This window comes from Aethalodelphis obliquidens, unplaced genomic scaffold (assembly GCF_003676395.1).
Source record: "Aethalodelphis obliquidens isolate GAN/ISIS:26980383/991018 unplaced genomic scaffold, ASM367639v1 scaffold47, whole genome shotgun sequence".
NCBI classification, from domain to species: Eukaryota; Metazoa; Chordata; class Mammalia; order Artiodactyla; family Delphinidae; genus Aethalodelphis; species Aethalodelphis obliquidens.
The window spans coordinates 122794-194882 of record NW_020837991.1 but is presented as its reverse complement, the minus strand read 5'-3'; the positions used below and the strand labels follow the sequence as shown (position 1 = coordinate 194882).

At 39.7% G+C, this 72089-nt stretch overlaps 1 protein-coding gene across 5 annotated transcripts; it reads right to left on the bottom strand.

Moving 5' to 3' along the window:
- Positions 1–13651: 13651 nt before the first annotated feature.
- On the bottom strand, positions 13652–69128 carry TUBGCP5 (tubulin gamma complex component 5). 5 transcript variants are annotated; one of them, XM_027082444.1, is made up of 23 exons: positions 68954–69124; positions 66501–66554; positions 66274–66382; positions 47130–47226; positions 46596–46675; positions 46060–46195; positions 42282–42396; positions 36866–36955; positions 36010–36103; positions 35265–35511; positions 33323–33525; positions 32147–32262; positions 30380–30648; positions 29206–29404; positions 27533–27721; positions 26541–26723; positions 20818–20902; positions 20462–20582; positions 19811–19986; positions 18594–18719; positions 17508–17596; positions 15750–15850; positions 13652–14199 (listed from the first exon to the last, which is right to left on the bottom strand). In XM_027082444.1, exons 1-23 carry the CDS (start codon positions 69097–69099, stop codon positions 14144–14146), a joined length of 3081 nt encoding a protein of 1026 aa, XP_026938245.1. In that variant the 5' UTR covers positions 69100–69124; the 3' UTR covers positions 13652–14143. The 5 variants fall into 5 exon arrangements, with proteins under 5 accessions (XP_026938245.1, XP_026938246.1, XP_026938247.1 ...); XM_027082445.1 differs by having other exon boundaries at positions 66501–66537; positions 68954–69060; XM_027082446.1 differs by lacking the exon at positions 47130–47226 and having other exon boundaries at positions 66501–66537; positions 68954–69066.
- Between the last annotated feature and the right edge of the window lie 2961 nt (positions 69129–72089).

The window sequence follows — 72089 nt, the reverse complement described above, 5'->3', positions numbered from 1 at the left end:
ACAGCACCAGAACTTAATATCCATTGAAACCATAAACTTTTCTCTCTAAAATTACCCTAATTTCTTACCAGATATAGCCAAATTGAGGCTAATTTGTTTGTAAAATAATTCTGATTTCAATAAGCTTGTCCTGATTATTTACATAAGTGTAATTTATCATATAGGCTCTTTTTTTTTTTTATCTTTTTTTTTTTTTTTTTTTTGCGGTACTCGGGTCTCTCACTGTTGTGGCCTCTCCCGTTGCGGAGCACAGGCTCCGGACGCGCCGGCTCAGCGGCCATGACTCACGGGCCCAGCCGCTCCGCGGCATGTGGGATCTTCCCGGACCGGGGGCACGAACCCGCGTCCCCTGCATCGGCAGGCGGACTCTGAACCACTGCGCCACCAGGGAAGCCCCATATAGGCTCTTTTGAATTGGCTTTGCTGGAACTTTTCATAAGAAATCTCAAACTGAACTTAAGAAAAATTTTTTTATTGGAGTATAGTTGATTTAAAATGTTGTGTTAATTTCTGCAAAGTGAATCAGTTATACATATACACATATTCACTCTTTTAAAAATTCTTTTCCAAGGGACCTCCCTGGTGGTTAAGACTCCATGCTCCCAATGCAGGGGACCCGGGTTCGATCCCTGGTCAGGGAACTAGATCCCGCATGCTGCAATTAAGATCCCGCATGCTGCAATTAAGATCCCGCATGCCACAACGAAGATCCCACGTGCCGAAACTAAGACCTGGGAGCAGCCAAATAAATAAATAATTTTTTTTTTTTTTGCGGTACGCGGGCCTCTCACTGTTGGGGCCTCTTCTGTTGCGGAGCGCAGGCTCCGGCCGCACAGGCTCAGCGGCCATGGCTCACCGGCCCAGCCGCTCCGCGGCATGTGGGATCTTCCCGGACCGGGGCACGAACCCGTGTCCGCTGCATCGGCAGGCGGACTCTCAACCACTGCGCCACCAGGGAAGCCCTAAATAAATATTTTTTAAAAAATCTTTTCCCATATAGGTCATTACAGAGTATTGAGAAGAGTTCCCTGTGCTATACAGTAGGTCCTTATTAGTTATCTATTTTATATATCGTAGTGTGTATATGTCAATCCCAGTCTCTGAATTTATCCCTCCCTCCCCGCTTTCCCCCTTGGTAACCAAAAGTTTGTTTTCTATGTCTGTGACTCTATTTCTGTTTTGTAAATAAGTTCATTTTTACCATTCTTTTAGATTCCACATATAAGCAATATCATATGTTTATCTTTGTCTGACTTACTTCACTCAGTATGACAATCTCTAGGTCCATCCATGTTGCTGCAAATGACATTATTTCATTCTTTTTATGGCTAAGTGATATTCCATTGCATATATGTACCATATATTCTTTATCCATTCCTCTGTTGATGGACATTTAGGTTGCTTCCATGCCCTGGCTATTGTAAATAGTGCTGCTATGAACACTGGAGTGCATATATCTTTTTTTAAAATAACTTTATTTATTTATTTTATTTTTGGCTGCATTGGGTCTTCGTGGTTGGGTCTTCATTGCTGCGCGCGGGCTTTCTCTAGTTGTGGTGAGCAGGTGCTACTCTTCGATGTGGTGCGTAGGCTTCTCATTGCAGTGGCTTCTCTTGTTGCAGAGCTCTGGCTTTAGGTGCGCAGGCTTCAGTAGTTGTGGTACGCGGGCTCAGTAGTTGTGGCTTGCGGGCTCTAGAGCGCGGGCTCAGTAGTTGTGGTGCACAGGCTTAGTTGCTCCACAGCATGTGGGATCTTCCTGGACCAGGGCTCGAACCCATGTCCCCTACACTGGCAGGCAGATTCTTAACCACTGCACCACCAGGGAAGCCCACATATATCTTTTTGAATTATGGTTTTCTCAGGGTATATGCCCAGGAGTGGGATTGCCAGATCATATGGTAGCTCTATTTTTAGTTTTTTAAGGAACCTGCATACTGTTCTCCATAATGGTTGTACCAATTTACATTTCCACCAACAGTGTAGGAGGGTTCCCTCAAATTGAACTTTTGAAAGGCCTCTCAGGACCAGGAAAGTGATACCAAGGGCTTGCTATCAGATTCTGCTTGCATAGCTATAGATTTGTGTGAATTCCTCTCTTCTCAAGGTCCCCCAAAGATCTTGAGATTCTCGCACCTCTCAGGAGGTGGCTTTCCTTATTCACCTGATAAGGCTGCTGGGAACCTAAGAGTTTCCAATTTCTGGAGGAATCATCTAGAGAGAAAAGATAAATGTTTTAGTTGTGCTCACGCAGGTATAATTTACCAGGTTGCTATAAGTCATACCTAGTGTAAGGGGAAAGTTTACTTATATTTGGCAAACCGATTAAAAAAAGCTAGTAATATTTCAGACCAAAACCCCTCATAAGAATTATAGCCATATTCATCAGTTTACTCAGTCCTATGTAACTAATCCTTGATCTTGAGCATTTATTAACGGTTTTATGAAGCATCAGGATTTCCATTAGAATGTTTAAATTTCTTATCCAGTTCAGGAGTATGACCTGAAAGTTATCAGAAACCTGTACTTGTCAAAAAAGTCCTTTCTATGGTCTTCCTATAGCTGAGGCATTTTTTTTTGCAAAAGCATCAGAATGAAACAATAACTGTCTATGGATGACAAAAGATTTTAAAAAGCATGGTTAAATACCTGATTACAATGCAACTGACAAGGAAATTTGGTTATTTTTGTGACATACAATATTAAAATAATGTAACATTATATGAGGACATATTCAAATCTTGTAAATTTCACATAATTTCTAGAACATTTATATTAATGACATTTATGCATACAAAATAACCTAAGAAGGTTTATCACCACTCATTTGACAATGCTTCCCATGTAATTTAACAAACCAAATAAACCTAATTAGTTTAACATCTCTCTTGCGTTATGCGGTCCTCTCACTGTTGTGGCCTCTCCCGTTGCAGAGCACAGGCTCCGGACGCGCAGGCTCAGCGACCATGGCTCACGGGCCCAGCCGCTCCGCGGCATGTGGGATCTTCCCGGCCCAGGGCACGAATCCGTGTCCCCTGCATCGGCAGGCAGACTCTCAACCACTGTGCCACCAGGGAAGCCCCTAACATCTCTCTTGATAAAGAGAGAAAACAAATCTCTTGTGGTGTTCCAGAGGCCCTCTGGAAAACTTCAAAGTTAGCTAGAGGTCACATGAACTTCATTTAGAATTTGATCTTGGGAAGTTTGTCAGAAATATCAAAAAGCTTTTAAAACACTTGGTCAAATAGGATCATAGGTCAATGTGAATCAATACTTATGCACTTAAACAAGTGACAAAAAAAGGTTTCAAAAGAAAATACAGAGAGTTACAACAGATTACTTAAAAGGTAAAGAAAATTTACAATCTGTTATCAAAAGCAGATTAATATTCCAAGGAAACTTTGTCCTCTCAACAGAGAGAGAAAACCAAATTCGAATTTTGCACCAGCTTACTTTTAATATTAAAATTCATTCACTCAGTTACATTCATTTTAATCTTAGCCATTTAACTTTATTTAGCAAAACTCTAAAGTTTTAAGTTACCAAATATCTGGAGTGGCTATTTTTAAGTAGACATTCTTATAACATGATTGTTCCTAGAGTTCACCTAAAAGCTCTTATCTCATTTACATTTAATTTACTTATAAAAATACCATCATACTAAGGTTTTTTCTTGCTGACAAATTTTAGTAACAGAAATAACAGGATCTTATTTGACTTCTAGTAAACCTAGGTACACTAGAAGTATTATATTTAATATTGATGACTCTAAAGACATGTCTGTATTAATTAAATCAACAAACTAATTTTAATTACCAAATATTAATTTTATACGGAATATTTCCCAGATCACATAAACCTGACAGGGGTACATTCCTTCAAGGCTCCAGGAGAGATGTATAGTTACAGATTAGCATGTACACAGAGAGCCAGCGTGGGCCTGGTGTCTGAGAAGGGAAATATTTCCAAAGGAGTACTAGCATTGGTGTCACAGGAAAGAAGGCGTTTCTCCCCATCGTTAAAGAGGACATTCTAAACAATCTGGATCATGCATTCTTTTCTTTAATGGTTAAAGCAGATATACAATGTATGTTTGACAGGTCATAAATCAGGCTGTTCTAGTTGTGTTTTACATTCTATGCGTTTGGGCAAATGTATTCATCACTGTAGTAACATGCAGAATCGTTTCACTACTCTAAAAATTGTCTGTTCTCTGCCTATTCATTTATATCCCCCCCAACCCCTGATCTTTTTACTGTCTCCATAGTTTTGCCTTTTCCAGAATATCGTATACAGTTGACCCTTGAACAACATGGGTTTGAACTGCATAGGTCCACTTATACGCAGAATTTTTTCAATAAATACAGTAGTGCATGTACTACTGCATATATTGATTGAATTCATGGATGTGGAACTTTGGATATGGAGGGCTGACTGTGAAGTTAAGCATGGATTTTCAACAGCCCGGGGAAAGGGTGGGGGGTGGTTGGTACCCTTAACCCCTGTGCTGTTCAGGGGTGAAATGTAGTTGGAATCATCCAGTTGCTCTTGCACCATTTGTTTAAAAGTTTCCTTTTTCCATTAAATTTTTTGGCATCTTAGTAAAAAAAAAAAATCAGTAGACTATATAGGTATAAGTATTTCTGGACTCTATTCTCTCCATTAATCTATCTATCCTTTTGCCAGTACCACATTAATCTTTTTTTTTTTTGGCCACACAGCATGCGGGACCTTGGTTCCCTGACCAGGGATTGAACCCGTGCCCCCTGCAGTGGAAGCGCAGAGTCCTAAACACTGGACTGCCAGGGAAGTCCCAGTACCACACTAGTCTTGATTACTGCAGCTCTAGAGAAAGTCTTGAAATCAGGTAAAGTCCTCTAACGCTGTTCCTGTCCTTCAAAATTGCTTTGGTTATTCTAGGTCATTTGCATATTCATCTAAATTTTACAGTCAGCCTATCATCTACAAAATGCCTGCTGGAATTAATGTGGATTGTGCTGATTCCATGGATCAGTTGGGAAGAACTGACATCTTAATCATATAGAATATTTTAATTAATAAATGTGGTATATCTTTTCATTTTGGTCTTTAATCTCTCTGAGTAATGCTATAGTTTTCAATTTAGAGGTCTTATATATCTTGTGTCAAATGCATTCCTAGGAAGTTTATGTTTCCAATGTTTTATTTCATAATATTGTTTCTTCCACTACATCATTATAAAAATTTCAAACATACAAGACAGTTGAAAGAATTTTACAGTGAGCACTCGTTATACCTACCACCTAGACCCTATAAACACTTTACTATATTTGCTTATTCATATTTTAAAATTTCACTTTGCAATTATTAGATAGAAATATTTTTATATTGACCTTGAATCCTTTGAACTTATTAAATTCACTTTATAGTTCCAGTAGTTTGAAATTCCTTTACATTTTCTACATACACAATCATGTCATTTGTGAATAAAGACAATTTTTACGTCTTACTTTCCAATCCTTGTGACTTTTATTTCTTTTTCCTAATTATTGCACTGGCTAGGACCTTTAGCATGATATTGTACAGAAGTGTTGAAAGCATACATATTTGCCTTGTTCCCAACCTTAGGGGTAAAGCACCTAGTCTTTCCCCATTAATCATGGTTTTTTTTTTTTTTTTTTTTTTAAAGATGCTCCTCATTAGGTGGAGGAATACTTTTTTATTCCTAGTTTATTGAGAGCTTTTATCATGAATGGTCATGGCTTTTTTCAAATACATTTCTACATCTATTGAGGTGATAAGGTGATTTTTGCCCTTCATGTTGTTAATATGGTGAATTACATTGTTTGATTTTCAAATGTTGAACCAACTCTGGTGGTGAACTTGATTTGCTTAAGGACTTGATTTCATTAGGGAATTTTGGGTCTAAATTTCATGAGGGATATTTTTCTGTAATTTTATTTTCTTGCAATTCTTTGTAAATTTTTATCAGCGTTTTGTTGAACTCATAAAATGTTTTTTCTTATTTATTCCCTTATGCCTTTATCCTACTCATTATCTAGCTTCAAATTTCTTTTGGCTTAATTTGCTTTCTTTTCTCTCCAGCTTTTTTGTGTGTGTGTGTGTGTGTTACGCGGGCCTCTCACTGCTGTGGCCTCTCCCATTGCGGAGCACAGGCTCCGGATGCGCAGGCTCAGCGGCCATGGTTCACGGGCCCAGCCGCTCCGCGGCATGTGGGATCCTCCCGGACCAGGGCACGAACCCGTGTCCCCTGCGTTGGCAGGCGGACTCTCAACCACTGCGCCACCAGGGAAGCCCTCTCCAGCTTTTTTGAGTCTAACCAAATGGGTCTTGAACTTACCACCTTTTCTTCTGGAAGTATCTTTCAAAGTCCTTGTTCAGTGCTTTTGACTGTCAGCTGTTGATTTGCTTCTTCACTCTTTGAGGTCTTGTCATACACATGCATGCTTAGGAGTCAATCAAGTATGTGAGAGGAGTTTAATACAGATTATAGGGCTCCCCTTCAGGGTTTGAGCCTTCCCAGCAGTCCTGGAGTCCAAGCCAGTGAGACTTCAGCTTTCCAGCTGAGCTCTGTCTGTTCATCCTGGAGTGCTGTGTATCCTGGGGTGCTCTTAGAGAAACCCTTGTAAATGTGGGTTTCAAATAATGTGGTTTCCTTCTCTAAATACCCTGAATTTTCTGCTTTTGTTCATTCTCTAGTACCTTTTTAAAAAACATTTTGTCCAGAGTTTATTATTGGCGTAAATTTTAGTCTAATAATGCTCTACTCTGCCGTCACTGGAACCAGCAATCTTACTCAATACTTTAAAGATGTTGTTCCAGTTTCTCTTAGTTGCCTTGATTCATATATGTCAGTATCACTCTTATCATTGTTACCCTGTATGTAATGTATTTCTTTTCCTCAGGCTGCCTTTTAGGATTTTATCTTTTGTTTTTAGCAGTTTGACTATGATGGACCCAGGTATGGTTTTGTTTGTCTTTATCTAACTTGAGATTCATTCACCTTCTTGGATCTACGGGTTCATGTTTTTCATCAAATCTGGAAAATTTTAGGCCATTCTTTTTTTTTTTGGTGTCTGTGTGTGTGTGTGTGTGTGTGTGCGCGTGTGCGCGCGCACTCATTTAACCATACAAATATTCATTTATACAGTAAGGAAAAATCTCTTCACCTTCATCTCCTCCCAGGCACCATGAGGCCCCACCACAGACACCCAGCCACCGTCCACCCAGGTGGAGGAGGCAGCTACTGCTGCTCCAGGTTTACTCAAGGAAGCAAAGAAAAGGCCAGGCAGGGAGTCAGCTTGCATTTCTGGGCCCTGGCAACCCTGACACCCTCTCCTGCTGGGGCTCACATTGAATTTGGGGAGGCATTTATTCTTATGCCCACTTCCCACCTTGGCCACCCTCAGGCCACACCAGCTGTCATGGTGAGGTTCTCTTTTGGCTGGAAGGGTCTTTGATGGACATAAGGTTACAGCCAGTCCTTGCTGGGGGAAGAGAAGGCTGTTTCTTGTAGAAAAATGTCCTGAATTCAACTGTCCCCATGGAGAACAGAATAAAATCATGCACGCGTGCACACACATCCACACACACCTCACTCTGTGCACACAGATAGGCTCTTCTCAAGCCTGAGCCCCTCTGCCTCCCCCACTGGGCTCAGGTCCTTAAGGGTGGTGCCTGCCTCACCTCGTGTGTGCCAAACACTGATGGTCCTGCCCAGAGGCAGCCTGCCATTTGGGAAAGAGTCCGAGGAAATGAGACTACCGTGGTTGAGAGGGTAGCCTCTGCCGCCCCACTAGGCAGGGGAGAAGAGGGGTTCTAGGACTTGCTCAGAACCCAAACCAGCAAGAAGAGGCAGGATGAATGGTACTAAGAGCCTCCAGGCCCTGGGAGGACCACAGACTCTTTCCAGCCCTACTCCATGGCTTGCACTTGCCCTGGCCTCTGCAAGGAGCTCACCTCTCCAAAGATGTGTACAGAAAGGGTTTGCTCTTGAGAGGGAAGCCAACATGCTTGGGACAATTACCTTGCTGGGTAAGATTGCCTAAAAGCAAGAGGAGGAGCAGGGTCCTTGTGGCAGGGCCAGAGCCACTGACGGTGACCACGAAGCCACTGCTGAATAACGGGCAAGGGGAAGCGGCACCCAGTGTGAAGATGTGATGCTTTGAGGGCTATCAAGTGAGGAGAACAGCTTGGCATGTATGGGTTCCAGGGCAGCAGTCTGGGCCCAACAAACACAAGGCAATCGTGAACCTCTTTGGCTTGGAGCTGTGGCGGTGTGGGCACCTTGCAGGGACTCCCCTCTGCTGTTGGAAATGGGGTGCTCTTTGTGTGCAAAGGAAGCAGGTGCTCCAGTGTGAGCCCTAGTCCAGCCCCAGCCCCAAGGGCACTGCCCTCTCAGCAGGCTGGCTCCACCCTCCCCCAGGCAGGGCTTCTTCAGGGGACCAATGTTTATTCCCCCTTTTATTTGGGGGGAGGTGCGGAGGCAAAGGGGGGATTTCATACAAGCTTTTCTCTCACAATCAAGCTCTGAAAAAACAACAGTCCTAGAAAAGGATGAGGAGGAACAAACGACACACATTTTTGGAACTCAGACACCCAGATAGAGACAGACAGGCACCCCACACCCAGGCCTGCTTGTGCCACACTCCCGGGGTGGGCGGGGTGTGGCAACAGGCAGGCGACCCTGCAACTGCACCCTAGATCCATGTCCCCGGGTACCAAACCAACCAGGGCTTGGCCATTATTCCTTTTTTGTTTTTAATATTTATTTATTTATTTGGCCGTGCACGGCCTTAGTTGTGGCACACGGGATCTTTTATTTGCAGCATGCAGGATCTAGTTCCCTGACCAGGGATGGAACCCAGGCCCCCTGCATTGGGAGCACGGTGTCTTAACAACTGGACCACCAGGGAAGTCCCTCAGCCATTATTTCTTAAAATATTTTTCTGGCACATTCTGTCTTTTCCTTCTGGGTCATCAATTACACATATGTTAGATTATACAATATTATCACACAAAATTAGTGATACTTTTTCATTCCCAATTTTTCTCTTTCTTCCTGTAATTTTTAGTAATGTCTTCAAGTTTATTAACCTTTTTGTCTTCAGTCTCAGCAGATTTGCTGATAAATCCATCTAATAAATTTAAAAATTTCGGGAGGTATATTTTAGTTTTTTTTTTTAGACTTCCCATTTCTCTACTTGAAATACCTGTCTTCTTCACCATGTATGTCATCTGTTCCTGCAAATTCTTCAACACAATCATGAAATTATTTCAAAGTACTTGCCTGGTAATTTTAATAACTGAATTAACTGTGGGTGTGCTTCTATTGACTATGTTTTTCCTTGATTATGGGTCCCATTTTGTTATATATGGTGATAGTTACACATCTTCTAAGTTTTAAAATGGTAATCTAGATATTGTCTATAAAAAGAACATTGGACACTGTAGTATAATATTGCTTTATTTAATTTCCTAGAGAATGCAACTCTGTCCTTGTGATACTGTGTTTTATAATAAGAAATATATATTTGGTCTTTATCCCTGTTCCTGACAAAGAGCTCCTAAAATCCTTAGGATTTCCTGTGATGAGAGCAACAAAGGTGTCTTATTTTTTAGTACCACTGTAAACATTTTGTCTAGACTTTATCACTACTGGTAAAAATATTAGTCCGATATGCACTACTCTGCCATCAGTAGAACCTGCAGTCTTTCTCAACACTTTAAAGACATTTTTCCAGTTTCCTTTTGTTAATGAGGTGACTTTTTGAAAGCCCCTAGCCTAGGTAACCTAAGGATGACAGTTTGTCACCAGAGGAACCAACCATGTGATTAGAGGGGAGAGCGGCTGGAGACTTGAGTTCATCACCAATGGCCAATAATTTAATCAATCACGTCTATGTAATGAAGCCTCCATAAAAACCTAAAAAGGATGGGCTTCATTGTGCTTCCGGGTTAGTGAACACATGGAGATGCAGGGAGAGTGTTGTGCTCAGAGAGCATGGAAGCTCCGCACCCTTTCCCCATGCATTGCCCTATGCACCTCTTCCATCTGGCTGCTGCTAAATTATATTAGTTCATAATAAACTGGTAATCTAGTAAGTAAAATGTTTCTCTGAGTTCTGTGAGCCATCCTAGCAAGTCAAACCCAAGGAGGGGGTCGTGGGCACCTCCGATTTACAGCCGATCAGTCAGAAGAGCAGGCGACAACCCGGACTTGTGATTGGCATCTGAAGTGGGGTACACAGCAGTACTGTAGGACTGAGCCCTTAACCTGATCTGACACTATCTGCAGGTGGATAATGTCAGAACTGAGTTGAATTATGACAGCGAGTTGGTGTCAGAATTGTAGTGTGGGGAAAAACACACACATCAGAATGGGAGTGTCAGAATCTTGAGTCCTATATTTGGTGACAGGAAAGGATTCCACAGATTCCTCCTAGGTTTGAACTGAATTGCAGCTGAGCTGCACTAATCATATTGAACCTGTGGTTCCCAATCTCTAGCCTCTAATACCACCGCCTCTTTAATCTTGTGAATATCTGAACTAGGAGGGGTTGGGCTGCAGTTTCAGATACTTTTGGTTCACATTTGGATTTGGCTTTGACAGGGCTCCAGAATACGATCACTCTGAGAAGGCACAGGACTACTACACTCCCAGCTTTTTATCTACTGCCACCTTCTCAGCAAAATCTGAGCAGGACTGGGGGAAAAAATTCTTGGGGTAAGTGACTGATCTTTCATTCGCAGCTTCCACATTCCAATCCATCCTACCAGACCACATTGCTTGTCAAAGACTCAACTGGTTTCTTCTCAACTGTATATTCTCTCCATCTACGGCACATGAAGTCCTACTGCAAACTCACACCTGCACCAGTGGAAGTATGTAGGGCATTTTCTGAGATAGAGAATTTGGATCAGGTCTCAGATCAATCTCTGATAAAAGTGAATAAGCGTAGGTAAATTACATCTCAGTATTTGAAAAAGGCCGGAACTCTAGGTACCTTAACTAAATTCTCAGTCTTCTTGCAACTACGTGTGACATGTAGGACAGATGCTTGCCCTCTGATTCCTCTCTTCCTCTGTGGGCTGAAAAGTAGACAGAGGGCTGCCAGCTGTCCTTGGCTATTCAAACAAGGGCAACATCATTGGCAATAAGAAGCCAGAAGGGACCTCTGTCCTCAACCTCATGGTGTAGAACCACTCGGCCACCTTGAACCCCACTTGGACCTCTGCACTATCACGGGAGAGAAATGAACTTCTCTCTCCTCATGGAAATGTGTTCTGGTCTCTTTGTTACAGAAGTTGAGCCTATGTTCTAACTCAGTGGTCTTCAAACATTTTCTCTTAACTTTGCAAAGGCTATAGGTTCTGCTCTATTGGCTTATCACAAATGCTTTCAATACGTCTTCATTAAATTTTTAAAGCTACACATTACCTATGCAATTTATGCCAAATATCCCCAAGTTTAACGTAATTGCAAAACCAGTCCTCATTGGCAAAACCATTCTCTGACTGAAGTAATGAGCTAAGTCAGATTACTTCCTATCAGAAAATGTCTGACTTCATTTTTAAATTTCATAGGTGTTAGCCCAGGCCAACCATGTCACTTCTGAATCCTAATTCTAGGATTGGTAGATTCCCTTAAATTTTTCATGCCCATAAAATACCTGGAGAGTCTTCATGTACCCCAGGGTACAAAAACTCCAATTGGAAGGCCACTGCCGAGTAGAGTAGCACACACAGTTTTAGCCCTGTCAGTGGCACCAGCTCCTGTCCACAGGGGCTCCTCCTGGACTCCCCTCTCCACCCAACTACCTCTCCAAGCCTGTCTCCTGACATGCCCCTTGCTCTCTGTGCACTAGCCACACAGGTCTTGCTTTGTCATGGACACCCCAGGCTCATTCTTCCCATCCCCACCTTTTACATGACTGATAAGACATGACTTTCAAATGTCACCTCTCAAGGAGGCTTTCCTGGATCCGTTCACATGGGAAATCATTCCCAAGTTGATCTTACACATTATATTTTACATCAAGATAAATTCTAGATGGAACAAACAGTTAAATATAAAAATGAAAACTTAAAAGTTCCTAAGGGAAATAATGTGAAATTTTATAAAATCTTGGAGTGGAGAGGACCTTTCTTAAATTTCATTTATTTATTTTTTTGCGGTACGTGGGCCTCTCACTGTTGTGGCCTCTCCCGTTGAGGAGCACAGGCTCCGGACACGCAGGCCCAGCGGCCACGGCCCACGGGCCCAGCCGCTCCGCGGCATGTGGGATCCTCCCGGCCCAGGGCACGAACCTGTGTCCCCTGCATCGGCAGGCGGACTCTCAACCACTGCGCCACCAGGGAAGCCCCTGATCTCCATTTTGTTTAGTTTTTTTCTTGTTCCAAGGATGGGAATGATGACTTCCAAGCTCCTAACATGCCCAACTGGAAAACCATAAGATTAAAGGTCCAAACAGAACCAGAAGAAAAATTAAGTAAAAGAGATCCCATCTATTCCACACAGAGGAGAAGGCGATTTAATGTACATCACAGCATTAACTTTCCTACACAAACTAGTTAAGGAGCAGTTCTTACTTAGAGTTAGTGTAAAAGTCCTTTATTTAGATGACTCAAGAATCACCTGATGAGTGTAGCTGATGTGCTGGTGCACTGCCAGCACACAGCTGCAGTGTCGCTGCTCCTGGGGTGGCCTCAGCTGGAGAGGTCATGCTTGCCCTAGGGACCCACAACCAAGGACTGATGAAGGTGGGGGATAGAAGCCTATTGTCTCAGCCCTGCAGGGCTGGCTTTTCTCTCCAGCCAGTTCATCGCCCTTTCCCTTCCTCCCACTGGGCACTCTGCATCTTGGAGGCTCCTTCCCAAAGAAACCAACTGGTGACACTTTGTGAAGTCTATTCTTCCCCCAATTTAAACTTTGCTAATCTTCCCTTGGAAACTCTTAAAGTCATGAGAAAAGAACAAATACAGTATAAAATCAGTCTAAGATAACAACAAATTCCAAATACTCATTTTTTAAAATGAAAATATTTACTTTCCTAAATATCCTATAAATAAATGTATCTTCTATCCCAGGTTTAGAAACACTGATAATACACATAATTCAGTTTATGAAAGAATTATGTTTTGGTATGTTTGATGCGATGATTTTTGCTATGCATAAAGAACTTTACCAAAAGAGCCAGGCCATCATTGTTCGAACCTTGACTCCATCATGACTGCTTTATGTGAGCCTATGCTTCCATCAGTTTCTACAGGGTTCTGACTTAAAGCACCAGATCAAGAAATACTTCTCATATCTTATAGCTGTTAGGTTATACTGCAGTGTTTTCTTGAGACCTGGAAGTAACTATTCATCCCTGGCATTTGAAGGCCTCCTCAGTGAACTTCCTCCAAGACTTCAAAGTAAAGCCTGAGACCTGGGCTCATTCCCAGGAGGGCTTATTAGCCGACTTTGCCATCTGCATGCAGGAAATGCTGATGCTGTAAAACGACTGAGATTGGGCAGAGGCCCCTGGTGCTCAGCTCTGAGGCTATGTGGACTTCAGTAGTTGTTTTTAAAAAAATAAGTAGTAAATATAGGCTGAGTCATAAATGCTAGAGACATGCCAAGAAGTATATAAAGAAAATGTAGGAAAACTGAACAGTAAATATAGTTTTAATTAATTGTGGTTAGCTCACAAAAGCCATACAGTAGGATGTATCAACAGCGGGCTTTTACATTTATTGACATTGGTGGAAGCTATTTTCCATTTTGGAACTTCCCAGGCATACAAAAAAAAACACAAAACTTCTGTGACTAAGCAAAAGGGGAATAAAGTGCTTTAATTTATTTTTAATATTAATAATTACATTTTCAAAAACAATTATTTTATATTTAAAGGTATCAATACCATAAATCTATAGCTTATAGCAGGAAATATAAGTGTAAACAGCCTGTACACATTCTGCATTATTGATACAGTTTTATATGCATAACCCAATATACTAACCAATAATCTCCAGAGAAAACACATAAAACCCACTTGTCTAGACAGTAGACAAGTTTTAAAAACAAACCAAAATAGACTCCCGTTTCGCAGCTGCATGTGGTGGAAGTGTAAATGTATGAAGATTAAATCTGAGGCATTTACTACACTGAAGATATTTGCTCCATGCCAGCCATGAGTGACAGTGCTAGAGATTCCACTGTGGGAAGAATAAAAATCGGTTAATAAAATAGGTTTAAATGTTTGAAAATGGCTAAATAGGCTCTAATAAATGTCTTGAAAAGTATTTAGAGACACTTTCTATTTTTAATTAAAATACTCATTACTTCTAACATACAATAAAGATGATAATCATTTATTAAATACGATTGAGAAAGTATGATTTATTTCTATTTCAGATCATTTTAGTTTTGAAAACAAAAAAAATCTGGGCATTACACTGAGCAAATCACATTTTTCAAAATGTCATAAAATCTGGCCTCAATTCATAACAAAACGCCATGTTCTGAGCTATGAGTGGAATCTCCTTGCCTACCAGTCACCCAGTGCAAAAATGGACAAATGTATCAATGTTTCCTCTAACACATTTCTAACACAGTATGGTTTTTTTTTTTTTGGCCAGGGGTAAAAATGGGGGAGGCTGAGAGGTGGCAGTAGGGGCTTACAACAGTAATTTGTTTTTAAATACTTGCGTAATAAACAAATGCCTCTTCGTTGTAGAAGTCACACGACACAGGAATATAGGGCTCTAAGTAAGCACTGTGAGATCAGAACTTTCTCTGTTTTCCTGCCTGGCCAGCCCCCAGCTTCTTCACCACTTACGCAGAGCATTCTGGGAGGGCTGGGGGTCAGGAGGACTGGCTCTGCGTGCGCTCCTCTAGGATTCCAGTCTGCCACACCAACAACGAGTTTCTCTATCCTGGCAAACTATCCTGGCAAAGATTATGTGCCTCTGGCCGGTCACTGCCCCGCCTACCTGAACTGTGGGTGCAGCAGGTCAGCACTGAAGGGCTCATCTCATCCCAGAATTTATTTAGATTTCTTTGCATTCACAACTTTCTGAGGATATGTTTTTGTTTGTTTATTCTATGTTCACTCGTTACTCTAACAGTATTTTAAAAAATGTTCAGCTACTTTTAATGAGCATATCACAATTTGAACATACAGAAATAGGGAACAAATTAGTCCTGCATACTTTTCCCAAAAAAGCTCTGCAAGAAATACTACTTAGTCCTTTGTGTCTGTAGATTAAATGACTGTCTTCTCTCCATGACTCACCCCACAGACCTCTGTCTGCTTCACACACTGTCTGTGTACTGAACCGTCAGGCCTGCATTTCCTTGTGTAAGAGGCAGCCTTGGGAATTTTAAAATTGCTAAAAAAAAAACAAACAAACACCCCCCCACCCCCGCAAACCCTATCTTTTGAAAAGGAATAGTTACAAAGGCTACACATGACAGTGAAGTGTACTGAAACCTATTCTGCCATCTGCTTTAATTAACAATGGTTTTAGAAATCCATTGGTGTAACACATGATATACTAGAAAGCAAAATCTTCAGTCTCAATGTTTTACAACTGATTCACTCACCCCACTGTAATTTGGGAAAAACAATTCAACTGCTGAGGGACTTTCCAGGTTCAAAGTGGTGAAAAATTCTAATTCTTCATGAGATCAGTACCAAAACAATAACAGGTAGACTTAGTTACCAGAAAATATAAAAGCAGTAATATTTTAACATAATACTCACGATGGGGAAAGGATCCTCTACAGACAGCTTTGTTTAAAACGGTTACAAGAAACATATGGCAGTTTTTAAAATCAGACTCCATTTTCTCTATAGATTCCATTCTAGGAAAGAAAGTAAATTTCAATTTAGATAAATGCATAAGGAGTTACTAGGTAGGCTATAAAATACCTTTGGAGTAATTTCAAATGTGCTTCAGTTTAATTATGCAGAATCCTAACTCTAAAGATTCTAAAATAAAATATAAAATTTCCTGCCAAACTTGCAAAGAGTCTGAAGGAAAGTGTCATTAGGATACAAAACTGCTGCTTCAGGATGGTAGTGAGTTCTAGAGTGAGGATAACTGAGGATATTCCCTTTTCTATTGTACAGTTCTATACTTTTACTTTTCACAAGCACACCTTCTTTCAAATAAACAGCACATTAAAGATATAAAACCTTACATTTTAAACTTACTAGAAAACTGTTATTATGGGAAATAGCAAACACCCATACCCAGCTTCAGTAGTCACCCCGCTGCAGGCAGTCCCAATTATACCCTTAGCCCCATATCTTTAGAAGCAAAGTGGAGACATCATAGCATTTCAGTCATAAATATTTCAGTGTGTACACACTAAAGATAAATACTCCTTTGAAATCATAGCCACCATACCATTTGCTTAAAAATTTCACCTTGCTTTAAAAATTGTTCACTTTCTGCTTTAAATGTGAATCAAGATCAGTTAATTTCCATAAACTGTGATGGTTAATATGCCTCTTAAGTCCTCCTCACCCCCTTGTTGAAGAAACAGTTCAATTTTAGCCAACAATATGCAGCAGTGTTATTACCTTCTCCTCCACCTGACAGTGACATGGAGGGGGAAGTCTGCTGCACACACTTGAGACAGCAATAATAAAGTAAGACTTCTGTTTTCACCCCTGCAATGAGGAATTTTATCTACCATTCAGAGTATTCTGACACAGCCATACGTTAAGATTTTAGATTAGTGCTATAACGAACTTTCAGCTCCTTACTAATAACAACTAAGTACAAGCTATTATCCCAACAGCCCAGTCAACCAGACTTGCTCTTTTAAATATATTTCAAGGAAGTAATAATAGCAAGATTACATTAATTTTATAAACAAGACAGGGACAAACTATTGAGCTGCACATTCAAGGTAACAGTAGAGGATGGTACTCTGGATAGGAAGAAAGAGCTCCTGGGTCCTCTTTCTATGTGATAGGTGTAGATAATAAACACCCTAAAAGTAAAATATACAATCATTCTTTTAGAGCTCTCTAAAATACAATTTTGGACTAGGATCTAGCATGATGTCCAGAATTTGGTTGAAAATAATTGAGTGAATGGGAGTGGGAGTGGGCAGTAAACACAAAACAGAACTGATTGTCACTGGCATCTGCTGAAGTGGAGTGATGGACCCCAGGGTCTGTTATGTTCCCCGCCTGCTTCTGTGTATGCTCGAAGGCATCCATTAACAAAAATTTAGCAAACCTATACAACAGGAATGTAATTTAAGGATATTTGCTTGTTCTAATCAAAAGACTTCAGATTTTTCTTGTTTTACCGCTCAGAAAAGAATTGCATAATTCTTGATGTTGCCTAGTTTAGATGAACAAATTCAATTCTTCAATTCTTTCCATAATTATAAGTGTATGTGATGTGTTGCCAAGAAGAAAAACAAGGCTCCCAGAATGAAGCCAGCTAAAAGTGAAACTGAAATGGTGACAGCACAGAGGCCCCACAAGCTGCATACTTACTGCCATGCCCCCAGGCCAGCCTGCCAACCATCTGCAAACATGAGGGCCAAGTTCAACACCTTCATGATGGCTTCCTTCACAAAACTGACCTGGAGAGAAAGCCATGGAAGAACATAGGCTCTGTGACCATGTTTGGACACTGACACCAACACTTTCACCTAATTTAAATGAGTCACAGAAAAAGCTCAGTGCAATCATTGCCTTCTAGGTATAAGGAAGGGTACTAGGCTCTGAACAAAATGCACTTGGAATTGGACCACACACCTACTGCACCCACAGTACAGGTATATCAGCAGCAGAGTCTGACCAACAGAGCCAGCAAGCTACCTTTTCCTGGGACAGCCATTTGAATTCACCAGTGAAATGGGGCAAGTTATTCCAATGGCTGTAAGATGACTTAATATATTCACATCAAGCTGGACACATTTCCTGACCAAAGCACTATTATTCCATAACTGCAGATAAAATTTTCGTATTGAATCCAAACACAGTGCTGAGTGCAGACTGTCACAATAAAGTTGTCAGCTGTTTCTCTTATATGTAATTTCCAGTCATATGGCACAAATTTGTAACCTATTTGATCTGGTCCTTCCTTAAAGAATATTTTGCAATGTCATGAAGAACCTAGGGGTAAGACAGGAATAAAGACACAGACCTACTAGAGAACAGACTTGAAGATATGGGGAGGGGGAAGGGTGAGCTGTGACAAAGCGAGAGAGTGGCATGGACATATATACACTACCAAACGTAAAATAGATAGCTAGTGGGAAGCAGCCACATGGCACAGGGAGATCTGCTCGGTGCTTTGTGACCGCCTGGAGAGGTGGGATAGGGAGGGTGGGAGGGAGGGAGACACAAGAGGGAAGAGATATGGGAACATATGTATATGTATAACTGATTCACTTTGTTATAAAGCAGAAACTAACACACCATTGTAAAGCAATTATACCCCAATAAAGATGTCAAAAAAATATTTTGCAGATCAGAAGCTTAATAAGTATAAAATTCCAAAGTAGAGAGACAACTTCCCTTGGCTGGCTTCATTCCTGCCTCAGTGGCCAAGTTCACAGGTGACACCTCACATACCTTTTCTCTCAGCAGACATCGATCATGGATGGTTGACAAGTATCTATAGTGAATTTTAATCAATTGATCTAAATCCTTGGCTTCTTCGACTTGATGTTGAAACTCCAGCCCTGTACTGTGAAGAATCTTGAAAGATGACAAATTTAATCAATAGATTTTTTCTTTGAGAACTAATGTGCCACACACAAAACTTTTTTTTACCAACCTCTTCTACATTCACTTGCACAGGGAGGGAATGCCTCACTCTGGACTAACAGACTGCTCCTGTGTGGAGGGGCAAGTATATGAACTGTATAGGATATGCATTGATTTTTTTAAAAAACGTCACCAGATAAATTGAATTTATATGTTTTAATAAATTCCACTGCTTACATAATGGTCTTTCTTTAAAAGGAATATAACTGTACTTCAAGTAGAACACAAAAAACAAATTAAACAAAAACTTAACCATTTACTCTCAACAATTAAGGGCTTAAGGTTGGTCCTCTGAAGGCCACTAGTGCACGGGAAAGAGAGCACCTCTGCCATGTGTATCATGTATAAAACACAGGCTTCAAAGGCTCACTTCAACCAAACAAAAGTGCGTTCTTAGAACCTATCTACCAGAATGACTACAAATTCTTTTTTAGCAACCATTATAATCCCAATGAGTACTGTCCTCGAATAACACTGCTACTGTTCAAACATCTGAACTCCTCTTCAGAAGTTCCTCTAGAACTGGTTTTAATATGTGTAAGAAAAGCAGTTTTATTTACTGTACGAGTTACTTCTTATATTTAAGAAAAAAAGTATATAATCTGGCTGCATTTTCCTCCTTACACCCCATAGTAGCCTGACAGATTTGTTTTTAGGCTTCCATTACAAAAAACTGAAGCCATTTTCCAGGGACAGCCCTGTTCCCACTGCTGACATTTAAAGGACTATGTGGCAAGTTCTGATGGCAAGTCCAAAAGAAGCGCTCTGGGTGTGTCATCCCAAGGGGTCACTAGACAGGAGAGACACAGTGTCTGGAAACATGTGCTCTGGCATGTTTTAAAAAACACTTCCCCCTGCTGCCATGTTATTTTATGATCAAGTTTTTAGTATGTGCTACCTTCACATTTACAGTCTATTAAGTATCTTGTGTGCTTGTTTGTATTTATAAATATATTACAAGTAATTCTCCACGAACAGATGTATACACGGTGACAGAACTGAGTGGATGGACAGACACGAACCCTGGTCATGATGTAGTTGTGTAAGCTGTTCACAAAGTGCATGAGTTTTACTCTTAAGAGGAACATACGATGAATCTGCTGTCTTACTGGCTCCTTCTGTGGTCCAAAATTAGCAGCTGTGTCTTGTCCACCTAAGAGTCCTTCAAGTTGTGGTTTTTCAGCAGGACTAGCTAGTTCTGTAAAGGAACGAAGAGGAGAGGGGGTGGGAAGAGCATCCACTCAGACCCCACCGGCACCACTGCACAGAGCAGGACTTGCAATGGTGTGGTCGTCTGCCCTGTAAAGGGCACTCGGCTGGATGCACAGCAGGGACCCCAACCTCCCTATCTGGAAGGTGAAGCAGTTAAAGCTGCCATATCACCCTGATTATCACTGTCATCAAAAATATAAAAACCAAGTCCTATTAACTTGTCATTAAAACTTTTTCACATAACCTAAGAATTTTTATTCTGGCTAAATTCCTAATTTAGTTATTGTATTTCAGGTTAACTGTACTCATTCAGGGAAGTTAATTCTGATGTCTGTAAAGCTATGGCCATAAATACACATCATTTTGGCACTTGTGTATATATAAAAAATGACCTAAGACTGCCAACCTTTTTTTCAGTGCTAAAATTAAATTATAATTTATCTGTTGAAAACAAATCTTACCACCAAATAGTAAAACATCCAGACTGTATTTTGCCCATTTTATTTGCAATAAGAGAAGAAACACCTGATTATAAATTTTCTGACATTCCAAACTTATAACAATGTCCACAGGCCATGGGACCTATGAAAACAAAAACAGAAAATTAGAATAGAAAGTAACCTATTACTCATATGTCTCAAATTTTTTTTTTTTTTTGGCTGTGCTGCACAGTATGTGGGATCTTAGTTCCCCGACCAGGGATCGAACCCGCGCCCCCTACATTGGAAGTGTGGAGTCTTAACCACTGGACCGCCAGGGAAGTCCCTTGTATGCCTTAATTTTAATAGAAAATGTTCTTAAGAGTATCAGTACATACCTTATAGCTCAGGGTCAGACCATCTAAGATATGAACAGGGAGTTTCTTCTTAGCTGTGTCAACATTTTCAAAAGATATAGATAGACTAGATAAAGAAATATAAGTTTTAGTTATTTAGCACTTTGAGTTATTTAATTTATATATTCCAAAAAGACATTTCATAAAAGGAATGCAGATATTCCATATTTTTCTAAGCATATATTCCAGAATAGAAATCAGGTTTTAGAAATAAAGAAGGGGGCAAAATTTTTAAATAATGGGTTTAGCTATAAAAAAGAAGATACTTATAGTAAATTACTTAGGAAAAAAGACAAAGTCAGGGAAGGTTAACTGTATTTGGCAGGTGCCTAGTCATGGTAGAGTTCAGCGAGAGGCTCAGGAGATGGACACTCTGTTGGGGGTGGCAGGAGAGAGGGTGGGAAGAGACAGAGAGACAGAGAGAGAGAGGGAGAGAGAGGGAGAGGGAGTGTGTGTGTGTGTGTCTGGTGGCGGGAGAGGCTGTTCTCACCCTGGAGAGCAGGCATATGCAAGTGTGTGGGCAAGAATGGGGTCTGAAAGTGAGAGAGTGGCATGTACATATATACACTACCAAGTGTGAAACCAATAGCTGGTGGGAGGCAGCCGCATAGCACAGGGAGATCAGCTCAGTGCTTTGTGACCGCCTGGAGGGGTGAGATAGGGAGGGTGGGAGGGAGGGAGGCGTAGGAGGGAAGAGATATGGGGACATATGTATGTGTATGGCTGATTCGCTTTGTTATGGGGCAGAAACTAACACACCATTGTAAAGCAATTATACTCCAATAAAGATGTTAAAAAAACAAACAAACAAAGAATGGGGTCTGCTTCTAAAGCAAAGGGTCACACATGGCTTCATCCACTCCTGCCCAACTAGTCTGAGTGTGACTCTCAATAGAATGCAGCTACCATAGGGCATGGAAATGTTCCTGAGCCAGGCACTTATTTCCTTCACTCCTCAGAGCAGTTCTGTCACTGTGCTGAGAAAGGACGTGACTCTCCCAGGATACAGAGGCACCTGTGACGATGCCTGGATGCAGCCCACGGAAGGTTAACTTGAAGGCCAAGGCAGGAGTTAGCCTTACAACCAGAGATGTAAGGGCCGGTGTGTGATTTACGAGTTTAGCCAATTCATTCCATGTCACAGACTAGTCAGAATTTTTTTAGCTTGTAAGTCTGTTACACGTGCATCTACCAAGTACTTAGTAGGCAGCTACTGAATACCTTGTCAAGTGCTGCACTAAGCAGGTGATAAAAAGCCAACCCCTGCCCCCCTCCAGGGGCTTATAGCCCAGAGCATACAAAACGTGCAGTCACCCTCCAGTCACCAAGCCAGGGGGGCAGAGCTTTGCAGGAGTGCAGACAACTGCTGGCCATGCCCATGGGAGAGCAGCTAACTCAGGTAACCGGAGGGTGCAGACACGTGAAGGCTCCTGGGGGAGAGAGTACAGCTCTCGGGGAAAACAGAAATGTCCCAAATCCCTGAAGTGGGAAGTATGGTGGAGAGAGAAGGTGATGTGTCTGTCTCTGTGTGCACAAGAAGCGAGGTGGGGAGCCCGACAGTGAAAAGCTCTCTCTCTCAGGAGAAGCTCGGCCCATCTGCTCCAAGGCGCCAAGCAGCCCAAGCATGTGTGGGGGTGGGGCGGCTAGTGTCCCGTGTGGCCCTGGAGGGCCAAGTGGAAGGGAGAGATGCCGAGACAGCTGGTTAGCAGGCTGCAGGGAGGTGCTCTCCAGTGAGCGCTAAAGGGCATGGGGAATGTCATCCAGGAGGCAGAACTGAGGGACCAGGGTATGTGGGGGCCGGCAGAGAGGAAAGAATCTAAGGTGAGCTACACTGGGCACTGGGATGAACAGTGGTCCCATCCAGAAGAAACAAAGGGCTGAGAAAACGATGAAGCTCAGTTTTGGACACATGGCATCTGAGGAAAGTCATGAGGCACTGGTTGTGCAGACACCTGGGCTAAAGGTACTGACCTGCAGGTCACTAGCGGTCGCTGAAGCCATCGACATGGAACGAAGGTGCCCCAGGCAGGAGAGTGAGAAGCTATGCTAAGGGTGGGCGGAGGGCAAGGGGCTCACAGGGAGGATGCAGAAGGAGCACCAGTGACAAGGGAGGGGTATGGGCAGGGCAGGGGAGCTTGGAACCGGGAAGGAGACCTCTGGGTGCAGACTCAGGGAGCCTGAGGGCACAGACAGGCACCTAGAACACATGGAAGCCATAGGAGAAGGGGTCCCAATGGGGTGGCCCATTTGTCCTGAGTTAATCTATGAGTGGGAATCTCAATAAAAATACCACGAATGTTTTTGTTTTTGTTTTGGTGGATGGAGCTAGACAAGATGATAAATAAAGTACATTTTTTAAAATAAATAAGCAAGAATAGCCAGGAAAACCCTATTAATAAAACAGAAAGCTATTGGCATGTGAATAAACAGAACAGTGAAATAGGATGGAAAATTCAGAGAGAGACCCAATGCATATAACTCAAGTGCATATGAAAATTTAATGATAAAGGGGTATCAAATAAATGGGGAAAGGTGGATTTTTTTTTTAAAGAAATAAGTGATGGCAACCAACCAGTCATTTGGAAAAAAGATAAAACTGGATCTATTTCTCATGTTTTTTAGCTGAATAAATTCCAAATGGATCAACACCTAAATGTAAAAAAATCCATTCAAGCATTAAAAGAAAACATGGGTGAATTTCTTTATACACTTGGATACAGTAAAACTTTCTTAACTATCACTTAAAATTCAGAAGTAATAAAAAAGATACATTATAAAACTAAAAACTATCTTCATGACAAAACAAGAAATTGTTATACCATAAGCAGAACAAAAAGACAAATGCCAAACTGGGAAACCTATAAAAAGAGCTTCTAGGGAACTTCCTGGCAGTCCAGTGGTCAGGACTCCGCACTTCCACTGCAGGGGGCGTGGGTTTGACCCCTGGTTGGGGAACTAAGATCCCACAAGCCACGTGGCACAGCCAAAAGAAAAAAAGAGCTTCTAAAAATGGAGAGGATGAAGACCAACAACTTGATACTGACAGAAATAGTGGCAAAAGATATGGACAGTTCACTTTTAAACAAATGCAAAAATAAGCGTATGAAAAGATAACTATGCTCACATGGAAAAATGTAAATTAAAACTACACTGAGACATCATTTTTCATCATCAGACTGGCAGAAATCCGAAAGTCTGACAACATACTCTGTTGGTGAGGCTGTGGAGAAAGCCTCATTGCTGGTGGGAATTAGAAAAAATACGGCCTTTATGAAGAGGAATTTGGTAACAGCTAGCAGAGTTACACAGGTGTTTACCCTTTTACCTGGCAATCCCATTCTAGAAAAATACTCCAAAGTTACACTGGCAAAAATAAGAAGTGAAATGCACAAGACCAGTCACTGCATACATACATCGCAGAAGAACAGAATCCACGTGTCCACCAACAGGACACCTGGTTGAATGAACACAATCAGCTGTAAAGTAGTGAGGACAAGCTCTCTAGCCTGCAATGCAGTGGGTCTGGGATGTATTATCTACTAAAGAAAAGTTAAGCAGGTGTTACAGAGTGCACACTGTGTGCTTCCTTTTCTGTAACATGTGAGGAGAAAAAGGAATATGTACACATACGGTTTTGGTTCCAAAAAATAAACACTGGAAGGATAAAATAAAATCTAATAAAAAAGGTTATGAGGAAAGGGAGAAAATGGACAGGAATAGGAACAGAAGCCAGAGCTCCCTAAAAGTAATTTTGTATCAATGATTTTAACTTAAGAAATATATAGCTGTTTTATACAATTAAAAAACAAAATGGAATCAAGAAAAATAAAAATGAAGTGATTCCTAAAAGTAGAAAATAAAACAAATGAACCCAGCCCTATATTTGTGGTATAATCACATTGAGAATTGTTCCAGGTGACCCTGAAATACAGGATTCTGATGACTTGAAAGTAAAGGAAGAGAATATAGTCACAAGCATGTTTTAAACTCTCAGTGGGCTTGTTGCTGTTATTGTTACTTTGGAACTATTATGATTTATTATAGAATAAATATAATAAATATTTATGTTCATGAGTTAGTAAGCACTCAAGGGAAGATACAAAAGAAAATCAAAAAAGTGAAATCCTATAATCTTTAATACATACTGGAAATATCAATATGAGCTTATGATTCATCTTCCTCTTTCTACATATTTCCTAGCTCCATCCACTGAGTGAGCCCAGAAGTACTGATAATCCAGTATAGACGAACACTCTGGGACACAGACCAAGGGCTTTTAAAGCCACAGAACAGACAGGACCAGTGATCCTGGAAGAGGTGCAGAGCCTGGGGCAGGAAGTGCACAAGATGAGTCCAGACATCCAGTCCTGAAAGCAAAGATGCTCTCCAAGATTACTAGAGTCAAGTGAAGGAGTTCCGTCTGGGTAAAGATGGGACAGTCTGAGCAAGAAAAAAAGAATAACTGTAATAGATTGAAACATACTAAAAATAACAAAATTCATGAGTTTCTATTGATAGTAAAAAATATAACTTTAGCCTTCCCTGGCCCCCCCTGGGGATTACTAGGCACTAATTCCTTACTATGAAAAGAATCTAGCGGTTACCCTGCTTTTACTAATCATATAATTGATGAAAATTCTACTTCTATGGAATCATCAAAGGTAACACATGACATAAATAAAAGGAATTATTTTATCTACTACTAAGTAGTAGACGGTCAGTAACCTGGCATGGCTGTGAGGAAAATAATGTCCTAAGTGGCATGTAATAAATGTTAATTATTATCATTATTACTTTTCAAGGGCCACTGAGGGAGCCAAGAAAGGTAGCCAAGCAAGGACACGGAACAGGAAAAAGGACGAACAAGCAGGGTGGAAAATGAGCCTCTGTTATACAAAGATTTAATGGCATCAACCCACAGACCTGGCCCAGGTGCTCAGCAGGCCGACTGACAGGGAGAAGGGAAGGTGAGTTCCCGAGCCGGGGATAAACCAGTACAACAGCTTGAAAACAGGCAACGCTGTCTGTGAAAAGTGGTGGAATCTATTTCCCCTCTAACTGGGCTGGCCTCTGACTTGGTCTGTGGTGGAAGTAAGGGTCTGTGAGGTGAGGCCTGCAGCTCAGGCCTTGGCCAGTGCCAAGGGCTCTGCTCTCACTCTCTCAGAACACCGCCTGTGACATCACAATGAAGGCTGGTGCAGCCGGCTGGAGGGCAAGGGTGGATCAGGAAGGCGGCCAGTATGGACTCCAGCCATGTGAGCAAGGCCATCAGACCCTGAGAGACCACACGGTGCCATCTCACATCTCCTCTCATTCAGTGGGCAAGTCGCTGCTGTCTCAGCTTTTTTTTTTCCTCAAAATATTTATTTATTTGGCTGTGTCAGGTCTTAGTCGTAGCACGTGGGATCTTTGCTGTGGCATGAGGGATCTTTTTCGTTACGGCATATGAACTATTAGTTGCGGTATGTGGGATCTAGTTCCCTGACCAGGGATCGAACCTGGGCTCCCTGAACTGGGAGCCTGGAGTCTTACCCACTGGATCACCAGGGAAGTCCCTGCCTCAGTTTTCTAATGTGTAAAATAACATTAGTAAAACTCATAGGGGTTGGTGTGAGGATTAAATAAGATAACATATAAAAGAGAAGAGTTCGTGACACATGGATTATCGTATAATTTTTAAAATAAAAGGTCCTCCCATATTTTACCGTGAACTGTCTTCAGGATAACGCTGTCCTACTGCTTCTTGAAGCTGGACATTAAGAAAAGACACATTCTGCCAGGTTTCCTTTTCTCTTATTTTATCAAAAATTGACGTGTAGAAGTCATACATGGTATCCCCCCCTTCCATTAAGAAGAAATTCCTCATGGCCTGTAAGTACTCAACCAACCTGAATGAAGAGAAAATAAGTGACAGAAAAATCTTAGGCTCATAAGATAGGATTCTAGATCAGGATCAGGTATCATTTTTAGTGAAACGCGTTTACACTGTACATTTACTAAAATTAGAAATACTAATACATCTTAAAGATTTTCAAAAATAATAAAAACAGCATATGGTTTACTTTTAATAATCAGAAAGAAGTTATTTTTCTATAACATTGAAGAAAATTTGGCAGTCACAAAAGTATAATAAAAAAAGTTAATCCAAATCTATTCATGATGAATTTCCACTGTTAATATTTAGGGTATTTCTTCCCAGTCTTTTTTCCATGCACTAAAAAAATAGTTCCTACTATAATATATATCCTATTTTTTAAGATTTAAGAAACTTTACATTATTTAAAACTCTGTATAAACATAATTTGTATGAACTTTACGAAGTTCATACATGTAAATGAATATGCCATATTTTAATATGGATGTGCATATTTATGGATATGCCACAATTTAAAGAACTAGTCATCCATTAGTAAGTAATTTCATGTTTTTTCTCTGATAGCAAACTTCGTGACAAGCATTTTTGTGTAACAAGCTTTTTCTGTATTTCATTTGGGATAAATTCTCAGAAACAAATTTCACAATAAAGTTAGGAAAACACTGATGGTCTACTGATCTTCTCAAAAGAAAATTGTTTATTGCCTAACCATTCCCTACTCTAATAAAAATTAGCTTGAAATCTAGGTTTAAAAATAACTTCAGCTATTCTTAAAGTACAATAAACTACCAACTACCTCCCAAATGAAACCACTCCTCATACCTGTAATCTTTTTTTAGAGTTCGCATGAGGTTTCCACAGCAATCTAGATACTGTTTGTCAATATGAGGATAGAGGCAAGATCTCAGCGTTAATTCAAAAGTCTGGCAAGTCACAGATTCTGATGATCTATCCACACATATGTCTCCACCAGCAAACTTCTCGTGAAAGTCACTCTGTTCCAAATACAACCTTTAATATAAAAATATGAGTCTTCTTTGTAAGAGTTGCTGTCAACAGAATTCTCTTTTTAAAAAAAGACATCAATTCTTTTTTTGTCTTTTAATGGACGTACAGCTGATTTACAATATTATATAAGTTTCAGGTGTACAACATAGTGATTCACAATTTTTAAAGGTTATATAGTTATTATAAAATATTGGCATATTCCCTGTGCTGTACAATATATCCTTGTAGCTTATTTATTTTATACATAGTAATTTGTTATCTCTTAATTCCTCACCCCTATCTCGCCCCTCCCCCTTCCCTCTCCCTACTGGTAAACCAATATTTTGTTCTTTGTATCTGTCAGTCTGTTTCTTTTTTGTCATATTCACCAGTTTCTTGTATTTTTTATTTTTAAAATTTATTTTTTGGCTGCGTTGGGTCTTCGTTGCTGTGCGTGGGCTTTCTCTAGTTGTGGCAAGCAGGTGCTACTCTTCATTGCGGTGCACAGGCTTCTCATTGCGGTGGCTTCTCTTGTTGCAGAGTGTGGGCTCTAGGCACGTGGGCTTCAGAAGCTGTGGCACACGTGCTCAGTAGTTGTGGCTCATGGGCTTAGCTGCTCCGCAGCATGTGGGATCTTCCTGGACCAGGGAATAAACCCGTGTCCCCTGCATTGGCAGGCGGATTCTTAACCACTGACCCACCAGGGAAGCCCTGTATTTTTTAGATTTCCCATATAAGTGATATCATACATTATTTGTTTTTCTCCATCTGACTTACTTCACTAAGCATAATACCCTCTAAGTCCATCCATATTGCTGCAAATGGCAGAATTTCATTCTTTTTAATGACTGAGTAGTATTCCACTGTATACATATACACCACATGTTCTTTATTCATTCATCTCAACAGAATTCTCTTAAATCAAAACTCTGGAGTCCCATATTTACCTTTAGTCGTAAAATTACCAACTATTACAGAAATAAAAATCTTTTTCCTCAAAGTATTCTTTGTGTGAAGCAGACCTTCACAGAGTTGCTTCTGCCTAAAAGATCAAGTACTGAGTAGGTCTTTCTAGCCCTTAGGGTTGAAAGTAGTGAATGACGGCCATTAGACAATAAACAGGGTATTGTGTGGGTATTAATAATTTATTTCATTGGGGCAATTATCTAAAAGCCCCTAAGGGCCAAGATACATTGGGAGGGTCTGACTCAACATGTCCCAGGACCCCTAACTTCCATGAGCGTCTTCTGTATGAGTGACAGCGCTGCCAATGGGCCTAGGGCTCATGATAATCTGTGGACTTTCACAAATAATAAAGAGGCTAAGTTATGTATCTGAAATAAGTGAATGCAATATATTCTTGTATTTCATTCATTAGAAAGGAGAGGCTACAAAGGTTTCTATTTTTAAGGCTGGAAAGCCCTACCTGGCAGAGATAAACAGTTACTAAATATTGCAGCACAGATTCTGCCATTTCAATCATTGAAAATCCTGCAGGTGCGTATCACCTTGCAAAATTAATCGCCAGCAGCGGATCATGAACATCATCCAGTTCAAGATGCCTCTCGGCAATGGACTGCATCTTAATGAGGGTCTCTCTGGTGGCCTGCTGCTCAGTGAGGGCCTGCGCAGTGGAGTCTTCTCCGTGTCGAAGACGAGACTGCACAGACTCCAGAAACAGGGTATATAGACTTTTTCTTTCTGCATCTGAAACATAAAGAAATGTGTAAGGTGCATTATGTTCTAGTAAATAACTAACATTAAGAAATATTAAGTAAACTTATCTAAATATATTATAGCCTGGTATTTTTCCTTTGGCCTATGAAGGTCTATCCCTGTTTTGTTACCCTTACAGTATAGTACCCTTAGTACAACTAAACATTTTTATAACCTCTGTTAGACAATTGCAAAGTTCATGGTTAAACATTCAAAGTATAAGCTAGTTTTTTTTCTGAACAGAGTAACAGCTTAAGCAGGAAGCCTGAAAGTAAAGTTACCATTATACTAGATAGCACTATGATAACACTAATAGGAGTCATAATTACATTGGGAAAAACACTTTGAACAGTGGCCCTGGAAAGTTCTTTACGTTTTATTATTCAGTTAAAAAGGAAACATTCCACAAAGTGAAAATATTACTTAAAGTAGATATAATAATTTAAACTAATTAACGTAACATTAAGATGATTTACAAACAAAACAACTAAGGTCACATCTATACCTCTCAAAGCCTTTTTAGACAGTTGATAAAACCTTAAGTATATTGCTTAAATTACATCCAAAAAGACCAGAAATTATATCAAGATTTTCTCAAAACCTATGATCAAGTCTGAACCGCTCACCAACAAATTCCTATCTGCCAGAGTTCATGTCCTCAGGTGCCAAATGCTGCTCTGCATTAAGAAATACCAGAGAATTATTGTTAAAGGACCAGTTCTAAGGCATCAAGAGTAAGTAAAATGCATGTGGAACGTATTATCACTGCCTTTCAAACACCGTGATAAAAGTTTCCAACGAGGACAATCTTTTTTCAGTCAGAGCAGCATGATCTATCAATTTGATCATGGTGATCAGTTCCATGAAAATAAAAGGCTTTGATAATTTTCAAACTGCAAAATAATGTCATATCTCAGAATGGCAAGCGTGAAGATTGGAGCAGCTGCTCCACCACTAAGGGGTTACCTCTGGCTGTGGCTTGGCACGTGGTGCTCTCCATGCATTGCAGGTTCTTCAGCAGCTGCATTGACTTGCCAGCCATTATGATCTGCTTAAGGACGGGTTTCAGGAAGGACACCATGGTGTGCTGCCTGCTGGAGGGCCCTTGATCACTGCCAGAACTCGCACTAGCGTTATCACTCATTTTTTCTTCGTTTTCTGTCTTTTCCGATACACTGTATAGCGTGTAAGTTGCATACCAAAAGTCTCTGTGATTTACCGGAACATTCTTGTTTCTATAGGGATTCAAAAGAATTTTAAACTTTAACTTCTCTTCCTTAAAAACAACAGTATATCTATTCTAGCTTAGGCATGTTGTCCAAACATTCCAAAACACAGTAATATCAATTATTAGTAAAACAATGCAATCTTTAGGTAAAATGGGACAGATGTTTTTACCTGACTTCAGCTTAACACAGAAAAGTGGACAAATACTCTGAATGGCATAGGTAAAATCTAACTATGCAGAAAGTTTCCTGAATTGGAATTAAACAAAATATGATTAATTTGGTTCTCTTTAAAGGTAGAATAAAAGTTTACCCATCTCCTCTGAAAGTAAACTCCAGAATTCCACATCTTTTTTTCCACAACTATTTCCACTGGACTATTTTAACAATGAAACAAGGTGTACTCGTCACCCCCTAAGGATAGTCAGAATCCTGTTTTTACAAAAATCCTCATGTGCAACAGAAGAAACAAGACATAATGAGACCCAAGATTCAGCTAAAGAAAGGCCAGTTTTTTTATATGAGCACTGTGTAAACAGGGTTACCTTTCTGTAGCTCTAAGTTACTCTCCCTGATGAGTTAAACGGATAGCTATCAATAAAAACATGTATCCAGGGACTTCCCTGGTGGTGCAGTGGTTAAGAATCTGCCTGCCAATGCAGGGTACAAGGGTTCGAGCCCTGGTCTGGGAAGATCCCACATGCTGTGGAGCAACTAAGCCCATGCACCACAACTACTGAGCCTGTGCTCTAGAGCCCGCGAGCCACAACTACTGAAGCTCGCATGCCTAGAGCCCGTGCTCTGCAACAAGAGAAGCCGCCGCAATGAGAAGCCCATGCACTGCAACGAAGAGTAGGCCCCACTCGTCACAACTAGAGAAAGCTCTCATGCAGCAACGCAGCCAAAAATAAAATAAGTAAATAAATTAAAACAAAACAAAACAAAAAACATGTATCTGTACAGAGTGCAGAACTTAAGACTGAGTTAAGAGAGTGCAAATAGTTCTACATTGCAGTTTCCATGATTCTGTTCAGAAAAATCAATTAAGTGAAGGGGAATCATCATAGATTTTATGATGATCAAGATTTTCCTTAATTGTTTTATTAAATATTATACTAAAAAGGTAAAAAGAGCAGCCAATTAGGAGAAATAAATATATTAGAGGCATATTCTGTAATATTTTCACACCTTTTGTCTCATAGATAATTTATTCCCATTGGTTCCCTTTAATGAAGCCATCTGACATCACCTAATTCATTTTAAGGGACTCAGTGTGCCTTTCACCATACCAGGCAGCCCAAAACACACTATCACTCAAAAATATAATTTGCTAATAAGCAAAGCTGTGATTGACATAAAACTTGGAAAAATATTTTTGCACTGGTACCTGATGTCTTCTATAAAAATGCAAAAGAACCTGCCTATGGATCAGGTGAAGCTAACAGAACTGTACGATCTCCACATGGGAGAAGAGAGGTAAAGCCAGCTCCTGCTGTGCCTCCCTCACCTCTGGATGATGAACTCCCGGGCACAGTCGCACAGGTGCCCATGCACGATCCACTCATCTACAGTCTGCAGGTAGGGCCGCACGGTCTCCACCCAGAGCGAGAACAGCAAGGAGACCTGAGGAGACAGTGCAGCACGCACATCCATTCTCAGAACTCCCTCGTCTCTGGATTAAATGAGGTTCGAGCGTTTCTGAAGCACCTTTTAAAAAGTGATCCAATTTCTATGTTTTTTGAAACAAAGTAAGAAATTAAAAATCCTAACCATATGCTATAAAATCCTTATGAAAAACCTCACCTAAATATGAGAAGACCATATTGTCCATAGCAGGACCCTCTTAGGAGTGAAAGTTACCCAGGGACAACAGGTCTAAACTGGACAGTCCAAACTGGTATATGGTTATCCTATCCAAATAGTGCTATTAGCAAAATGTCCATTAACAAGGAAGTGATTCTGTTCTACTATAGTTCCTAATAAAAAGAAATTACAGAGCTGAAAGAAATCAACTTTTTATTGAAATGCAGTATCAAAATGGTGAGGAAAAAGAGTCACACCAACAAACTAGGCAAAACACCTAGATTATGTGCCCAAAGAAACATGAGGCTTTCTAGATTAAAGTCTAGATTTGTATTTTTTAAAATTGTGGTAAAAAAATACATAATATAAACTACACTGTCTTAACCATTTTAAAGTGTACAGTTTGGTAGTGTTAAATGTATTCATATTGTTATGAAAACAGACCTCCTAAACCTTTTTCAGGCTACAAAACTGAAACTCTGTACCCATTACCTATCCCATTTTCTCCTCTCCCCCGGTCCCTGGTAACCACCATTCTCTTCTCTGTTTCTATGAATTTGACTACTCTAGATACCTCATATAATAGATCTGTATTTTTATTTAAGAAAGAGTTATTACAAATATCTATAAAAATCAGCTAGGTATTTTTCACATCTTGCTTTTATGTTTTGTTTTATTCTTGCCTCATCCATCTGGTGAGCTTGGCAATTATAGATGAAAAGCTAGTTTCCTGCAGCCTCAAATTTAGAATCTAATTTGAAAACTCACAACAACTGTCTGACATACTATTTTTACAAATATCTATGACAGGCTATTGACCACTCCTATGGCTGAGCAGAATTAGTCACACACGGTGGACTAGACAAGGATCCCCACATACAGTTTGCTCAGAGGCTTCTCCAACATTGTCATATTCAAGGATGGCTTTGTACAGGGTGTTGAGCAGGTGAGATGCTCGAACAACATTTCGAGTGTCAGGTGGAACTTCTGCTACTCCAGTACTAAACACTTTGTGCAGAACCTTGAGCTGAGCCAATCGAGGTGACAACTTGTCCACCACTATTGCAAGAGTTATTGTAGTATCTGCAAATATCAAGAAATCAAACTTATTAGCAAGGAAAAATATCTGCATTCAAAATGTGATATAAATGCTAACCTACTTATGGAAAGGCATGGCAAACTGGAGGGTGGCAGGTTTTTTATTGGTTTTTTGTTTTTTTTTTCAGTACGTGGGCCCCTCACTGTTGTGGCCTCCCCCGTTGCGGAGGACAGGCTCCGGATGCGCAGGCTCAGTGGCCATGGCTCACGGGCCCAGCCGCTCTGCGGCATGTGGGATCTTCCCGGACCGGGGCACGAACCTGTGTCCCCTGCATCGGCAGGCGGACTCTCAACCACTGTGCCACCAGGGAAGCCCAGGATGGCAGGTTTTAATCTCATGTTACAAGGAACTGATTTCCCCCAAAAAAGAACCCCCTAAAGAAGGAAAAGACAACTCAGCAGAAAAATAATGAATAAAGGAAGTGACAATTCATGGAAAAGGAAATTCAAGCAATTCTTAAACATACAGAAAGATACTCAACCAAACTTATGAAAAATGAATGCAGAATAAAACTACTCTGGGCAAATACAAAACAGACTACAATGGGCTCCTGTTTTAGTGAGGGGAGGCGGAGAGGGTGACTACTAAAGGTAACAAGATCAAGTCCCTTCGTCAGGATGGCACAGCTCTGAACCTTAAATATGGAGGTGGTCATAGAGATCTACACATGTGATAAAATGTAAAAGAACGGCAGAAAGATACTGCTTACCTCCTTGCAAAAAAACAAGGCCCTGCAAAACTGGTGAAACCCATGTCAGACCTGCAGATTAGTTAATGTACTATGCCAATGTCAATTTCCTAGTTTTGATAACGTCCTATAGGTGTCAACACTGGAGGATGCTGGGTGATGGGAACATGGGACTTCAATGCACTATTTTTTGCATTAGTTGTAAATAAAAGTTAAGGGGGAAAACCTGCATGCACTGGGTTACCATTTTCACCTGTCATATTGATGAAGACCCAAAAGTTTGATAACACACTGCTAGCAAGACTGGGAACAAACGGGTACTCATATATATTGCTGGCAAGGGTGTAAAGTTATTTATCTGTACCTCCGTAGAGAACGATGTGGCAATATCTACTAAAATCACATATGCCATCACATACTCTTAGACTTAGCAATTCCACTCTTAAGAATTTGTGCTATAGCTAACTTGGTGCACATGTGTACAATTACTTATATGTAAGTGGTTATCACTGCAGCACTGTTGCCAACAGGAAAAGATCAGGTACAGCCCAAATGTCCATCAAAAGGGGACTGGTCTATGATACATCCATACAATAAGATGCTCAATATGTAAAAAAGAACGAGGAGGCTCTTTAAATACTTGTATGGTATATTCCTCAAAATTTAAATTAGAAAGCAATTTGAAGAGAGCAGTTAAAAGACTACTAGGCATGTGTATATGAATACATGTTGCTTGCACATGTCTAAATTATTTCTGGAAGGATGTACAAGAAATAGATCAGTTGGTTGTCTCTGGGCTGGGGAACTAACGCAGCAGGAAAAAATTTCACTGTAAATCTTTCTATACTGCTTGGATTTTTAGAGATATGAATGGCTTAAAAATACAAATTTAAAATAATTTAAAAAAATGAGTGTATCCAGGAGAATTACTTATTTGCCATGTAATTTTAAAATCTTATATTAATTATTAACCTAAATGGCATTCAAAATATGAGTTACATGTGTTATGCATAAAAGGGAAGAATATTTAAATACCATTATTGATGATGCACTTCTCAATTTCTGTAAGTTCCTCTTTGAAACTAATGAAGTATTTGTACAGGGCCCACATGAAAGCCTGGTATGTTCTAAAAGGTGCTTCTGTCGACTTCTTAGGAACGGAACCATTTCCAGGTAACATGCTTTCAGAGCTGTGCCCCATGATTTCATCAATAAACTCCTGGAGTCGAAACACAACCTGGCCATATGCTGCTATTTGTTCTAGCACTGATCGTAAACAGCTCTACAACAGAAGCAAACCAGAATGATTTAAAGTCAGTCTTCTGTAGGCATTCTAATTAATATCCCCTCACTGTAAAATATTTCTTTTGTGACTTTTTTAAACAGTATGCTTAGTAAAAGACAAAGTAAAACGAGTATTTAGTTTTACATTCAGAGGAAACAGTGTAAGCATTAATTTTTATAAAATATAGAACTGTGGCTTACACTTTTTAAAAACACATAAATATAAGGTAAATGTACTGTAGGCAAAAAAATTACAGTAGACAGCTTTCCCAATAAAGAATGACAGAAAATACAAATCAGAACTAAATATGAACACCACAAACAATATAAAAGAATTCTCTAAGCACTATAAAAATACACACTTAATTTTGCCTTTTGGAACTTAAATATATTTAATAGTTAATTTTAATTTTGCAAAATGTTCTAAAGTTACATAACCATGATTTACATAAATCTTATTATTTAATTTTAATTACAATAAATACAAATAACTTACAATTGTCAAATGAGTTACTATAATGTTGTTCCTCACAGTTACCTTTCCATCTATCAGCTGAAATATAAAGAGCTTTTTTACCCCTGAAAGTAACCTGAAATAAAAAGATGAATGTACTTTAAGTTTAGAAAAATATACACTACAGTAATGCCTAAGAAATTTTAATAAAAGATTCAGAAGGGGAGGGTAAGGGAGGACAAACAGGTCAGATAATTAGAAAACAAGACATCAGTCTTTTTATCTGATTACTTTAAGACTGATTATTTCAATATCATCTTTAAGAAAGTACAAAACAGTATTGTCAAAACATTTCCTCACATACATGATGGTCCAAACAGATCTTCCCACTTTTAAGCATGTCAGTATTATATTTTATGGCAGAGAGAACCAGAAACTGGAAATCTCAGTAGTAACAGCACTACATGTTACATTCTTCATCTTCATTTTTGTATGAACACAGTCTAAATTCTGAGATTCCTGGTTCCTAGGTACAGGGCACAGGTAACTCTCACTGATGTGCTCTGCCTAAAAAGCAGTAAGCAGAAAATTAGAAACCTTAACTTGAATTCAGATATTTAAAAAGTGATAGTCTAATCTTGGTTAAATCATATATGACAGTATTTAAATGGAAAAGAGGTAAATATACCAAAATCTCCATGGTCGACTCTAAAGTTTGGGCTTACTGAGTCTCCCAATCCAAATTTAGGTGTCGACAGGGACCTGATTTGGGTTCATACCTAATGGTCTATTTCGAATATGCATGTGAAAAACCCTCAAACACCTTTCTTCAGAAAACCAAAATTCTGCTTCTCATTAATAAAGTCTTTAGACTATGAATTAGGTTAACAGGTCTTACCACAGGGTTTCCCGAATAACCTGCGTTTCAGTAACAAAAACTCTGTCATCTGGAACATATAATGGGTCACTGGTATACAAGTGTTGGTCCCTATTAGATAACAAACATCAAATGTCAATGAAAAGATTTCTCATTAAGTAAAAGTAGAAGTCTCAAAGAATATGTGTAATTTAGTGGTAATTAAACCAGTAATTGATAAGCAAATAAACATAATACATACTTTAAATTTCCTCCCATATTCATTTTCACAAGTCAACTGAAATACTCTCAGAGAAGCACTTTCAGAGCAATTTTAAGTTTACTGTCGACTTAGGCAAATATTTAAAACTATGTATTGTTGTTTTGGAAAAATAGTAACTATTTTTGCAGTAAGTACACTAAAACAGAAATCAAATAAATGGCCTAATATAAACCAATCCATTCACTTTGAAAATAACAAATCAAAAGACAGATTATAGTTAAATAATTTCACTTTAAAAATAATAATTAAATAACAAAACTGCTTAGGGCTTCCCTGGTGGCGCAGTGGTTGAGAGTCCGCCTGCCGATGCAGGGGACACAGGTTCATGCCCCGGTCCAGGAAGATCCCACATGCCGCGGAGCGGCTGGGCCCGTGAGCCACGGCCGCTGAGCCTGCGCGTCCGGAGCCTGTGCTCCGCAATGGGAGAGGCCACAACGGTGAGAGGCCCGCGTAGCGCAAACAAAGAAACAAACAACAAAAAAAACCCTGCTTAATTGGAATTGTTAAAAATTTCAAGGAAAAGCAGATTTGAGATTTGTTTTCCCTTCTCACTTGGCTGCCTTGTGAATAAACCCTTTCTGCTGCAAACCTTGGAGTTTCAGCATTTGGCTTGCTGCTCATCAGGCAAACGGAGCTAGTTCGATGAGGAACTGATCACAGGTTAAGTGGCAAGTGCAAAGTGTTATGAAGAATAAGTGACTGAGGAGAGCGGCCAAGATGGCAGAGTAGAAGGACCCTAAGCTCACATCCTCTCATGAGCACAGAAAAATTACAACTAACTGTGGAAAGAAAAACTGATAAAAAACACTGAAACATACCAGAAAATATTAAAGAAGGAACCACAACAAGACAGGTAGGAGAGGCAGACTCATGATATAATCAAATCTGATACTCCCCAGGTGGGTGACCCACAAACCGGAGAATAATTATATTACAGAGGTTCTCCCACACGTGAGGCATGCCCTAGTCTGGGGGGTCTGGCACCGGGAAGAGGAGCCCCCAGAGCATTTGGCTCTGAAGGCCAGTGGGGCTTGACTGCAGGAGCTCCACAGGATGGAAGGAAATAGAGACTCCACTCTTAAGGGCACAAACAAAATCTCATGAGCACCGAGACTGAGGGCAAAGGCAGCAATATGATAGAAGCCCGGGCCAGACCTACCTGCTGGTCTTGGAGGGTTTCCTGGGGAGGTGGGGGATGGCTGGTGACTCATCCTGGGGACAAAGACACTGGTGGTGGCTATATCAGGGAGCATTCACCTGTGTGAGCTCTCATGGAGGCTGACCTCTTGGCACCAAGACCTGGTCCCACCCAGTAGGCTCTAGGCTCCAGTGTGGGGATGCCACAGGTGAAACAAACTGGGCAGGGACACAGCCCCTCGCCTCAGCAGACAGGCTGCCTAGACTTCCTGAGCCCACAGCCACCCCTACACATGCCCGCAGATACAACCCTGCACACAAGAGGGACAAGACCCAGCTTCACACATCAGTGGGCAGGCACCAGTACCTCCTGCAGGAAGCCTGAAGAAGCCCCTGGACCAGTCTTACCCACCAGGGGGCAGACACCAGAAGCAAGAAAACCACAGTCTGCAACAGCTCACTGATGAAATCAAAGAGGAAATAAAAAAATACCTGGAGACAAATGAAAGTGGAAACAACGATCCAAATCTACTGGACACAGCAAAACCAGTTCTAAGAGGGATGTTTATAGTGATACAAACCTAACTCAAAGAAGAACAAATAAAACCCAAAATTAGTAAAAGGAAAAATCATAAAGCTCCACAGTGGAAGTAAATGAAATAGAGACAAAAACATAATAGAAAAGATCAATGAAACTAAGAACTGGTTCCTTGAAAAGATAAACAAATTTGGTAATTTGCTTATCAGACTCATCAAAAAAAAAAAAGAAAAAAAGAGAGAGAAGGCCCAAATCAATAAAATCAGAAATGAATAAGAAGTTACAACTGACACCACAGAAATACAAAGGGTCACAAGAGACTACCACGAGCAACTGTACGCCTAATAAAATGAACAACCTAGAAGAAATGGACAAATTCCTGGGAATGTACAATCTCCCAAGACTGAATCAGGAAGAAATAGAAAATATGAACAGATCAATTTCCAGTAATTAAATTGGATCAGTAATCAAAAAAAATTCCAACGAACAAAAGTCCAGGACCAGACGGCTTCACAGGTGAAGTCTACCAAACGTTTAGACAAGAGTTAACACGTATCCTTCTGAAACTATTCCAAAAAATTGCAGAGGAAGGAACACTTCTGACCTCATTCTACGAGGCCACCATCACCCTGATACCAAAACCAGACAAAGATATCACAAAAAAAGAAAATTACAGGCCAATATCACTGATGAACACAGATGCAAAAGTCCTCAGCAAAATACTAGCAAACTGACTTGAACAATACATTAAAAGGATCATATACCATGATCAAGTGGGGTTTATCCCAGGGATGCAAGGATGATTCAACATTTGCAAATCAATGTGATACATCACATTAATAAATTGAAGAATAAAAATTACATGACCATCTCAATAGATGCAGAAAAAGCTTTTGACAAAATTCAACATCCATTTATGATAAAAACTCTAAAAAAAATGGGTGTGGAGGGAACATACCTCAACATAATAAAGGCCATATACGATAAGCCCAGCTAACATCATACTCAAAGGCAAAAGCACTTCCTCTAACATTAGACACAAGACAAGGATGCCCACTCTTGCCACATTTATTCAACATAATTTTGGAAGTCCTAGCCACAGCATCAGAGAAGAAAAAGAAATAAAAGGAATCCAAATTGGAAAAGAAGTAAAACTGTCACTGTTTGCAGATGACATGATAATATATATAAGAAAATCCTAAAGACGCTACCAGAAAACAACTAGAGCTTATCAATGAATTCAGTAAAGTTGCTGGATACAAAATTAATATATAGAAATCTGTTGTATTTCTATACACTAACAATGAAATATCAGAAAGAGAAATTAAAGAAACAATCCCATTTACCATTGCATCAAAAAGAATAAAATACCTCGGAATAAACCTACCTAAGGAGGCAAAGACCTGTACTCCAAAAACTGTAAGACACTGATGAAAGAAACTGAAGAGGATACAAACAGCTGGAAAGATATACCGTATTCTTGGATTGGAAGAATCAATACTGTTAAAATGACCATACTACCTAAGGCAATCTACAGAATGCAATCCCTATCGAATTACCAATGGCATTTTTCACAGAACCAGAACAAGAAAATTTTAAATGTGTATGGAGACACAAAAGACCTTGAATAGCCAAAACAATCTTGAGAAAGAAAAATGAAGGTGGAGGAATCAGGCTCCCTGACTTCAGACTATATTACAAAATTACAATAATTAATACAGTATGGTACTGGCACAAAAACAGACACATAGATCAATGGAACAGGATAGAAAGCCCAGAAATAAACCCACACACTCATGGTTAATTAATCTACAACAAAGGAGGCAAGAATATGCAATGGAGAAAAACAGTCGCTTCAATAACTGGTGCTGGGAAAACTGGACAGCTACATGTAAAAGAATGAAATTAGAACAGACTCTAACACCATATATACAAATAAACTCAAAATGGATTAAAGACCTAAATATAAAACTGGACACTATAAAACTCCTAGAGGTAAATATAGGCAGAAAACTCTTTGACATAAATCGCAGCAATATTTTTTTGGATCCGTCTCCTAGAGTAATGGAAATAAAGAGAAACATAAACAAATGGGACCTAATTAAATTCAAAAGTTTTTGTACAGTAAAGGAAACCATAAGCAAATCAAAAAGACAACCTACTGACAAGGAGAAAATATTTGCAAATGATGCAAATGACAAGGGATTAATTTCCAAAATATATAAACAGCTCATACAGCTTAATTTGAAAAAAAACAAACAACCCAATCAAAAAATGGGTAGAAAACCTAAAGACACTTCTCCAAAGACATACAAGTGGCCAACAGGCACATGAAAAAATGCTCAGTACACTAATTATTAGAGAAATGCAAATCAAAACTACAATGAGGTATCACCTCATACCAGTCAGAATAGCCATCATTAAAAAGTCTACAAATAGGGCTTCCCTGGTGGCGCAGTGGTTGAGAGTCCGCCTGCCAATGTAGGGGACATGGGTTCGTGCCCCGGTCCCGGAAGATCCCACATGCCGCGGAGCGGCTGGGCCCGTGAGCCATGGCTGCTGAGCCTGTGCGTCCGGAGCCTGTGCTCCGCAACGGGAGAGGCCACAACAGTGAGAGGCCCGCATCCTACAAAAAAAAAAAAAAAAGTCTACAAATAATAAATGCTGGAGAGGATTTGGAGAAAAAGGAACCCTCCTCCCCTGCTGGTGGGAATGTAAATTGGTGCAGCCACTATGGAGAACAATGCAGAGGTTCCTTAAAAAACTAAAAACAGAGCCCCAATGTTCATAGCAGCACTATTTACAATAGATAAGACATGGAATCAACCTACATGTACATCAAAAGATGGACAGATGAATGGATAAAGAAGATGTGGTACACACACACACACATATACACACAATGGAATATTACTCAGCCACAAAAAGAATGAAACACTGCCATTTGCAGCAACATGGATGGACCTAGAGATTATCATACTAAGTGAAATAAGTCAGACAGTGAAAGGCAAATATCACATGATATCACTTATATGTGGAATCTAAAAAAATGATAGAAATGAACTTATTTATAAGACATAATTGCACTCATAGGCATAGAATAGAAACTGCTACCAAAGGGGATAGCAGACGGGGGGAGAGATAAATTAGGAGTTTGGGATTAACATATACACCCTACTACATATAAAACAGGTAAACAACAAGGACCTACTGTATAGGATAAGCAACTATATTAAACATCTTGTAATAACTCATAATGGAAAACAATCTGAAAAAGGATTATATACACACACACACACATATATAAATGTATGTATGTATAACAATCACTTTGCTGTATACCTGAAACTAACACAACACTGTTAAATTCAATACTTCAATTTTGAAAACTGTTAAAAAAAAGTTCAAGAAAGCATTTGATTTAAGTCACAATTCAAAACCAAATATTAAAACATCCAAGTTTCCTCTATCAACACATGAAATGGAAAATAGCTTCTTACCAGACAGCAGCTAGATTGGAGTGCAAATGTAAACTATGAGGAAACCTCGAGGACCTGACTGTCCAGTACTGACGGACCACATGTTGTTCCAGCCAGCTTCGGGCATCTGACTCATCTAGTGGAAGGGAATTTATTTACATTTAAGTTATAAGAGTTAACAACAAAATACTTGATCAGCTTTGCTACAAAATCTGGACTTATGATTCCATTCAAATATTCAATTGACAAAGGGTCTTTAAAATAACAGCTACCCAACAACATTTATATATATAATCATTTACTTAAAACCATACACACACACACACACACACACACACACACACACACAGAGAGACATACAAAATTTAATTGTCACTGCTAGAAAGTAAAAAAAAAAAAAAAAAAAAATTACTCGATTTTTAAAATGACCCATGAATAAAAAGACACAATCAGTATACTTGAATAATTCAATAATCATAAAAGAAATTGAAATGGTAACTTAAGATGTTCCCAAGTACCCCCAAAGCCTCAGGACTAGTAGCAGGGTTTGAAGGATTAGCTATCTTATACAGATTGTAGTAGAAAACAGAAAAAGGGAGAGCTGTCTAACATTTTATGAGGCCAATATAACCCTGCTTCCCAAACCAGATAAAGACATGATAGAAAAAGTAATTCATCGAAGAATAAAGATTAAAAATTCTCAATTAAAAAAGGCTAACCCAATCCAATACTATAGTAAAAAAATAACAGAATGATCAAGGAAGTTTAGCTCAGGAATTCAAGGATGATTCACTATCAAAAAAATCTATCAGTAAAGTACTAGAGTAAAAGTGATGAATTATAGAATTATCTCACAGATAAAGAACAGCACTTGATAAAGTTCAATACTTATTTATAATTAAAGACTCCTAGAAAAACAGGAATAAAAGTCTTAATTTTACAAAGGACACATATCCAGAACCTATGCCAAAAACTATCACACTTAATTAAGGAATTTCAGGGGCAACCCTCTTGGGATTAAAAACTACTCCAGGAAACCCATGCTCATTGCCACTGCTTCCTCTGCAGACTAGAGGGCTGGCCAGGAAAGAGACACGGTTAACATGTCATTAAGAAGATATAAGGTATAAGAACTGGCAGGAGGGGCTTCCCTAGTGGCACAGTAGTTAAGAATCTGCCTGCCAATGCAGGGGACACGGGTTTGAGCCCCGGTGTGGGAAGATCCTACATGCCACAGAGCAACTAAGCCCGTGTACCACAACTACTGAGCCTGTGCTCCACAACTACTGAGCCCACGCGCCACAACTACTGAAGGCCACAAGCCTACAGCCCGTGCTCTGCAACAAGAGAAGCCACTGCAATGAGAAGCCTGCGCACCACAACAAAGAGTAGCCCCCGCTTGTCGCAACTAGAGAAAGCCCACAAAGCAATGAAGACCCAACACAGCCAAAAATAAATAAATAAAATAAATAAATTTATTAAAAAAAAAGAACTGGCAGGAGATAAAACTGTCAATATTTGCAAACAATACTGATTGTCTACGCAAAAAACCTAATGGAATCAACAATATATAAGCAGTATGAGAGTTCAGCAAGAATGCTGGATATAAGAACAATTTACAAAAAACAAGTGTCCCCCTACTCCAGCAATAAATAAAACAAAAAAAGACACTATTCACAATAAGAACTATTAACATACATAGAAATTAACAAAGACTTAAGGTCTTTACAAAGAAAATTTCCAAAATCTGGTAAGACATTAAAAAATTAGAATAAATGCAGATATTTTCATAGTAAAGATGTCAGATCTCCCCAAGCTAAATCTATAAATTCAATGCAATCCCAATAAAAATTCCAGCTGGATTTTTAAAAAGGAACTTTTAAAATGTCTTTAGAAGAATAAAAGCCCACAAATAGCTAAGCCTATTTTGAAAAAGAGTAAAGGAGGTGAGGGGGAAACTTGCCTTCTATGTGTTGAAACACAGTACAAAGCCATATAAATGAAAAGTCTGTTCCTCCACAACTCACACTCAGGGAAGAGAACTGAATGTTCAGAAATAAGTAAGTGTATAGATACATAATAATGTTAGAACCACAAAGCAATGTGGAAAGAATGGACTGTTGGGAAATCTGCTCATGACATGGGAGAAAAATAAGCTGGACCTTTTAACCTCACTTCATACATAAAAGAGGATCTGGTGGTCACTAAAGAGCTAAACACAAGCTCTAAAAAAGCAAACAGAAGGAAAATACAGGGGAATGTTCTTTTAGAGAAAAATATCAAGGCCCAAATTCTAACCATACCATGAAAAATTCAGATTTGAGTACAATAAGGTATTTTTAAAAATCACAGATTCTGTTTGAAGGATACCATGAACATACAGGTGACTAACTAGAGGAAGAAAATTGCAATGTCTAAAACCTAGGAATTACTATCTAGATATACAAAGAACTCTGAAGTATAGGGATGGGCAAGAATGACATGAAACTCCAAAGAAAAGCAAGCAAAGGATATCAATGGATACATCGTAGAAGGGGCAAGACTGATCCCAAGTACTTATCCTGTGTAGTCAGACAAATGCAAATGAAAACAGCAGACCAAATCAGAGGCGGGGTCCTAATCAAGTAGGTATGAGATTGTGGACCAGGTCCATAATTGGGCATGGCATTAGGGAGAATGGCTGAAGGCAGTTCAGGCCTGTCCACAAGAGAAGCTATTACAGAAATGAGGTACTGCAAACTGCAGCATCCTACTCAGCCATTAGGAGCAACAGAAGAGATATGCACAGAGTGACATGGACAGATTAAAACAGAGTTAAATGAAAAGAAGAACAGAACAGAGTTTACACGAAGCATAATACCAGTATGTAATTTTAAAAAAGGAATACAACCAACCAAAACAATGTACTTTACAAGAACTCAACATGTTTGAGAACAGATATCAAATACATTAGAACAGGAGCCTGTCACTGGGCTGGCAGAGAAAAGGAAAGGGGAGTGAGAATCAGAAAGGGCAGAAGAGAAGAAATAAACTAAACCAAAAGGCCCTGCACGGGCTGCTGCTGCTGCTCACATGCTCCGAGCTGATTAACCCACACTCTACCCTAAAGGTCCAATTCAAGAATGAAAAAGAAAGGGAAGAGAAAAGAAAGCAGAAAATCGTTAGCATGCTAAATCAGCTTTAACTACTTTATGTGCATCTGGCAAGGTTCAGGTACAATGAACAGGGCTAGGTCACAGACCCCAGCTTCTGGGGTTAGCTTCCCGGCTGTGACCGTGGGAAAAACACTGTAACCACGCCTCTGTTTTTTATCTACAAAATGAGAAGTAGGATTAGATGTTCTAATCTCTAAGGTTGTTTCCAGCTCTTTCTGGATTCTACCAATTCATATTTTTTTTACTAAAAACTGATAAAGCAGACATTCAAATTTAAAATTAAATTGTATGGATCTTTTCCTTTTATTTAGTCACTAACTTTAGCAAAGCCAATCCTTCTCAAAAAAAAAAAAAAGAAAAAGAAAAGAAAAGAAACAACCATTTAGGACTAACAAAGTTCTCAGAACTATATTAAAAAAAGACCAAAATTGCACTGTAAATGCCCTTTCAACATTAATTCTATAGAGCTACTTCTTAGGCACTACAGAAGAAAGATCTACTAATGGTTTAAAAAGGTTTGTTTTTAAGGACGGCAGAGCTTACCAATATTTTAAACCACATGGAACTGATTCTCAAAGCTTGCCTTTCCTTCTAGAGAATTCTTCTATCAGAAAATGATGCCAGTATCTAAGAACACACACTACCTTTCCAGCTGACTTGAAGTCCCAGCTTTTTGTTTTGATCTTGTTCTTCTAATGGTGTCCTGTCCACCTGAATCCCAGAGTCCTCTCTGCTTAAAGGCTGTTGATCATCTTCATCTTCACTTTCTTCAGACCAATTCTGATTAAAAGAAGGCAATACACCTTACCCTTAGAGCACCTAACAACTGGAGCTATTTAGACTAAAAGATCAAGAAAATTTCAGAAGAAAAGCAAAAACTTTATCAAATAAAACCTTTTTCTACATATCTTGAAAGTTACTATTATAGGATGGAATTAGTTTTGGTGGCAAAATCCCAAGATTTACAGCTCCTTAAGGGATACATATATTTTCTGATCAACTTCCTAGTACCGATGTTTGGGTGCAAAATCTTAATAAAACTTCCATAATAAACCACTCTAATTTAGTGAAGAGTGTTCCTGTTTTAGATAAGTTGCTGTAGGGCAGAAGGACCCATAAAAATCATCTAAATAACTTGGCATGTATTTATATTTTCAGTAGCAAAACCACTGCTACTTACTGGTGTGTCTACATTTGGGCCAAGGTCAATTTCTTCACCTTCCATCAAGTATTTTCCCCAGTCGAAATCGTCTTTCTTTTCTAAAATACAGCAGAAGAATTTCATCAGCTTGATCAAAAATATGTGGGAAGCAATTATACCCCAATAAAGATGTTAAAAAAAAAAATATGTGGGAAAAAAACCCCAAATTACAGTAAAAAGTCTAACAAAACTCATAATAAAATACACTTGGGAAATGAAAGTTCAAAAATATTGAAACACTCAATAAGTTGACATTCTAATACATTAAAAAATTTAATTTCTTTATCTTCAAAAGTGATTTTTCTCTTTATATAACTGAAAGTTTAACTTACAAAGTCAGAACTCATATTTTAAAAGAAAATTTACAACTATAATTGCACTTAAGACAACAGAAATATTTTAGTTTCAGATTTTTTTTACAACTTTTTATAAAATCTCAAAGTCTGGTAATTAAGTCATAAAACCAATTTCTCTTTTATTTGTTATATATATGAAAAGCATTTGGTAACATACCCACTTCTTTATCTCTTGGTGTTTCCACATAATTGCTGTTTGAAGGAGAATCAGACAGACATAGAAGAAGTGACAGTATGGAATAATGTGCATCTGTCTTTAAAACAAGAAATGAAAAATATGAATCACTGAGGTTGGTAAGAGCTTTCTAAACTAGTTTGAGTAAAGAAAAGATAACCCCATGACAGTTATGACCTCAATTTTTTTTCCTGGTTTAAGAAAACACAAATCATACCTAAGTAAATCTCAAACTCTAAACTTGTTTTTATAGTTCAAACATGTACAGACAAGGAACCTGTCAAATAATGCACTACCTGAATCATAATGAGGAATCTCAGACAAACCTAAACTGAGGGACAAGCTACCAAATAATTAGCCTGCTCTCTTCAATAATGTCACGGTCAAAAAAAGAAAGGGTGAGGAATGTTCCAGATCAAAGGACACCAACTGGTGAACCCAAGCAAAAAGTACACAGGAGTTCCTTTTAGTATTCTTCAACTTCTAAGTTTTTTTAAAACTTAAATTGTATTTTAAAAATCACATTTAAAAAAGCTGCCAAAAATGAAAAATACTCCAAATATGCAAATAGTCATAAACTATGCATGGAAAGGAGAGAGGAGGTGAATTAAAATCAAGGAAGGTAAGGAAGTCTCAGGTTACCTCTCCCTATTATATGTTCTATAGTACTTTATGTACAGCTTCATAGTGTTTATCGTAATTATAATTAAATAGCTATTCACAACTACTTGGGTAGTGATGATCATGTCTTGTTTATTACATATTCCTACCACCCAGTGAGGACAGGGACACAGTAGACACTTGGTAAACTTTCCTGGGAATGATAAGGCAATATATCACAAATTCTCTGCTTAGAAATGCGTTAAATTCCTCTAACAAAAAAAAATAATTTTCATTCCATAGAGAAGAGTAGTCTAAAATGTAAATACTTGAAGAAAATAACTCCCAATATATAAATCTATTATTTAGTAATAATTGCTAACATCAGATTGCTTATTTTGGAAGAATTCTGTACACCTGAAACAGGTGAATGTTACCAGTGAAAGAGGAGAGAACTATGTACAGTAAAAGCAAGAGCACACACAGTGCCCTTGCAGACCTCCCTACTTTGCCAAGGACCAGAACTACCGCCCTGTAGCTGCATCGTGATGCACAAAAGCAGCACATGGTCCTGGGAAGAGGACCTGGATGAGGCCATTCCCCTACCCCTTGTTCATTTTTTTTGCTAACATCTGTAAGGGAGCTTGACACCTAGAAGACTGATTAATTGAGGTAATCACTGAACTAAAAATTAGCATTAATGGCTAAAACATAACCTATCAATCAGCTAATATCACGTTTTAACTGAAGTCACTAATAGCATTAAAGAACAAAGAAGACTGCTGCTAAAAGTTAGGGCCCTGGAACTTAACATTTAGATGATACAGGAGACCGTCCAAGATGGCAGATTGGGAAGACCTGCACTCACCTCCTCCTACGGGCACACCAAAATTACAACTGTTTACAGAGCAACTATCAGTGAGAATGCTCTGCAGACTAGCAGAACAGATTTTCTGAAGCTAAAGATACAAAGAAGGAACCACAATGAGATGGTTAAGAGGGGTGGAGACATGGTATAGTCGAGACCCATGCTCCCATCCCAGGTCAGTGACCCACAAATAGGAGGATAATTATAACTGCAAAAGTTCTTCACAAGGAGTGTGGGGTCTGAGCCCCCTACTGAGCTCCCCTGCATGGGGGTCCTGCATTGGGAAGACAAGCCCCCAGAATGTTTGGCTTTGAAGGCTAGTAGGGCTTATATTCAGGTGACCCAGAAGGCTGTGGGAAATATAGACTCCACTCTTAAATGGCACACACAAAATCTCACATGCTCTGGGACCCAGGGCAGAAGCACTAATTTGAAGGGAGCCTGGGTCAAACCCACCTGCTGATCTCGGAGAACCTCCCAGAGAGGCAGGAGGTAACTGGGTCTCATCCTGGGGACACAAATGCTGCTGGCAGCCATCGTGGGGAGCTTGTTCTACCACAAGGACATTAGTGTGGGCAAGCACCATTTTGGAGTCCTCCTCTAGCTTATTAGCACAGGGGGCTTACCTGTCCACCAGCCAGTCTGTAACAATTCCAGGGCCCCCAGGCCAGCTGCCAGCCATGTGGAGACCCAGCCTTGTCTACCAGTGTGCCCACGACCCAATCCCACCCACCAGTGGGCCAGACCCAGCCCCAGGACCTCCTGGGTCCTGCAGCCAGCTGTGCCAGGACCCGGCATTGCCCACCAGCATCCGGGCAGACCTAACTGAGGCTGAGTCTGGCAGCCAACTGTGCTGAGGACCGTCCTGTGTACCACTGCACCCACAGTAGTCAGCCCACCACAACAGAAGGGTCCATGCAGCCCATAGAGGGGGCACCCACAGAACAAATAGCTCTGGTGACCAGAGGGGAGTGGTCTGCTGGGCCCCATAGGGCATCTCTTATATAAGGCCACTTGTTCAAGTTTGGGAAACGTAAGCATTCCACCTAATGAACAGAAGTGAAAACAGAGAATAAGGCAAAATGAGGTGACAGAGAAACATGTTCCAAATGATAGAACACAATAAAAGGCCAGAAGAAAGAAGCAAAGTGGAGATAAGTAATCTACCTGGTAAAGTTTCCAAGGCAATGACTGTAAAGATGCTCAACAAACTTAGGAGAAGATTGAACACAATGAGAAGCATAACAAAAAGTTAAAAAATACAAAGAAAAACCAAACATAGGTGAAGAATACAATAACTGAAATAAAAAATATACTAGAAGGAATTCACAGTAGATTAGATGATACAGAGGAATGGATCAGTGAACTGACTGTAGTGGAAATCACGTAAACTGAACAAAAAAAATTAAAAATAAGGACTGTTTAAGAGACTTCTGGGACAATATCAAGAGTACTAATATTCACATTATAGGGGCCCTAGAAGAAGGAGAAAGGGGCAGAGAACTTATTTGAAGGATAATAGCTGCAAAATTCTTTAACCTGGGAGAAAGGAAACAGACATCCAGGTCCAGAAAGCACAGAGAGTTCTAAACAAGATCAACCCGAAGAGATCCACACCAAGACACATTGTAATTAAAATGCAAAAATTAAAGTTAAAGACAGATGGACTTCCCTGGTGGCGCAGTGGTTAAGAAACTGCCTGCCAATGCAGCGGACATGGGTTCAATCCCTGGTCTGGGAAGATCCCACATGCCGCTGAGCAACTAAGCCTGTTCGCCACAACTACTGAGCCTGCGCTCTAGAGCCCGCAAGCCACAACTACTGAGGCCCATGTGCCTAGAGCCTGTGCGTCACAACAAGAGAAGCCACTGCAATGAGAAGTCTGTGCACTGCAATGAAGAGTAGCCCCGACTCACCACAACTAGAGAAAGCCTGTGCACAGCAATGAAGACCCAATGCAGCCAAAAATAAACAAAATTTTAAAAAAAAAGTTAAAAAGAGAATCTTAAAGGCAGCAAGGGAAAAACAAGTTACTTACAAAGGAATTCCCATAAGGCTATCATTTGACTTTTCTGCAGAAACTTTGCAGGCCAGAAGGGAGTGGCATGATGCATTTAAAGTGATGGAAGGAAACAAACCTACAACCAATACTCTACCCAGCAAGGCTATCATTCAGATTTGAAGGAGAGAGCAAAAGTTTTACAGACAAGCAAAAGCTTAAAGAGTTCAGTACCACCAAACCAGCTTTTCAAGAATTGTTAAAGGGGGCTTCCCTGGTGGCACAGTGGTTGAGAGTCCGCCTGCCGATGCAGGGGACATGGGTTCATGCCCCATTCTGGGAAGATCCCACATGCCGCGGAGCGGCTGGGCCCGTGAACCATGGCTGCTGAGCCTGCGCTTCCGGAGCCTGTGCTCCGCAACGGGAGAGGCCATAACAGTGAGAGGCCCGCGTACCGCAAAAAAAAAAAAAAAAAAAAAAAGAATTGTTAAAGGGACTTCTTTAACTGGAAAAAAAAGGTCACAACGAGAAATAAGAAAATTACAAAAGTAAAAGCCTCAGTGGTAAAGGCAAATATACAGTAAAGGTAGTAGATCAACCACTTATAAAGCTAGCAGGAAGGTTAAAAGATAAAAGTAGTAAAATGATCTATATCCACAATAAGTAAATTAAGGGATACACAAAACAAAAAGATATATCATGATGTCAAAAACATTAAATGTTATGGAGAGAGGAAAAATGCAGGGTTGTGAAAATGTGTTCAAACTTAAGAAATCAGCAACTTAAAATAATCACGTGTACATATTAGCTTGCTATATACAAACCTCATGGTAATCACACACCAAAAACCTATAATAGATACACACACACAAAAAGAGAAAGGAATCCAAACATAACACTAAAGATAGTCATCAAATCACAAGAGAAGAGAACAAAAGAAGGAACAAAAAAGAAATAAAAAAACAATCCCAAAACAATTAACAAAATGGCAATGAGAATTTACCTATCAATAATTACTTTAAATTTAAGTGGACTAAATGCTCCAATCTAAGAATACAGAGTGGCTGAAGGGATACAAAAATACCCATATATATGCCACTCCTAAGAGTCTCACTTCAGATCCAAAGACACAGGCAGACTGAAAGTGAGGAAATGGAAAAAGGTTTTCCATGCAAATGGAAATGAAAGCTGGGGTAGCAATACTTAAATCAGACAAAAACAGACTTTAAAACGAAGACTGTAAAAGGAGACAAAGTACATTACATAATGATCAAGGGATCAACCCAAGAAGAATATACAATACCTGTAAATATATAGGCACCCAACATAGGAGCACCTAAATACAGAAAGCAAATAATAACAAACATAGAGGAAAAACTGACAATAACATGATAATTGTAGGGGACATTAACAGCCCACTTACATAAATGGACAGATCATCCAGACAGCAATCAATCAGGAAACAGTAGCATAAATGATACATTAGACCAGATGGACTAAATAGATATATGTAGGACATTCCATCCAAAAAAGCAGAATACACATTCTTTCAAGTGCACATAGAACATTCTGCAGGATACATCACACACTAGGCCACAAAACAAGTCTCAGTAAAATTAAGAGGACTAAAATCATATCAAATATCTTTTCCGACCATGCTGCTAAGAGACTAGAAATCAACTACAAGAAAAGAATTTGCAAAAACCACAACCACATGAAGGCTAAACAACATGCCACTAAAGAACCAATGGCTCACTGATGAAATCAAAGAGGAAATAAAAGAATACTTGGCGACAAATGAAAGTGGAAACACAATGATACAAATCTACTGGACATGGCAAAAGCAGTTCTAAGAGGGATGTTTATAGTAATACAAACCTAACTCAGGAAAAAAGAAAAATCTCAAATAAACAACCTAACCTCACACCTAAAGGAACTAGAAAAAGAAGAACAAATAAAACCCAAAGTTAGTAAAAGGAAAAATCATAAAGCTCTACAGCAGAAGTAAATGAAATAAAGACAAAAACATAATAGAAAAGATCAATGAAACTAAGAGCTGGTTCCTTGAAAAGATAAACAAATTTGGTAATTTATCAGACGCATCAAAAAAAAAATGAAAAAAGAGAGAAGGCCCAAATGAATAAAATCAGAAATGAATAAGAAGTTACAACTGACACCACAGAAATACAAAGGGTCACAAGAGACTACCACGAGCAACTGTACGCCTAATAAAATGAACAACCTAGAAGAAATGGACAAATTCCTGGGAATGTACAATCTCCCAAGACTGAATCAGGAAGAAATAGAAAATATGAACAGATCAATTTCCAATAATTAAATTGGATCAGTAATCAAAAAAAGCCCCAATGAACAAAAGTCCAGGACCAGATGGCTTCACAGGTGAAGTCTACCAAACATTTAGACAAGAGTTAACACGTATCCTTCTGAAACTATTCCAAAAAATTGGAGAGGAAGGAACACTTCTGACCTCATTCTACGAGGCCACAATGACCCTGACACCAAAACCAGACAAAGATATCACACAAAAAAAGAAAATTACAGGCCAGTATCACTGATGAACACAGATGCAAAAGTCCTCAGCAAAATACTAGCAAACTGACTTGAACAATACATTAAAAGGATCATATACCATGATCAAGTGGGGTTTATTCCAGGGATGCAAGGATTCTTCAATATATGCAAATCTATCAATGTGATAAACCATATTAACAAATTGAAGAATCAAAATTACATGATCATCTCAATAGATGCAGAGAAAGCTTTTGACAAAATTCAACACCCATTTATGATGAAAACCCTGCAGAAAGTAGGCATAGAGGGAACTTTCCTCAACATAATAAAGGCCATATATGACAAGCCCACAGCCAACATCATCCTCAATGGTGAAAAACTGAAACCATTTCCACTAAGATCAGGAACAACACAAGGTTGCTCACTCTCACCACGCTTATTCAACATAGTTTTGGAAGTTTTAGCCACAGCAATCAGAGAAGAAAAGGAAATAAAAGGAATCCAAATCGGAAAAGAAGAAGTAAAGCTGTCACTGTTTGCAGATGACATGATACTATACATAGAGAATCCTAAAGATGCTACCAGAAAACTACTAGAGCTAATCAATGAATTTGGTAAAGTAGCAGGATACAAAATTAATGAACAGAAATCTCTGGCATTCCCGTATACTAATGATGAAAAATCTGAAATTGAAATCAAGAAACACTCCCATTTACCATTGCAACAAAAAGAATAAATATCTAGAAATAAATCTACCTAAGGAGACAAAAGACCTGTATGCAGAAAATTGTAAGATACTGATGAAAGAAATTAAAGATGATACAAATAAATGGAGAGTTGTACCATGTTCTTGGATTGCAAGAATCAACATTGTGAAAATGACTCTACTACCCAAAGCAATCTATAGATTCAATGCAATCCCTATCAAACTACCACTGGCATTTTTCACAGAACTAGAACAAAAAATTTCGCAGATTGTATGGAAACACAAAAGACCCCGAATAGCCAAAGCAATCTTGAGAACGAAAAAAAGAAGCTGGAGGAATCAGGCTCCCTGACTTCAGACTATACTACAAAGCTACAGTAATCAAGACAGTATGGTACTGGCACAAAAACAGAAAGACAGATCAATGGAACAGGATAGAAAGCCCAGAGATAAAACCACGCACATATGGTCACCTTATCTTTGATAAAGGTGGCAGGAATGTACAGTGGAGAAAGGACAGCCTCTTCAATAAGTGGTGCTGGGAAAACTGGACAGTTACATGTAAAAGTATGAGATTAGATCACTCCCTAACACCATACACAAAAATAAGCTCAAAATGGATTAAAGACCTAAATGTAAGGCCAGAAACTATCAAACTCTTAGAGGAAAACATAGGCAGAACACTCTATGACATAAATCACAGCAAGATCCTTTCTGACCCACCTCCTAGAGTAATGGAAATAAAAACAAAAATAAACAAATGGGACCTAATGAAACTTCAAAGCTTTTGCACAGCAAAGGAAACCATAAACAAGACCAAAACACAACCCTCAGAATGGGAGAAAATATTTGCAAATGAAGCAACTGACAAAGGATTCATCTCCAAAATTTACAAGCAGCTCATGCAGCTCAATAACAAAAAAACAAACAACCCAATCCAAAAATGGGCAGAAGACCTAAATAGACATTTCTTCAAAGAAGATACACAGACTGCCAACAAACACATGAAAGAATGCTCAACAACATTAATCATTAGAGAAATGCAAATCCAAACTACAATGAGATATCATCTCACACCAGTCAGAATGGCCATCATCAAAAAATCTGGAAACAATAAATGCTGGAGAGGGTGTGGAGAAAAGGGAACACTCTTGCACTGCTGGTGGGAATGTGAATTGGTTCAGCCACTATGGAGAACAGTATGGAGGTTCCTTAAAAAACTACAAATAGAACTACCATATGACCCTGCAATCCCACTACTGGGCATATACCCTGAGAAAACCAAAATTCAAAAAGAGTCATGTACCAAAATGTTCATTGCAGCTCTATTTACAATAGCCCAGAGATGGAAACAACCTAAGTGCCCATCATCGGATGAATGGATAAAGAAGATGTGGCACATATATACAATGGAATATTACTCAGCCATAAAAAGAAACGAAATTGAGCTATTTGTAATGAGGTGGATAGACCTAGAGTCTGTCATGCAGAGTGAAGTAAGTCAGAAAGAAAAAGACAAATACCATATGCCAACACATATATGTGGAATTTAAGAAGGAAAAAAAATGTCATGAAGAACGTAGGGGTAAGACAGGAATAAAGACACAGACCTACTGGAGAACGGACTTGAGGATATGGGGAGGGGGAAGGGTGAGCTGTGACAGGGCGAGAGAGAGTCATGGACATATACACACTAACAAACGTAAGGTAGATAGCTAGTGGGAAGCAGCCGCATGGCACAGGGATATCGGCTCGGTGCTTTGTGACCGCCTGGAGGGGTGGGCTAGGGAGGGTGGGAGGGAGGGAGACGCAAGAGGGAAGAGATAGGGGAACATATGTATATGTATAACTGATTCACTTTGTTATAAAGCAGAAACTAACACACCATTGTAAAGCAATTATACCCAAATAAAGATGTTAAAAAAAAAAAAAGACAGTTTAAACCCAGAAAAAAAAAAAACAAAACCTAGAGACAAATGACAATGAAAACACGACGATCCAAAACCTATGGGATGCAGCAAAAGCAGTTCTAAGAGGGAAGTTTATATCTATACAAGCCACCCTCAAGAAATAAGAAAAATTGCAAATAAACAATCTAACCTTAAACCTAAAGGAACTAGAGAAAGAAGAACAAACAAAACCCAAAATTAGAAGAAGGAAAGAAATCATAAAGATCAGAGCAGAAATAAACGAAACAGAAACAAAGAAAACAATAGCAAAGATCAATAAAACTAAAAGCTGGTTCTTTGAGAAGATAAACAAAATTGATAAACCATTAGCCAGACTCATCAAGAAAAAGAGGGAGAGGACTCAAATTAATAAAATTAGAAATGAAAAAGGAGAAGTTACAACAGACACTGCAGAAATACAAAGCATCCTAAGAGACTACTACAAGCAACTCTATGCCAATGAAATGGACAATGTGGAAGAAATGGACAAATTCTTAGAAAGGTATAACCTTCTAAGACTGAACCAGGAAGAAATAGAAAATATGCACAGACCAATCATAAGTAATGAAATTGAAACTGTGATTAAAAATCTTCCAACAAACAGAAGTCCAGGACCAGATGGCTTCACAGGTGAATTCTATCAAACATTTAGAGAAGAGCTAACACCCATCCTTCTCAAACTCTTCCAAAAAACTGCAGAGGAAGGAACACTCCCAAACTCATTCTATGAGGCCACCATCACCCTGAAACTAAAACCAGACAAAGATACTACAAAAAAGGAAAATTACAGACTTATATCACTGATGAATATAGATGCAAAAATCCCCAGCAAAATACTAGCAAACAGAATCCAACAACACATTAAAAGGATCCTACACCATGATCAGGTGGGATTTATCCCAGGCATGCAAGGATTCTTCAATATACGCAAATCAATCAATGTGATACACCATATTAACAAATTGAAGAAAAAAAACCATATGATCATCTCAATAGAGGCAGAAAAAGCTTTTGACAAAATTCCACACACTTTTATGATAAAAACTCTCCAGAAAGTGGGCATAGAGGGAACCTACCTCAACATAATAAAGGCCATACACGACAAACCCACAGAAAACATCATTCTCAATGGTGAAAAACTGAAAGCATTTCCTCTAAGATCAGGAACAAGACAAGGATGTCCACTCTCACCACTATTATTCAACACAGTTTTGGAAGTCCTAGCCACGGCAATCAGAGAAGAAAAAGAAATAAAAGGAATCCAAATTGGAAAAGAAGTAAAACTGTCACTGTTTGCAGATGACATGATAATATACATAGAGAATCCCAAAAATGCCACCAGAAAACTACTAGAGCTAATCAATGAATTTGGTAAAGTTGCAGGATACAAAATTAATGCACAGAAATTTCTGGCATTCCTATACACTAATGATGAAAAATCTGAAAGAGAAATTAAGGAAACACTCCCATTTACTATTGCAACAAAAAGAATAAAATATCTAGGAATAAACCTACCTAGGGAGACAAAAGACCTGTATGCAGAAAACTATACGACACTGATTAAAGAAATTAAAGATGATACCAACAGATGGAGAGATATACCATGTTCTTGGATTGGAAGAATCAATAATGTGAAAATGACTATACTACCCAAAGAAATCTACAGATTCAATGCAATTCCTATGACATTACCAATGGCATTTTTTATGGAACTAGAACAAATAATCTTAAAATTTGTATGGAGATACAAAAGACCCCGAATAGCCAAAGCAGTCTTGAGGGAAAAAAACAGAGCTAGAGGAATCAGACTCCATGACTTCAGACTATACTACAAAGCTACAGTAATCAAGAGAATATGGTATTGACACAAAAACAGAAACATAGATCAATGGAACAAGATAGAAAGCCCAGAGGTAAACCCACGCACCTATGGTCAACTAATCTATGACAAAGGAGGCAAAGATATATAATGGAGAAAAGACAGTCTCTTCAATAAGTGGTGCTGGGAAAACTGGACAGTTACATGTAAAAGAATGAAATTAGAACACTCCCTAACACCATACACAAAAATAAGCTCAAAATGGACTCGAGACCTAAATGTAAGACCGGACACTATAAAACTCTTAGAGGAAAACATAGGAAGAACACTCTTTGACATAAATCATAGCAAGATCTTTTTTGATCCATCTCCTAGAGTAATGGAAATAAAAACAAAAATAAACAAATGGGACCTAATGAAACGTCAAAGCTTTTGCACAGCAAAGGACACCATAAAAAAGACCAAAAGGCAATCCTCAGAATGGGAGAAAATATTTGCAAACGAATCAACGGACAAAGGATTAATCTGCAAAATATATAAACAGCTCATGCAGCTCAATATTAAAGAAACAAACAACCCAATCCAAAAATGGGCAGAGGACCTAAATAGACATTTCTCCAAAGAAGACATACAGATGGCCAAGAAGCATATGGAAAGCTGCTCAACATCACTAATTATCAGAGAAATGCAAACCAAAATTACAATGAGGTATCATCTCACACCAGTTAGAATGGGCATCATCAGAAAATCTAGAAACAACAAATGCTGGAGAGGGTGTGGAGAAAAGGGAACCCTCTTGCACTGTTGGTGGGAATGTAAACTGATACAGCCACTATGGAGAACAGAATGGAGGTTCCTTAAAAAACTAAAATAGAATTACCATATGATCCAGCAATCCCACTACTGGGCATATACCCAGAGAAAACCATAATTCAAAAAGACACATGCACCGCAATGTTCACTGCAGCACTATTTACAATAGCCAGGTCATGGAAGCAACCTAAATGCCCATCGACAGACAAATGGATAAAGAAGTTGTGGTACATATATACAATGGAATATTACTCAGCCATAAAAAGGAACGAAATTGAGTCATTTGTTGAGATGTCAATGGATCTAGAGACTGTCATACATAATGAAGTAAGTCAAAAAGAGAAAAACAAATATCGTATATTAACGCGTGTATGTGGAATCTAGAAAAATGGTACAGATGAGCCGGGTTGCAGGGCAGAAGTTGAGACAGAGATGGAGAGAACAAACGTATGGACACCAAGGGGGGAAAACTGTTGGGGGGTGTTGATGGTGGTGTGAATTGGGCGATTGGGATTGACATGTATACACTGATGTGTATAAAACTGATGACTAATAAGAACCTGCTGTATAAAACAAACAAAAAAACAAAAAAACTAATACTAAACTTTCTTTGGGTTATTTGTATGGAAATATATCAATATAAATGTTTCAGCCGTTACATGAAATTCCTAAAAATCTTATATATTCTGGTATAATGTTATAAATCATAATTCTAGTTATTACTTTAAAATGTATATCTCAGAAATAACTAAATTTCCTTGTCAACTGTATTATTATGAACTTTCATCAAATCTTTAACCGTGGTCATTTTTAAGTGTTTTGTCATTTACAGACAGTTCTGGGTATACTCTGATGCTTTTGCAAAAATGTTCCTGTAAAAGGGTTTCATCTTCAAGGAATTCATGGAAAAGACTCTGACAAGTACAGGTTTCTGGCAACTGACTATACTGCTGAAATATACTGCTGAATGAATAAGCATTTTCAGAACTCTAATGGAAAACTGATGAATTCATAAAAGTGCTAACAAAAGATCAAGATGAAAAAAAATTAATTAATGGGACTGAGTGAACTGATGAGGATGATTATAATTTTTGTGACTTCGTTTGAATTAAAAAAAAAGTTAAAAAAAAAAGGCAAAAGCATTTCCTCTAACATCAGACACAAGACAAGGATGCTCACTTTTGTCACTTTCATACAATGTAGTCCTAGGCACAGCAATCAGAGAAGGAAAAGAAATAAAAGGAATCTAAATTGGAAAGGAAGAAGTAAAACTGTCACTGTTTGCAGATGACATGGTAATATATATAAGAAAATCCTAAAGATGTCACCAAAACACTGTTAAAACTATTTCATGAAATCACTAAAGTTGCAGGATACAAAATTAATATACAGAAATCTGTTGCATTTCTATACACTAACAATGAACTAATGAAGGAAAAATTAGGAAATCAATCCCATTTACAGTTGCATCAAGGAGAATAAAATACTTAGGAATGAATCTAACTAAGAAGGTAAAAGACCTATACTTGGAAAACTATAACACACTGGTGAATGAAATTGAAGATGACACAAAGAAATGCAAAGATCTACAGTGGTCATGTACTAGAAGAATTAATACTGTTAAAATGACCACACTACCCAGCAATCTGCAGATTCAATGTAATCCCTATGAAAATACCAAGGCATTTTTCACAGAACTAGCACAAATAATTCTGAAATTTGTACAGCAACACAACAGACTCTAAATAGCCAAAAGAATCTTGAAAAAGAAAAACAAAGCTTGAGGTATCACATGCCCTGATTTCAAACTATATTACAAAGTGATAGTAATCAAAACAGTATGGTACTGGCACAAAAACAGACACACAGATCAGTGTTACAGAACAGACAGCCCAGAAATAAACCCACATTTATATGGGCTATTATTCTATGACAAAGAAAGCAAGAATATACAATGGGGAAAGACAGTCTCTTCAATAAATGGTGTTGGGAAAACTGGACAGCTACATGCAAAAGAATCAAAGTGGACAACTTTCTTACATCATGAACAAAAATAAATTCAAAATGGATTAAAGACTAAATATAAGACCTGAAACCATAAAATCCCTAGAAAAAAATAGGTAGTACACTCTTTGACATCAGTCTTAGCAATATTTTTTGGATATGTTTCCTCAGGCAAGGGAAACAAAAGCAAAAATAAACAAATGGGACTGCAGAAAATAAAAAGCTTTTATACAATGAAAGATAATATCAACAAAATGAAAACGCCACCTACTGAATGGGAGAAGATATTTACAAACCATATATCCAATATGGGTTTATATCCAAAATACACAAAGAACTCATACAGCCAATATTAAAAAAAAAAATCAGATTAAAAAATGGGCAGAGGATCTGAATACACATTTTTCCAAAGAAGACAAAGAAATGGCCAGACACAGGAAAACATGCCCAACGTCAGTCATCATCAGGGAAATACAAATTAAAACCACAAGATATCACCTCACACTTGTCAGACTGGCTATTATGAAAAAGAAAACAAATAAGACGTGTTGGCGAGGATGTGGAAAAACGAATTCTTGTATACTGGTGGTGGGAATGTAAATTGGTATAGTCACTATGGAAAACAGTATGAAGCTTCCTCAAAAAATAAAAAATAGGGAGTTCCCTGGTGGCCTAGTGGTTAGGATTCTGGGTTTTCACTGCCATGGCCCAGGTTCAATCCCTGGTCGGGGAACTGAGATCCTGCAAGCTGTGCAGCACAACCAAAAAAGAAAAAACAAAACAAAACAAAAACTACCATAAGATCCAGCAATTCCACTAAACAGAAACACTAAATTCAAAGAATATATGCACCCCTGTGTTTATTGCAGCATTATTTACAATAGCCAAGATATGGAAGAAATTTAAGTGTTCATTGACAGATGAATGGATAAAAAAGATGTGGTGGTGGTATTAATGGACTATTACTCAGCCATTAAAAAGAATGAAATCTTGCCTTTTTCGACAACAGGGATGGATCCAGAGGATACTACGCTTAAGTGAAGTAAGTCAGACAGAGAAAGACAAAGACTGTATGATTTCACTTACATGTGGAATCAAAAAGCAAAACAAATGAAAACCAAAACAAACATACAAAACAGAAACTGAGTCACAGATACAGAGAACAACAGGTGGTCACCAGAGGGAAGAGGGATGGGGAATAAGTGACATAGGTGAGGGAGATCAAGAGGTACAAACTTCCAGTTACAAAATAAATGAGTCATGGGGAAGAAATGTACCCTATTGGGAACATAGGAATAATATTGTAATAACTTTGTATGGTGACATACGGTAACTAGAAATATCAAACCACTGTACTGTGCACATGGAACTAACATAGTGTTGTAGGTCAATTATACTTCAATTAACCTTTAAAACACGGGTTAATTTGCTCTTTTATGCTACCTGTTCGCAAAGAGATGAAAGTAAAGAGTTAGATCTTCATCTCTAAATCAGTCACGTGTCCCTTCATAGTCTGTCTTATGAAGACCTGCACAATCCCTGCTACTTTATGGAAAGTCAAGAAATACATGTACATATATATTGAAAGAGCAATTCCATGTGCTATACATTCATTATATCAGAGGTGGCCTTGAATCTCAAAGTTAGAAATAATTTTCTACTTCCACATCCTCTGAAGTCCAAAGCTACAAAGAGCCAGAATTCCTAGTTCCAGTGGCGTTTTACAGATATGCCAAAGTCTTTGCTTATTTCTTCTGGAATAACAAATAACCCTAAATTCTCCTTTGCCAAACATCGTTTCAAGCCTGGAGGTAAGGTGTCCTTTACTGAGTAACTCCTATGGAAACTATGTCTATCTATTTGTAAATCTAAGTAAAGTGGGGTTAGAGATTCGCTTCTGGCATGATGGAGGAAGATGGCCTTCAGATCCTCTCCCCAAAAAGTAACTGTAAGTCTGGACAAGATTGCCAAAGACAACCATTTCAGCGCTCTGGATCAAGCATAGGTATACAAATGCAGTGTTTATCCATGAAAATAACCTCAGGTAAGAACAGTGTGAGTTTGAGGCATGTATGCCTAAAGCTATCTCCCTTCTCCCACCAGCTCCATCAGAGTGGTACTTCAGCCAGGGCTGGACAGCAAGTGAACACTAGCAGCTTTGCTGCCATTGTCTTAGTGGTGATCGCAGTGGCAAGTGAGTGGGGAAACCAGCAGTTGCAGACCTGAGTGTCGGGCAAGCAGTGGACCAGCAGAACAGTTGAGGGTTTATCAGGGAGCTCTTGGATGCAAGACAATGAAAGGGGGCTTGCTAAGCTCTCCACATGTCTTGGGTTGACTAGAAGCTGTGATGTGCACAGCAGAGACTGGAGTGGACCCAAGCCACCCACATCTTTGGCTGATGGAGACTGAGTTCATGTGCAGAGATGAGAGAGCCCACACAAAGTATAAGCCAGGACAGTCTTGAAAAGAGCTTAAGTAGGAATGTACTTCTCAGTCCACACACAAGTAAATCAGATTAACAACCAAAAATCATTTAATGTAATACACTATATCTTATGAACTGAACTATGTCCCCCTCAAATTTATATGTTGAAAATCGAACTCCTATTGTGATGGTATTTGGAGATGGGGCCTTTGGGAGGTAATCAGGTCACGAGGGTGGAGCAACTGGTCCAATGGGATAAGACCAGAGAGCTCTCTCTCTCTCCACCATGTGAGAAGGCAGCCACCTACAAGCCAGGAACAGTCCTTACCAGGAACCGAATTGGCCATCACCTTGACCTAGACTCCCAGTCTCCAGAAGTGTGAGAAAATAAATTTGTTTTTTAAGTCACCAAAATACCAGCGTGTGGTATTTTGTTACGGCAACCTGAGCTGACTAAGACACATGAATAGGATTCAAGGCAAAAAAAGATATGATATCTCAAAGACACAGAAAAAAATTTGACAAAATCCAACACTCATTCATGGTAAAAACTTTCACCAAACTAGGAATACAAAGGAACATCCTCCTTCGACAATCCAATTTAAAAATGGTTAAAAGACTCGAATGAATATCACAGAGGCATACAAATGGCTAAAAAGCACATGAAAAAAATGCTCAACATCGTTAGTCACTCAGGAAATGTAAATCAAACCATAGGAGACATTACTACCTACTCTCTAGGATGTCTACAATCAAAAAGACAAACTATAACAAGTGTTGGAAAGGATGTGGAGAAACTGGAACACTTAAACACTGTTAGTGGGAATATAAAATGATACAGCCACTTTGGGAAATAATTTTGCAGTTTTTTTAAAGGTTAAACCTAAGCTTACCATTTAAACCAGCCCTTCCACTCCTAGAAATCTACCAAGAAGCGTGAAGAAAGCTCACATGAGAATATACACAGCAGTTCATTACTCATACTAACCAAAAACTGGCAACAATCCAAATGTCATCCACTGGTGATTAAGCAAAATGTGGCCATATCCATACAATGGAATACCATTTAATAATTAAAAGGAATAGAATATGGCCACATGCTACACATGGATGAACCTCAAAAACATCATGAAAGTAAAGCAGACACAAAAACTGGATATTGTACAATCTCATTTATATGAAATATCCAGAAGGGCAAATTTATACATACAGTAAGTAGATCAGTAGTTGTGTGGGGTTGGGGTGAGAGCAGGCATTGACTGCAAAAAAACTGGGCTTGAGGAGAGCTTCTGGGGTGACGGAAATGTTTTAAAACTGGACCGTGGTTGCATAACTACGTATCTACTAAAAATCAGTGAACTGTACATTCAAAATGGAGGAATTTTATAGTAAGTTATATATCAATAAAGCTGAAAAAATGTGACGTTATTGCTGCACTACAAGAGATGTGTCAAAGACACCACAGCAAAGGAGAAAAGGGCAACCAACCAACTTTGCCTGTGTAAGTGGGGAAGAAGCCAAGGACAGAGAGGGACAGCAAGGCAGAAAGGAATACACAGATTTATTTCCTCAACAAATATCTATTGTCTACTCTGTTCTAGGTGCCTGAGAACACATCAGAAGCAAAGTCTACACCTGTAAAACTCCTATGTTAATGGGAAGATAGGAAATAAACAATAACAAACATGATAAACAAGGTAAAAGTATGTATAGACAATATTTGAATTTAACATTAAATGATGAGATTCCTCAGGCACAAGGGGAAGGGCAGGTACAGGACATAGGATGTGCCACAGAAGAACTAGGGTATGTGGTTTCACTGTGTTCAGTGAGCCCTGTGACTGGGGGTGTACAGAAAAATAACCAAAGATGGCAACAAAAAGGTCAAAGTAGGAATCAGAAGTGACACTCAATGTTTCATTTAATTATTCTGCACCACATAGGTATTTTCATTGGTACAGATGAAACTGAGATTAGGGCATTTGCCTGGCAAAATGATAGTAACAGTATGCACTGAAGATGGTCTTTATTGGACTAACAGTGCTTGGCACATAGTAAATGCCCTAAAAATGCTTGCCTTTATGTTTATTATTAATATTATGGTGTCATAGTGCCTAAATTATTAAGTTCTATAGTCTATCCAGAAAGCTATACAAAATGAATCAAGAAGAGATATAAAAAAAGATTTGCCTCCTTCTCTTTCAAAATGATCCTTGCAGGAACAGTACACAGAAGTGTATTTCTGATCCTTAGGGCATGGGTTCATAGCACTGCAGTTCTCTCCTCCAGAAATACCTTTATAGCCCTTCCTTAAATTTATGGACAGTTTTAAAAATTATCTCAAGCTTTCTTTCTTAGGCCACAAACTCAGTGCAGACAAAGGGAAAGTCTATCAATAACAGAATACTCCACAGAGGTTATTGTGAAGATTGAGTTAATATATGTACGCACTAAAGGGTTAACTCAGGAGGCCTGGGTTGCCCAAACCCTGAACATCTCAAAGATCTTCAGGACTGGCCCTTGACCAGCTCCTGAGATATCCTCTGAGCCCTTGGAATACCCTGCTAGTACAGTATATTTGTATGCCATTCTTTGGGCCACACTGTTATCAGCCTGACCAGACAGTTTATGATAACAATGTGACTTATGGTGAACGATTTTGTAGGCCTGAAGTCCTTGGTTTGACCTCTGGGAGTGCTGCAGATTGAGTAGCTAAGGTCAGCCACATGGGCAAGAAAATCCTGGACACCAAGAAAATCCTGGACACCAAGACTCAGGAGAGTTTCCCTAGTTTGCAACATTTTGTCACTGGGAGAGTTAAGTGCATCCCCATGCAAGTTCACTGGGAAGGGACATCTGGAAGCTTGTGCCTGGTTTCTCCCGGACCTCACCCCATGCCTTTTCCCTTTGCTCATTTTAAATCTGTATCCTTTCACTGTAATAAACCATAACAAAAAGGAGAGCAATTTTTTGGGGGGAGCTCTGCGAATGCTTCCAGTGAATCATTGAGCCTAAAGGTGGTCTTGGGGACCCATGACAGAATATGGAAGTCCTTAGAAAAGCACCTGGCATCTAGTGAGCAATATATGGATAATTATTATTGCCAAGTGCAGAGAAGTCATTTAAAAGTTTAAGGATAGCCAGAGAGTGCTATTATTTCGGCCAATCTCTGATCTCAATTTCCATAGTAGGTTGGGGCTAAGATGATTATACAAGAACATACTTCTTTCATCACAAGCTTGAGACACACTGGATTTGATGGCAACACTTAAGTCAATTTCCAGGAGATTCTGGTTCTAGTTAGTAGACAATACTAAAACAGAATGAATGTTTAAATGTTAATAGAAACAGGCTGACAATAATCAGATTAGAAACAGTAAAATACAACAGAGATCTCACAATATAGCATACCTTGATTTCCTTCATGCTTGGAAGTGATGCATTTAGAAATTCCTCAGTTAATCTCTTCCAACTAGCAGCTTTGCTGAGATCAGAATGAATGATGAATTTTTCATAAATCCTAAAACGTTAAAAAAATATCAACCGGTAACTGTAAAACTATATTAACAAAAAGGTCTATAAGAAAATTCATATATATCTGAACATGCACATATATATATACACACATATAAACTTACCCTTCTATTGTCTTTTCTACTTTGTGGCTGTTGACATCTAAGAAACGATGAAATCTAAATGAGAAAATGTAATTCTTATAACAATCTTGTCATATAGCTATGCAGATTAGTCTCACAACCATGCACATCTCCCCGACACCCTATCCTCAGCTATATGTTTCCAGTGAGTGCACCTCTCTCCCTGTATCACCTCTATCATTCATGCAAACCACCACTGAATCTGAGAGACTGCTCAAGCATTCATTCCATAGGACACAGGCTGTCCTGAGCTACCCAACCCTGTCCTCTGGCTCCTCTGTCTTTTCATAATGCCATGTGTCTAAGTCCAGCACAATACATTCTATAGCAGGGGTTCCTAACCTTTTTATGCCAGCGAAGCCCAGTGAATCCTAGGGACCCCTTCTCAGGGGTTAATTAATTATGGGGTATGATTAATGCTTTTAATCATAAAATGAAATACAAAAGAAGCCAAGCATAGTGAAATACAGTTGTGAAATATTTTTTTTACTTTTTATTTTTTTTGCGGTATGCGGGCCTCTCACTGTTGTGGCCTCTCCCACTGCGGAACACAGGCTCCAGACGTGCAGGCTCAGCAGCCATGGCTCACGGGCCCAGTCGCTCCGCGGCATGTGGGATCTTCCCGGACTGGGGCACGAACCCCCAGGGAAGCCCTATATTTTTATTTTTATTTATTTATTTGTGAAATATTTTTTTAAAGTTTGTGATGCAGTAAGAGACATATATCTTTGTTACAGCATTAAATAACAAAATCTAGCAGTGGGTTCATAACTATGTAACAGTAAATGACATTTAAAAATATCTGCAATAACTACAATATGGCAGTGAAATATGTGATTTCTGTTGGTGATACAGTCATATAATAAGTAACGGCCTGTTGCTTTCATTCATAGTTGAAGGAAATGCTACTTTTTAGTTAGAGATTAGTGTAATTTTTTTCTTGTCCAAATCCATAACATCTGAATTCTATCTTCAGGCCCTCAGGTTAAGAAGTCCTATTCTACATCATATGTAATTAATTTTTGTCTGTCTTACCGAAGGACAGAAGCTTTATTTTGCCTATCTATGAATTTCTAAGGCCTAGAATGTGGTCAGTTTTTTAAAAAACAAACATGAATTGTTCATTTTTCTGATGGATTAAAGCATCATGAAATTATAGTATAGCTCACTCAACTCTTGTTTTTCATCTTTTAGTATCAAAGCCACATAATCTGTACTTGAAGTAAATTATACTACTAAATAACATATCAAATTCTAATCCAGTAAATGGCTGAGTGGAATACCACTTTACTTATAATAATTTAGTTTCTCAGTGTGCAAAAGTAGGTAATAACTGCTAATGTCTCTCTCAACTCTAAAATAATGTCTACTTACCTACTGTCATTTAGAAATAATAATATAAAAAATTATTTGAGATACAGCATTTAAATTTCTCTATTTATATCACCTATTCAGGCATTGTTATATTTATAAGTTACATTTAAGAACTGAGTATTTTATTTCAGAAACTTGGGGGGGGCTGTTAGACTCATCTATTCTTATTATAAACCAGGTAGGCACTTTATGATCATTAAGGTTGATAATCAAGATTACAGATTTTGCAAAACTGTTTACTATTCAAGAAGATTTCTACTGAAATTAAACAGGTAGAATATTAACAATGACTAACATTCTTCTGATAATTTTTTAAAAATAATAATTTAATTACAGGTAATGATCAAAACAGTATCGTCTAATTTACATGTTCCATAAAGAAAAATGGGAGCTCTGACTTCACCTAAGTACCTAGACTGAATAAATCTTTAAAAATTAATTACATGAAAAACTGTATTAGAAGTTGCATTAGGTGGCCTGGTGTACTCTATGCCAAGAACTGTTCTAGGTGCTGGAATAAGAACTGAACAAAACAGACGAAGATCCCTACCCTGGTGGAAGCTGTATTCTGCATGAAGGTGGGGGAGGAGACGACAAACAGTAACAACAGGTAAGTTATCCCATGTGTCATGCTACGCGTTTTGGAAAAAGAAAAAGAGCAGGGTAAAAGAGATCTGGAGTGGCCCAAGCAGGGAGGGAGAGTCAGCGAGAATACAGTTTTAAATTGGGTATGGCCATTATTTTGCTCTAAAACTTTACTCACCCATCCATTCAAAAAATTGTTTGATGGGCAGTGGCCCGCGCTAAGCGCAGTGGGCGGGGCAAGGAACTGGATAGACAGAACCCTTCCCTAGGGGCGCACTTCTAAGACTGGAGGACGACCCCCAGCAACCCACAACCCACTGTTCGAGCTTGCGTGTGTCACTGCGTCAGGGACCCAGAAGGCGCGAGGTCACCAAGCAGCTGGAGCGGCAAGGCGCGCTGGGGCTCTGCCGGTCGCGCCACGCGCCGCACACCTCGCCAGACCCCTTCCGTCCCCGGCTCCGGTGCCGCGCCCGCACCTGAAGTTGGACCAAGCGAAGTGCAAGGCGAGCTGGAAGTTGGGGTCCGCCTCGTCTTGGACGCCCGCCACAAGGCGGACGAGCTCGCGCACGTCGCGTTCTTGCCGTCGGTCCAGCCGGCTCCAAGACGGCGACGGAGACGCCATACCTCCGGCACTCCCGCAGTCCTTCGCCCGGTCGCGCCCGCTCTCGCGAGTGTTCGAGCTACCGGCTAGTTGAGCGAGGCTGCGGCCTGTCTCGCGAGAGTTCGCGCTGCAATCGCGTTGAGCCCTGGCTCTGATATTTGTTGGTGGCTTGGGTCTCACGTGGTTAAGTTTAGGAACGTTTTAAAAGGGGTAGACGTTATTAGTAGTTTTATTAATAATAGTCTCTGGCTAACCTTGGTTGATGGTTTAACTCCTAATGTTTTGAGAGCAGCCACTTCTCATTCGGTGTATCAGTTTGCACCTGAACTTTCAGGTACCATGATCCGTTAGTTGCCCATTCTTCTCTAAGCTTCAGTTTCTCCTAGAGGTGATCTCCAGTGATCTTTCGGTCCCTCTCTGCCTACAAGGGCCACAGTACATGGCCCACGCTCCGGCAGGTGTAAGGAAAGTGCGTTGTCCCCCACACAGGCTGAGTGCTACACCTCCTGCTCTTGCCAGTGACTCCCAGTGGCCAAAGGAGAATTTGGTAAACCTCGTTGGCCAGAGGTAATGTCTTTGCTGTTGTTCGTAATTAAAACTGTACTTTAAAACTGTTTCCGTTAAGAATTGCTCGTAACCATTCCAAGACTTGTTACATAGAACTCTTTAATTTTTTCTTTTAGGGATCTACTGGGTTTTCATGTGGTTTATTACATTGCATTACCGTAGTAAAAGATAGCTGATACACCACTGTCTCAGTCTGTTTGGGCTGCTGTAACAAAGTACCACATACTGGGTGGCTTATAAACAACAGAAACTTATTTCTCATAGTTCTGGAGGCTGGATTTTGAGATCAGGGTGCCAGCATGATTGGGTGAGGGCCTGCTTGCTGTAAGCTGACTTCTGGTTGTGTCCTCACATGGTGAAAGGGGTAAGGGAGCTCACTGGGGCCTCTTTTATAAGGGCACTAATTCCATTCTTGAGGGCTCCACCCTCCTTTTCTAATCACCTCCCGAATACCAGCATATTGGGCATTAGGATTTCAAATTATGAATTTTGAGGGGACACAAACAACTACCTAAAACATAGGCTGCACACAACTGCACAAATCCCACAAGAAGGCGAAAATCATAGCAGTAGAAATGATTCTGTGAAACGGAATTTATACTCTCTCCCTAGGCAGTCTTTTTTACTCCAGTCTCAACTATCATCTGTGTGTTTATAACTCTCAAATTTGTGTATGCAGCTCACATTTTCCTTAGCACTCCAAATCTATAATTGCTTATTGTACATCTCCAAAATCAAAGTATACATACACACTTACATGTGTCTTTCCTGCCTCCCTATGTAGCTGGTTGGTCTTGACCTCTGGAGGGATACTTAGAAAACTTTCCACAGGGCGCTCCCAATGACTTGGACCCAGTAGGGACTGAGCTACTCTCCCAGGCCTCCCTGGCTGGCCTGGGCCAATGTTCCCATTCTGGAAGGGGAATTGGAAATTTTTTCTAGAGGTGCCTCTGATGACTGAGCCCCATTCAAAATACAGTTGGCCCCCAGATATCCTCTGTGGGCCTCAAAGGCTGGTCACCCACTCTGCAGGGGATGTGGAAACATTTTTGGAAAGAACATACAAAGACAGGATAGCAAACAGGCTGGGTGCACTGCCATGTGTCCCTTGCTGGCCCAGGCCAGTGCAGCCCTCCAGAATGGCCCTTGGATAAATTTTCTGGAAGTGCATTCAAAGAATAGGCCCCAGGCACCACTGCAGCCTGGCTAAGGGTGCCATCCCCATCCTCCTGTCCAGCCTGTCCCAATGTCCCCTTTGGAGGGACTTAGAGATATTTAAGGGGTGTTTCTGTCGAATGTGCCATATATGGGACTGTGCCAGTCTAGGGATGCCTACCACAGATCTACATGCCCAGCCAAGTTGGACTGGCTTTTAGAGGGAACTTACAAAAATTTGGGGGAGGTCCAATGCCCTTCCCTTCAACCATGGCCAGCCTGAGGTGATGCCCACCTCTGGAGGTGAAATTGGAAATGTTTGGGGGAGATATAGCCAGTGACCAGGACTGATGCAGGATTGTGGTCAGAGTGCCCGCCCCAGGCCTGTCTGTACTAATGGGGCTGGTCCTGGCCTTGGAAGGGCAATTAGAAACTTTGGGGGTGGGAATCCCAATACCAGGACCTATCCAGGCTCCTTCTTCAGGCCTCCCTGGCCTGCCCAGGCCTTTCCACACCAGAGAGAGGCTTAGAAATGTTTTGAGGTATCTCCAAGGACCAGTCACCAGGCAGGAGCACAGCCAGGGCCAAGGTGCCTCTGCAGCCTCCAGGCTTGTCTTGGTGATGACCCCCCTCAAGAGGGAGACATCAATATCTTCAGAATGTGCACCCACCTTTTAGTCTCCAAGTGGGACCATGGCCAGAACTGGGGTGCCCTCTGTGGCCTCCCTGTTGACCTGGGCTGGTACCTGACTCTGAATGAAAAGGGTGCCTCCCCAAAACGTTTCTCAATCCCCTTCCAGTGGCTGAGATGTGAACGGCCTGCCAGGGAGGCCTGGGGAGGGCTCTGGGCTCTGCCACAGTCCCACAAAGGCCCGGCTGTCAGCAGCACCCACCTGAGTGTTCCTAGCCCCGCTCTGGCCGAGACTGGCCCGAGCCAGATGGAAAGCAGGGGAGGGCAGCGTGGACACAGCTCTGGTCCTGCATGGGCCCAAGTCATTAGTGTGCCTCCAAAAACATTTCCAAGTTCCCCTCAAAGGGTGGGTGTGTGCCACCATGAGCCTGCCAGGGAGGTCTGAGAGGGCACTAAGGGTCAGGCCCTGGTCCTGTGTGGGTCTGGTCATTGGATGGCCTCTGGATGTTCACCTCTGAAGGACGTGGGCACTGGCCCAGGTCAGCAAGGGCTGCCCAGGGAGAGTAATGTGTGAGGTCCAGTTTTTGATGTGCCCCCAGAAAATTTTATGTCCCACTTTGGTGGTGAACACCAGCCTGTGACCGACATGGAGGCTCCA

Bases quoted from the DNA above. Each gene is read 5' to 3' on its own strand.
- TUBGCP5 (XM_027082444.1), bottom strand. From the start codon at position 69,099: ATGGCGTCTCCGTCGCCGTCTTGGAGCCGGCTGGACCGACGGCAAGAA. The intron at 66,555-68,953 runs GTGCGGGCGCGG...TTTCTCATTTAG, and splicing joins TTCGCTTGGTCCAACTTCAG to ATTTCATCGTTTCTTAGATG. The intron at 17,597-18,593 runs GTATGTGAGGTG...CTTTCTCTCCAG, and splicing joins GATGTCTGCTGAGAGAAAAG to GTCAGTTTTGTGAAGGAAGC.